Raw genomic sequence first — 72089 nt, forward strand, 5'->3', positions numbered from 1 at the left:
CTTGACCATATCATGTTAGTTCACCTGATCTTTACCCTCTGCTGCTCAAACACTGAGTGCTTGCAACAGGAAATAATTCAATGACGTGTAGCAGCACTTGATGTACAACTGCGGAAAACTTGGAACAGGAATATTCAGCTAGTTGTCAATTTAAAGACAGTTTGTTACTTGTGAGCATTGTTGCTCGCACTGCTGCTCTGTACAGATCTGGAAGTGAAACGATGTAGTGGGAAGACAGGTTTCAGGGTTTTTCTCTGTACATGAACCCACTGGCACAGCAGAAACAGACACCAGAGCTTCTGGTGACATCAAGAAGAAAGGCTTCACGTCAGTTTTACGTGACAACAGTTCAGTCACAAATCTTCAAGCTGCTGCAGTTTTACCTTCACTTGATGTTGCTCGGTACCAGTCACCAACCAAGCCTGCGTGAGCAGCGGCACCCCTGCCTGCACAGCTGTTTGCAGTTCAGCTGTGCCGCCTGTTCTTCCTAAGGCAGGAGTCCCACCCCAGCAATCACTGTTCAACTTTCAGATACAGCCCTAGTTTCATTTTTAAGTCTCAAAATCTATGCACTAACCTACCCAGGGAGTTAACACAGCAGTTCCTAATGCCATTTTATTATCCTGAAATAGAATAATGATTCCTGCCTTCTACATGTATCACTGATGTCCTCATCTCTTAGAAATTTCCCCACCTAGAAACTCCAAAGGAGGGCATTTATTGAGCAGCAGACATCTATGAACACCAGCGTACAAGGTAGACTTCAATTATTTATCAGGACTGCTCTCTGGATGAACTGCAGAACAAAATCACGCTTGTGTATGGCAAAGCAGCATGTCTGCAATCAAAACCATCTTCCTGCCATCCCTTGTCTTCCCAAGATCCTTTACAATCCTCCTTTCAGTTAAAAAAAAAATAGAACCAAAACACACTTTCAACTTTGTCTCTTTCTCAATCAGAACTCATTTTCCAACTGCTTCTCTTCTCCCCTAGTCACTGTTTTTCTGTCAACCCAGGCCCTTCCTCTCCTCCTCTCCCATCTCACTGCTGCACTTGCCCTGCCAGCCAATGTGAGTTCTCCAGCCAAGCCCTGCTCCCATCCCATAAACCAGCCATTGCAAAAAAAGGATCAACATTTCATACAGTAGGTTTCAGAAAAATGGGAAGTGACATCCAAGTGAAAGAATTACTACATTTTTCTGAGGGGAAAACAAAAAAAATGGTTGTGGCTTTCAAAGATCCTTTTCTACCTTCAATCTTACACCTACAAAATTCTTCCATTCAAGAATGCGGGATCCCAAACCAACACCCACCATACCCCATGTTCTGCTCTTCAGAGAGCAAAGCTTGCAGGAGGCACAATCCATGGACACAGCAAGGAAAAGCTGCTTTTTCTGCTCCCCAGGGATTCTGCCACAGCAGCTTTCAACAAGCTGGGCAGTCCCACCTGCTCTGCAGTTGCAGTGGAAGAGCTGCCCCTATCGGGGGCTTGGTCATGATGCCACTTACCAGAAACTCAACCAAAGACGCAGTGGAAACTTCTGGGCGAACTGAAGGAGGGAGATCCCCAGGTTCGGTGACAAGGTGGTACACCAGGACACCAGCGCAGTGGCAGGAAAGCCCTCCGGCTGCAGGTCAGCACCTCACTGGGTAACCTGGTGATGGCAAAGTCATGAAAACAGATACCTTACAGCTGCACAAACAGCTGAGGTCACCTTTTAAAAATTAGAGCTTAGAGAAATCCAGCAGCAAGACACCCTTTTAATTTTTTTTAATGAAAAATAATAAAAATCAACAGCTAAAGACATCTTTAGGTGGAGCACTGTGGAAAACTACAAGCTATTATTTCATGGGATTACCACGTGAATTAATCTGGATAAGAAGCAATGCCAATGGCAAATGCCAGAACCAACTCTACTTCTAAAGCAGTGTCACATCTATGATATGGCATAAAACTGAATTTCTTAACATAATTAATTTCAAGTCCCTGATGGTCTTATGAATCTTGTGACAACAAGTTCAATCACTTGAGTAATTCTCAAAGTCTAATTAAAGTTGTGCATAAGTACAAATGGGAACTGTAGGTGACTTATCACCAACCCTTGTGATTCTGAGAGTAACCATAAAAAACTATGCTCTTGTCAGGAAAGACTTGGTATTGCACCCCTGAACTTGGAAGAAGGTCCTGCTTCATCTTGCAGGCTGAAACTCCGGAGCTGTTCTGCATAATAAATAAGGCACAGCTCAAACATTCAGCCTGACTGAATTATCTTTGTCCTGAAAATTCTTGAGACAACCAGGAAATTTCTAATCCTCTGGTGAGATTAAAAATTTACCTTCAGATAAGCGGCTACAACAGCACCAGGGCAGCACCTTAAAGCTGGTATTCTGAGGGTTGTCCTCCTGCTGAACCTCAGCAGCACGGAAACCTGTGTCCCACTTCCTGCTCCAGAGCAGAAACTTGAGGCAACTGCAGGGTCAGTCCACGCTGCGGGTGACCTGGAGGCTCAGCCCAGCAGGTACCTCACACCTGCGTGGTACGAGATGTGGTTTGAAGCTCCTGCTCCAGCAGTGAAGACCACTGTTGGATGAGAAGTATGGATTGACCAACACAGAGCTGCTTGCAGCTCCAGGCTCATCACCAGCCCATTCCAGCACCAGCTTTCCTCAAAGCACAGGATGGAGAGTTTTCATGGCTGTCACAGTCCCCTCTCAGGCTACTGCTACCAAACAGAGAAGCCTGGTCAGAATTCACAAAACACTAACCCTTGGTTAACTGGACCATGCTCACTCCTGATGGCTGTTCCTGAAATCTTTTTGGCAACAAGCAAAATGCTGAGATGCTCCAAGTATTTTCTTGTTAACATATTAAGGACCCCTCAAGAAGAGAGCGCCAGTAAGTACACTGGCATCAGACCGCAACCTTAGAAGTAGTCATCTGTCTCACTTGAGAGATATTTCAGTGACATATAAGTGCACCTAGGTTTCTGAGGTAAGCTTCGGACATGTAAAATTTGCAAAACTGATGAAAGAGTAAGTGAGGGCAAAAAACATTCCAGGTGTCCCTGGAGCCCAGAAAAGAAAGTAACTTAAAATGGCATTTTCTCCACTTTGACAAACCTTTCAAACAACAGAAGACTGACTGGAACTTCTGTAGGGCAGGAGAACAGCCTGCAGATACAAGACATCAAGATTTATTTTAAACCTTATCTACTGCTGCTAGACAAATAGCACATTTGTAACACTGCTAGGGAGATACGGTTTCAATACAGTGGAGGCAGTTATATTTAAATGGGAAATCTATCAAACATGAAGTACTTGTATCTTACCTGAAAATGATTCCTTGAAAAACAACTTATGCTTTTAAAGGCCAATACAATTATGTATTATTTTAATCTTAATGCTAAAGGAAAACAGAAAAAGCAGATTTACAATGTCAGCATTTCAGCTAGAGAACTTTGCATCACTATCCAATTACGCTGTCTGCCCAGCTTTTAGACCTACATAAAAAAACCCCCAACACAAACCTTACACAGTAGTCAGCTGGACACAACCACCATCCATAGCTACATCAGAATAAAATCAAATTATGGGGACACAGCTTAACAGCATTAGACTCCTGCCATAGTATGTACACGATGTGGGTCGCACTTGTGAGGAAACACCTCAAGGCACTTGGCAAATCTCGTTCTCACCACCTACAGTAAAAGATGCCCCAAACCTGAAGGTATCAGCAAACGTCGCTGTGAACCGCCTGACAGAGGTAGGGTATCTTGTGTTGTCCTCTTCAAGGACATGCAGCAAGGTGACGGTTCCAGAAGACATCGTGCCCTAAGCGCCATCTGGAGATCAAAGACCAGAATATAGCCAGCACCTCTCCCTCCCCAGCAAGTGTCATGTCCAGGCTGTCTCGCATCGGCTTGGATTTGAGAGGGGAACATCGCTGGACCCCACATCACTACAGTTCACTTCTGCAGAGTTTTACGTACCTGTAACCCTCAAATGATGCTGTGCTACAATGTTTTCTTATCAAATAATTTAATATCCAATTGATCAAAGTAAGGAAGTCACTTGTTTTCTTTTTCACTGAACCACGGTGAAAAAAGGTCACTGGTTTATTCAGCATCGTAGTTACATAACAGTTGTCTGCTTCTATTACTAGAAAGAATTTATTAAAATAGTCCTGAAAGACATATTTTCTTCCTCCAATGATTTCAAAACTACGCCTTTTAATGCCAATTCCACACAGTCATGGGTCTGATCGGTAGCAGTCAGTTAGAGCAATTGTCAAGGCACAAGCTCAGCTCTGCACATCCGCTGCAGCTTGCATTGCAAAAGAGATATGCCAGTGATGTCTTCACTTAAAAACGCATAATCCCTTTATCAGATATTGCAACAGGAGAAATTAACATTAAACACAGACTACGAAAGGTAAAGGATTTATTTCTGATATGATTTGTAGAGTTAAATTAAAAACCTACTGAATACTTTATGTAGTAGATGAACATAACCTTAGTACTTACTTGCTAACAGTTTATTTAATGGTTGGAAGTGTACAACATGAAGTAGGCCTTACGTTTAATATTGTTCAATTTTGCTTATTGTTAGATGAGATTAAAATACAGTAGCCATCCCTTTAAGATTATGTTGCAACACTGATCATGTGCCTTGATAAGTAGGAATGACAATTCATTCAATAAATGGTGATGACATAACATGTAGGGAAGACTTTGGATTGTCTATTTAAAATGTCAACATAATAGGCAATTAAGAGCAAAACTTCATTTTAAGTGCACTTCCACATGCTTTGTTTATAATATAGCAAAAACTTCCTATCTTTTTTCCAAACACTTCACTCCCTACTCTAAAGCTGTTCAGTTGAAAATGCACTTTCCCCAGTAAACGTCTCTTTAAAAAAAAAAAAGTAATTAAAATTTCTACCCTTTCATATGCTAAGAAATGATTCCTAATTAAAAACACAGTTTATTACAAGACATGTGAAGACAACACATAGTGAAATGAATTTTAATTGTTGTGCTGTGACTAAAGTAAAGTTCTCAAGGCTGCAATTTAACATTCCAAGTTCTCCCTTCCATCTTTATTGATTCTTAAGATTTTGCACAGAAACTCTTTGGGGGCTAGAACAGCAGTAATTGCATCACACTGTTTTCCAAGACTTCAAGTTTCAAAAGCAAACTCTTCAAAAAGTACAGTTCTTGATTTGATTAGATACAGGGACAAAAATAGAGCACATACTTGAAGGTTACATGGTCTACAAATGATGGCAATATTTTCCTTGGGAGAGTACAGTTTGTTTTCTTGTAAATACTCAAAAAGGCTCAACTTCAAGCAGTAATAAACACAAGCAAAAGTGATTTAACCCTTAAAATAAATATTCAGGAAAACCTCTCTGTACATACAAGTGAAAGAATATGTAACACTTTCACGCTAAAAGAAAAAATAAAGATTTTGTTCATATAAGCAGCTGAAATCTGCTGTTCCAGCCCAATGTCCCCAGTAAAGAAGGGAGGCACAAACACAGGTGACTACTGTAGCTCACTATCTTATGGCCTTTTTGGACAGGGACATCATCACCATCATTTTTTTAATCCCTTTTGTTATATTTATTACAGCATGCCAAATCCTTTGGCATATGTGATGGCCTTCAATAATCTTTCTTTAAGCTTTTCTTTGCTTGAGTACTCCGGAAGCAAAAGTACATTAAAGCATGTGTGAGATGTAGGTAACCTGCGGGGAAAACAAAACAAAACAAGAAGAAAAAACAGAATTCAGATCTGGGAACACTCTGTACATGCAAAGAAATACATTGCTATTTCACAAATCCAAAATAATGATGCAGATTTAACTACGTTATTAAATTAAAAGCACAGAACTTGCTTCCATTTATAAACAAACAAGCAAAATGCAATTATTTTTTTTTACCTCTCTGTATCTGGGCCATTTTTGGCTATGATCATCTTTAACTTTCCAAGTCCTCCCACAGGGGCTCTGTCTGTGCCTGTTGTAAACTGTAAGAATAGTCTTTTCTGTTCATCTGTAAATGAATGGACTATTTCCCAGAATTCCCTACCAAGGAAAAAAATCAAAAAGTAAACAAACTGAGAACTTTCTGTGGTATAAATGAGACGTTCAAAAGTAATTGAATTTTGAAGGTTTAGTAATTCTAATCAATCTTAACATCAAATGTACAAATTGCATTTGTAAACCAAAACTGACAATGTATTCACTGATCGAAGAGAATCAGAAGTATCACCAAAACACTTGCAGTTTAATTTTTTTAAATGTCAGTTTGATAATTGATCTGCAAATATTCTTCCTTTATTATTCCTATCTCCTAAAGAACTGTACTGGTTCCACTACATCATCCATTTCTCCCACCTTCTTAAGCACCATAGTAAACAAATGCAGCTGCTGCCAAAGGTTTTCTACCCCAGCAGGTACTAGTTAAGTACTTGGCAAAGTCTAGCGGACTGAAGATGCACATTTCTCTGACCCTTGACTTCAGAGTTCTCTAGTTGAAGGGGACAAGAAGGTAAAAACATTAAACCTACTTCATTTCTCATTAAAGAAGAAAGTTCTACACATGCAGTTCAGTGTTTGTCTTTTTTGTTGTTGTTGTTTTGTTGTATTTTTGGGTTGTTTTGTTTTTTGTTTTGTTTTTTTTTAAAAAAAAAACCACAGCAGTAGAACAGTGGTAGTTTATCGAAACATCCTTGTTTATCCTGGGGATTATTTAACTATTTGGTATAAGAGAAAGAAAAAAAACTGGGGAAAAATCCCTTTTAAGCTTTACCAGAGCTCACTGGAAGCTAAAGACAACGCTTATGCTATCTGCATTTTTCTAATGACAGCACTTGAGTAAAGCAAAATTTATATATAAAGGACACTTGCATCTCCAGGACTACAAAAATACTAAAACTTACAATATTAAATTCACTATGAAGAAACAGGCATGTAAAGTGCTTTTAATCTTTCAGAAATCAGAATAAAAATTACCTAATAATAAGAGAGTCTCTTGTATAGCCACCATCATATTCTGTAGTTTCTTCTAGTGCTTGAAAATCTAAATTCTGTAAGAAGATGACATGTGTAAAAATGACCACTAATTATATACTTAGGCTCAAAAAAGCTCCACTTTCTGGTGTACATTCAGGATTCTTACCCTACTTCCACAAATAAGTAATTCAATTTCCTCTGGTCTAAATAAATATTTCAAAGGAGATTCATTGGTCACCATGTGGAATCCTCTCCGAAAGGCCTTGAACTGTTTTTCTACTGATTTATTGAGTATATAGTCAGCATACAGATTGACAAATTCCTGTAGGGAAACAATCCCCCCAAAACAGTTAGTACTTCACACATGCCACTTGAAGTATCTCCCCAAAATATAAGACCCTAAAAATACATTTAATTCTGTAATTCTATACAGGTTCTCTTTTTACTGTTTCTACTCAGCAATAATAAAGAACAAGTCTCAAATATTTCTCAAACAGGTCAAACACCACAGCCAGAAACTATGTATGCATGTATTGATGCTTGCCTTAATTGCAAAGGCTTTTCTGCTTACAACTACATTGTGCTACAGCAAGGCTTTTAAACTTAAATTGAGAAAAAACTCTATATAGAGTACTACATAATTCTGCATAAAGTATCTAAAAATTACAGATTAAAAAGAATTATTTGAGCGTACCTTCCTATTTTCATTCGTAATAGGAATTTTATCACCGTTTTCCTTTAAATCATGCATCATTGGATTGCCAAAGAGATCCGTATGAGATATTTGAAACGTTATCATCATATCATCTTCCACGCTTCCTTCATACTCTAGTAAGTCTCTCAAACTCTGGTAAAGAACCTAACAGAATAAGAAATACATACCTGTTGTAAATAAGTTTCAACAGATTTCACTGAGTGACACCAGAAGACATGAAATGGGTTGTTACTTTCTATGACATAAGTCACCTAAGATCTCCCATAATAGTCCAAACAAAGGCATATTAAGCTCAGTGTTTGTAAAAACAACCATCAGGAGATATTAAGATAAAAAAGAAACAGGGCAATGAATGGTAACTCCATAACAAGAGCCTATCAGTACCCAGCAATCTTACTAAATGCAATGTTCAGACCTGTAGCTTAAGAGCCACTGATCACCTCTTCCTCTTTTAACTCTTTTGAAACTGTATTTACTTTCAGCATCCAGAACACATCACACTAGTAAGCTGAACATATGTGTAAAAATCAAAGAAAGCACTGCGTTTTATATCAGATAAAATTCAGGCAGCATGCTTTTATCTCCCACATCTTAATTTAAAACTCAATCAAACTAGGAAGTAATCTTGAAGCAACATGGATGGGGCAGTCATTAAAGCAAGAAAACATCTATGCACAAAAATAAAACAAAAATCACAAGCATTTGCCATGTGGAATCTGAAATTACCTTTAAGAGTTTGCTCTACTCAAAGGAGCAAGCAGCCTTTCTTCCTGCTATACCCAGGCTGCAGGGATATTCACAAGCTGCCTCATCTGTCTCTTGCTTTAGAAAAAACCCAATATAAACACCACACTTCTGCATGTCTACTGTTACTTTCACATTTTTTTATAGAAATAAATAGTCTAATTTTAGAAATCTCTCTCTTTGGGAAGATACTATTAATAACAGTTTGTGCTTAATAGTACTTAGTGAGATATTAAGCTATTTAGGCAGTATGTGGAAAATAAAATAACACAGGTTTATTGATACCCAGCTCTATTCGTTGACTTGACAATTCCACCTCCTCCAAACCAGATGCAGTAAGAGCTTTTATTGCTTATGAATTTATTTTCACAAATACAGACTCTTCACACAATTCACTGGTTACTTCACTTCCACTTCTGACAGTGATCTTGTGTTTAATTTAAATCCAGATTAAGTCACTACATGGAAAATACATTAATAAACTCAAAGAACATAATGAACTTACAGGATGAGAGTCCGCCAGATCACGGAAAGTTCCTTTTTTGCCCATCAGCTTCCTGTAGACAACCATGGGAAAATGTACATCCAGTATACAGTTATTGTAAATAGCCAGACCCAGTACTATGCCAATCAGTGTAAACTGACCCTCAGTTTCAAAAGAGGACGGATTAAACCAAAACAGTTTTGTAGATTCATCGTATGTGAACATTCCTGTAAAAAATGTTGAACAACTATGGTTACATTTGAATAAAAACGACATGTAAGACATACCTTTATAAACCTATCTGTATTAGAATGCCTCTATAATGTGTTTAACTTAACATTATACTAAATTTAATGGCACAGAGAAGCTACTTACCTTAATGTACTTGGAGCTGCTCAAAATACTGTTACTCACATTACCATTAAAAGCCCACAGGAGACCTGTGATACACCATCCTGCCCTGCCCACTGAAGCTGTACATACACAACCGTTCCTCCCCAATCCATTACTGATGAGCCAGCAGCACTTCATCAACATAGATTGTAACTTTGATAAATAAAACAGTGCAAGAAAAGAACACAAACCCCATGCAGATGAAATAATCCTGAAGAGCTCCAATGACTATAAAGTGACAGCCTTTCCTCAAAGGCTTTTCCAAGCCAGTTCCAGCACTAGAACAGTACTATATGCAGCTCTACTACAGAACTGGAAGCTATGATGATGGAGCAGGGATTAACCATCACGTATGATCTTGGAGTCAGATGCCTAACAGATTTTTTTTTTTGCTTGTTTAAAGGTACTCCACAAAGCTGCAGCTATCACATCTATCTTAAGTGGAGGGGAAACTGTATTATAACAACGGACTATCGTTTCACAGGAGGGATGCAGTTTTAACAGCTTCTCACTGTTGAAAGGGAGAGGTTTTGCTTTGTTCCCCTGTTCCTTCCTCTGATTCACTATTTCAGGTGATCTTGCCGAGTCCACAAGCTGAGCACCTTCACAGAAGGTTTCAAACAGCTGAACTGGCACATGCCAGGGCCTGGAGGGAGGAGACAGGACCATACAAAGAAAGACAAAGAATCCCTTGCCCTTTTGGCTGTAGCAAGCCACTAGGTTAGCTCGTGCTTATGAAACCAAGAGTTTTTGTACAGGCTATAAAGTAATTAAATGAGCCCCACAGTAAAATCCATTGTTTCCTGACCAGATACCAAAGGAAGATAAATGCAAATCCCACAGACTTAAGAGGAGGGAGAGAAACCACCCTGGACAAGTGTAGTCCCAGTGACCTGTTGCTGGTACAGCCAAGTTTCATGATTTGCTGGCAGAACCTCTGGAGAACTGCCCAGGCTCCTTCCTTCCAACACACCAGTAGTCACATGCATGTGGTCAAGAACATGAACTACATTTGCCACAAGGATTTATCTTATCAGATCTTTTAAGATAAGCTTGTTTACAACCTATGAAGATGTACAAATTCATTACAAAGCCACATGAACAGAGCCACAAAATGACATCTAAGACTGAAAACATCACCTTCAGCCAAGAGATGTAGCTTGAATTCTCATTCAATGTAAGGAAATGAACTGTAAACTCAGTGATGCTGGCTATTCCACAGAATTGAAGATTATTTATCTCAATAAGGTACGAGGACAGGCTCAGCTACCAGGAGAGCAGCAAATAACAGACTAACATATCAGGTAAGGCAACTAGAAATCAGAAATGGATGAGAAACACAAGCATATATAGGAAAAATGTTAAATAGAAGCCTGCAGTCCATTTTCTTAATTGACTGAAGTAACCTCTGGATTACTAGCACAATAAAAGCAATGTGTTGTACTTTCTGCAATATGAAGGAAGAGCTGAACAGTCAAAACAAACAACTCCAACAAACACCCAATAATGAAGGACTTACAGTTTACCCAGATCCATATCTGGAAACACAATGTTTTATTCACTGACCAAAATTAAGACTATAGTACATTAAGATAATCATAAAACAATAGAAGAAACTGGAAGCTGCAATAAGGCAAAACAATTGTGTAGTGTTGCTAGGAATATTATATGAACTTATTCAATCTTCTTCCCTTTTACCATGGTGACTATTGGGCATAAATCTAATATTTTGTCTGAGTTATTGCCTCCTTTGAGTAAAGCTTTAAGGTAGTTTAATATGAAAACAACTGAAATGTAATGGCAAAGAAACTATTACAGCAATAAACATCACTTCACACAAACCTATCAGAGGACAGACATTTTAAATCACAGTTTAAAGATTTCATTCATTTTCTCTGGTAAATAAAGTGTTTACAAATCAACAAAAGCCACACTTGGTTTATATGGTGTGTAAACTGTTCTACTGCAGTGCATATTAATAGGTGCAAAATAAGACTGTGAAAGCAAGCTAAATTTTCTGCTTTTACACATTTATTACAAAAGCAAATAAATGCTATTTTTTTCAAAGCTGATATGAAAACAAAAAGTGTACATACGTTTTTATATTTTGAATAGAGAAGTATCATTTAAAACATGCATGCACATCTAATCTATTACCCGTCTTCACACACAGGGACCATATATACACTGGCTGAATCTCAGCTGAATCTGACTTCAAATACGAAACAGGAGTATTTCAATGTAGGCACCCCACACAACTTCCGTTTTAGATAAACTCAGGTCAAAAATGTATTTCACATTGGAAATAGAACTTCGTCAGTTAAAGTACTAAGACTTCCTTATTTTGCCATACTCTAATTTATTCTAAGTAACCTTGCTAATTCAGATATCAAGTCTCTCCAAGTTCATAGTAGTTTCCAGAGTGAGCAAAACTTGTCTGAGGATCTGTACACTTGCTACAAAAACTGGCTTGTGTACAGTGAAAGGCATGTGTCAAGGTTCAAATTCTATTACTAGTTCCAAGCCCTTCTCCTTTAACCCAGTCAAAATTAATTTCTGAGTTTCTTAATCAATTTTCTAAACCACAAAACCAAGAGCAACAGCTGTCTTTCTTAAAACAGTTCAGTGAACCCAAATTAACTAATGGCCATAAGCTGTTGAGCTTTTTAACAGCAGCCATTACAAGAACTACCATGTGACATCACATTTCACATAGACAATGAAATTAGTATAGAAACCTGGCCAGTCTCATTTCCGTTCTAACACAAAGTTTTAACATTTAAAACATTTTAATCTTTTCAGAGGAGACAAGCTGCATATTAAAAGCAGCATGTTCTTGCATTTGTGAGATGGAAGCATAAAAGACTGGTGCGGGGAGTAAGGGAAAAAGCAGTAAGATAGAAATGTGACTGTTAAAACACAAATATAAAACTTTGGCTCCAATGTATCAAATTACTCCTAGTTATTAAGTAACTCCAACCCAATTTGACATTACTGCCACACTTCAGATCTGTAACCCCTTTTCCATGAAATCATTAGAAGAACTGAGACTATCAGATTTTTTTAAGCTGGAGGAAGGGGAGGAAATAACTCAAAAACTCACCATAGTCCTACTCTGGTTTTACTGCAGAAGCTCTTCCTCTTTGGTTTGATTACTAATTCTAGAAGCTAGTCACAAAGCAAAGTGAGGAGAAAGGTGAGAGAACAAACAAAGAAACCCTGCAAAGAAACCCTATACTACTGATTTATATCTAAACAGGCTTTCACTAACTATACAGTTACTTCTTTCATCATTCCTCCTTATGAGGATGACTGATGAGTGAGCATCAATGGGTCAAGTACTCTTGTGATCACCAAGAAACCTGAGGAACTTCAGAGAGAAGCAGCAGCAGATGTACAAAGGCACTACATAAACACAGAACAGCCCAGGTTGGAAGGGACATTGAAACACCACCTGGTCCAACCTTTCATGGGAAAAATCTGATAAATTAGTAAATTATTAGAACACGTACCAATATCTGGATTGAAGATTTCTTCCACAACCAGTTGAAAAAATTCTTTGGAAACACCTCCTTCATCTACCCCTTGCTCTCCTTCAAATTCAACATACAATTGCTTCTTCAAGTCTGCAGGATTTTCCATGGCAATCATCTCTAGCTATTGAGTGAACAGATAAAAGTATTTCATCAGTAAAACTGTTTACTTGAAGAGTCAAATGAGTATTAAATAATGAAATCAAACCTACTCTCCAAACCTAAGAAGAAAACAAGTATATTCACAACAGTAAAATATCACAAACCAATAGTAATGCTAAATCACTCTAAGCTCTTATTAGAACTTGGGGATTAATGCAGCAAGAAACTTACTGCAGGATCTGATCTGTTGGCCAGTTAAGTCTGTTAGCCTTTTCCATTTCTATTCTTTCAAGCAATTATTTAAAATAAGTTAGCATTGTGTTGCACAAAATAGCATGAAAACAAGATGTATTACCAGGGTAATTAAATTCATCTGACAATGAAAAGAGACTGCAATATGATCTACATGTCTGACAACATATAGTTTTGTGAAGGGATTACACAGATACGTTTTCAGAACCTTTATGTGATAAGGCAGCGAAAGGCAGAAGACAAGCTTTTGACAAGTAGTTGCATCTCACAGACCAAGAGCTGGGGAAGGAAAACAAAACAAACAACAATCCCCAAACAAAACACAAAACAAACAAAGCCCCAAACAAAAACACACTCCCACAACCCACAGAAATAAAGACACCAATATTACAGCAAAATCAATCCCCTTTTCTATTGACCCTAATGAACAAGTCTCAGAAATCTCTTCCTTGAATTTCTTCAGTGCCTTTCAACAGATCTACTGCTCTGCTTCAACAAAAGTGAAAATTCAGTTAATGTCAAATAGAAGTTGTGACTTTTCATAGGAAAGGGTTTCGTGTCTACATAGAGGCCATTACAGGTCTTTCACTTTCTTCCAATAAAAATGTATCCCTTCAGTAAATCAAAAGTTATCCAAGAATATCTTGCAGCTACTAAACATGCCTGCATGGCAAAGAAAACTCAACAGCAGGAAAGTAAGACACAGATGGACCTGCACATTCCTCTACCAAGCCCACATTACTGGTGAGCTTTGCGCTAGCCCAAATTAGAGGCAATCTGTACTTCCCAGCAGATGTCCTTAACATGGTGAACCATTTCTTTTTATTTCACTACTCTGCCTTACCTTACCCACACACATGTCAACATATGCTTTATGTCCCAAAATTTTACTACAGAATTGTATGGGAAAACAGGTCCAGAACAGAGAGGATAAAGGCAGCAGTAAAGACACCATCAACTCATAAAGAGACACTTTCCTCTGGGAGCTGCCAAGTCAGGCAGGCCTGTTCCAACAAGGACAGCAAGGGCGGATGGGTGACAGAGCTCAGGGGCCCAGCAGAGCAGGTCTGAACACTTTGAAGCTCCTCATACAAAAGGAGCACGTGGAGAAAGTATTGCACTAACTAGGATTGAAAACTAGTATCAGAAAGAGAAGGAGTGTAACTCCATAGCATGTAAAGCTCAGTCAGAAAGATGGAGACAGGCCATGAAGATCCCAATAATGAGGGCATGCCAGATTAGCTGACTGAGATATATATATTAAATTACAAGATTAACTGTAAAACTTAATCATGTACTACATAAAGCATCTGGCATCCTTTCCGTATCACTTGCAACTAACATTTGCACCTAAGGAGGTCAAATAGCATTTCTTCTTTGAAATTCACTGTATTTTATCAACAATACTTCCACAGCAAAAACCTGTTGCAGTTCCCCACTGGTATTCTCATCAGATGCTTACCATAAGTGTAGTTTTGCATCTTGTCTTCCATGTAAATATTAAAATTATGTGTCTTACAGATATGTAAAAAAAAAATTTGTTCCTGAATAGGAGGACAATGGACCTTAAGCCATGTGCTGGATATAACCAAGACTTTTTAAAAACAGAGAAGTAGCATTTATTTTAAGACTATAAGTACAGGTTATATATATGTGCTGGACAGACAGAAGTTCTCCTATTCAAATGCCTTCTACTTAAAACTGGCACTAATAATGCTTTTCTTTTTTTTCCCCAGTCAGGACTTGGTCGACTTTGTAACGTTCACCAAGTTTTATGAATTTTGGTGCATTCTGAGAAAGCAAGTATTGCCTCTGCATTTCTTTTGGGACAGCAACCCTTTGTCATAGTGTATTTCTATGACACGAGAGCTTTTACACTTATGCTAAAGAGAGTGCTCACATTTATACATATAGAGCAATTAAAAAAAAATTTCAAAATATTTCTTTTTGGCTGAGAACAATGCTGCAATGAGTGATGTAACAGATACGCAGTATTAAAAAAGGGGGAAGGAAACACTCTTAGTTGAGCAATGCCAGCTGGGCAGATTGGAACAGTGCACTGGATGTCTGTGAGGGAGTCAGACAGAGATTACCAAAGAGCCAGTATTTTGAGCCAAAGCCTGATGTTCCTTGAAGTAGATTCTGTAGCCAGGACAATGTTGCTAAGCTGCTCAACTGAAGGTTTCAGATTTAGCTGCTCCTTTGACCATTCGCATCTCTCAACACTGATGCTTCACAAGAAAACTGCAACTCGGTGAAAACACAGCATTAGTCATGATAGTAGAGAGGCACTGAATTTTAGCAGAGCTGCAGCACGTAGCAGTGTTTCTACAGAAAGGAAATATCAACTTCAGTTTAGAAGTGTTGTTGGTTTCTTTTTTTTTTAATTTTATTTTATTTTCCTTTTTTTTTTTTTTTTTTTGTAATAGAGCTGCCTTAGTCACGTCACAGATGCTGCTGGAAGCTAGAAGGTAAAATTATCTGAGTGGCCAAGCAGACAAAGTTGTCGTTACATTTTCCAGGGACTTCCCAGAAAGCATGTGTGGCCCCTCTGAAGCAGCAGCATCAAAAACTGAGTATCTATGAATTGAAAAGCTGAAAGCTGAGACAATGTTATAAAGAATATCTATATTTTGCTGGCTGAAACATAATATTGTGGCATAGTATAAGAGATTGTATGATTTAATTTGCTTACATAACAACACAGTTCTTTTCTGAGAGACAGGAATCTTCCACTATGTGAGAGAAATATGACAAAGTTTAAAAGCTTAATGTAACACCAGAGTTTACCTTCTCAAAATTGACAGTAACTGAACTAATTAATCTCTATTCAGTTAAGTGATCAAAAAACTCCTCTAGTTCTAACCATGAAACAAAGTCCTCTTTAAGGCAGTGGCAGGAATACCTTCTATGCTAGAAGGCAAAAATGACACAAACAACTACCAGCGACACATCATGACCTAAGTCAGTCACTACATTTTCTGCAAAATGGCATGTGAGTTAATACTTAAAAAGTGACTCAGCAGCACTCTCAAGCTGTGCTTTATGGTTCATGCATACGCCTGCCAGCTGAGCTTGCATGTATCAGACAGACACGTTCTGCACGCAACCAAGGCGCACACTAGTGCCACGAATTTCAACTCAACACACATATTATTACACATGGATTTAGTCTAAAACAACCTTAAAGCTCCTTTTGTACCTTGTTGCTAATACACTATGAGAAAAACTGCCTACTGGCTTCAGTTGTCAGGTAACTGTTTTAGTTCATCACTATATTTAGCAGAGTCATTTTGAAGCAGGAGAGGCTTGTGGCTGGCCAGTTGTCTACACTAAATGTGAAATTTGCCAAAGCGGCTTTCTAATTTGTAAGCAAGCACCAGCCAGACTCTGCTGAAGGAGTCCACCACGGCCTCACTTGCAGAACTCACATGTCATAACTCATACACTTTAAATTACTGCTCCCTGAGAATAAATCCACGTACCAGCTGGGGCATGGGCAGAACGGAGGGAGAGTAAACTCAGAGGAAGGGGATGAAAGGGAAATAAAAAGGCAGAAGAATGGATTTAAGGATAAATTAGTTTCATTACTACCACATTCACATAACATGACTCAGCAGGAGGACAGCTAACCTCTTAAACCTGACAGACACACAAAAAAGCACGTTAACTGCTTTCAGGAACTACAAACTGAGCTACCAACTCCCAAATCTAAGGGTTCCTTAATAAAAAGCAGGGACTAGCACTTCAATTCCAACATACCACCCCACCTCCTGGTGACTTTTCAAACTAACATACATACAAATAAGTATGCAATCAGCATTAATACAAAGAAAACGTGTTTCATTAAGTCTATTTCAATTAAAAACACGAAAAATAAGTTTCTGATGCAAGTTTGATACATTCAAAGAAATTGAACAATGAATTGGTAAATAAAATCTTTGCATAGATGCATTCCAGGGTGAACAACGATTCCCTTAATAAGCAACTTTACACAAGTTATTGCTTCAAAGATATTTAAAAGGTATTGCTTCAAATGCTCAGTAAGAAAAATCCTACAGTAATAATAAAAAAATCACTTACCGGTGCCCAGATTTGTTTTAATGTAGTCCCAAAAAGTGAGAAGTTTAACTCTACAAGTTTAAATACTAAATATTGATAAGAGAAAACCAGCTTGGTGATAACTTAATTACCTCAGCTTACTAGCAGACAAAGACCAGTACTTAGTCCATTTGCAAATAGAAATCATGAAGGCTGGTAAAAATATTTGCTTGCAAAATAGCCAACATAAATAAGGAAAATATGAATAAGATCATCAGAACCTCATTTTAATCAGTATTTCTGAAAAAATGTTTTTATCAGGAAGTTAGAGTCATTCCATATATAGTCAAAAAAGTCTGCACTGGTTGTTCTGTAAAGACACAGGTCTAGTGACGTGAGTATGTTATTACTTACAATTCAAACAAGTCTGTAAGTGTTCAAACCCCAGAAGTAAAAAATGCAATTCAAGTGTAAGCATATCAGTGATCCTAATTACTTACCTGTAATTTAAGCATGTTTGGAAACATGCTACCACTGAACAGATCTAAGAATATGCTTTTACTACTGTAGACTATTACCTTGGCAACATCTGACTGTTTTCAGCGAGACCCTTCCAAAAAAGTTCAATACTGCACCTAAAACTGAAGTGCTACAGAAGCACACGGTACCCATCTTTGACTATGATCGGAGACAGAGCAAGCTACTTTAAGGATTAGGACATAAGACTGAATATCTTCCTCCAGATTTATTTCACACCAAGTAGGAAGTGGAAACAAATTGTGAAAATTACTAAAATCACTTCCCAACCAGTTATGAGAAGTACCTTTTAATAACAGTCCACAATTCTTCAACAGATCAGGCACATGCTGAAGAAATGGCAAGATGACAGTGTGGAACAGTATTTTCCCCACAATACTTTTCCAGCTACCAGCAGACTTGCAGCTTCAGGACTTCCTGATGTTTGTGTGTGGGTCACAACAAAATGCCTGTAATGCCTTTTACATTTTGGTGGATCTTTCTTTCACAAAGAACTACAAGTTCTGGGTAAAGACATCTGTAACTCTAAGTACACAGTGGATAAAAAAATATGTCCTTTTGCTTATGTTAAGCCTGCTTCCTGATAACATAACTGGGTGCTAACAGTTGAGAAAAACAGTATTTCCCATTCAACTTCTCCACACCATCTTTCACGTCCTCTCCATCATCTTTTTTACCATTCAGGGGACTTTATAATCTCTTCATATATTTCTCTCTTGAAGAGACTCTGAACTCTTAAAATATACTTCTATTGCATCCTTTTTGATATTAAAATGAGAAGAAACAAATGAAAAAGAGAAATATAGGCACATCATATTAAACAAGGACATTGTATTGTTCTATTTGCTCCTTTCTTAAATCATAACACTTCCTCAGGAATATTTAAAAACCTCTTATTTGAGCAGTGATACTTCATATCATCAGTTAAAACACACCAATATTTAAAAGGTGACTTCTGTACCCTCTACATATATTTACCAACACAATTTTCTTTAAGTCCACACCATCTCACAACAGCTACCTTGTTTCATCTGTTGGAAGTGCCGCATACAGCTCCCTTCACCCAGCTAGCATGGTGAGCATTCATTCATCCCCATTTTACTGAATATAATCTATTTTGCACTTTCAAGAAATGCCTGGGCTGTACTTTGTCTCATTGATGAACACTACAGTTCAGCTTGGGCTACTTTAGAACAGTTTTATATTTTTCCTTTATTTTCTGGCCCAGAACAAACAGTTTAAAGTTCTTACTCTCCTTTGGGGCTTTGATAGATCACCATAATTCAGCATATTCTGACACCTTAAATTAACTGCCCTAAGAGGATCCATGGCAACTGCTCAACATGTACTTGTAGACTGCTATGCTGTGCAAGGCCTGCTTCAAGCGCATCATAATTTAAATTAGTATGTTTGAGCTTAATCTGATTTAAATTACCTAAACTTCCAATAGACCAAGAGCATGCACAGCAGTGACTGCTGTGGCCCTGTTGTGATGTAGCAGCTACACCAACTTGATGCTGTCCATGGGCTTTCTAAGCAATACTAAACTTTTTTTTTGGTCCTCAGAGATTTCAACTTCTTTCCACAACAAGCAATATGTGAAAGAGTACCTTTCTCATATTTATGGATTTTCCTCTCTGCTGGAATTGGCATTAAAATTAACATGTCCCTAAAACTAGCTCTTAACCTCTTTTAGCCCCTTCCTTCCTAAAGAGATAGTACTATCCCTCCCTTTTTTCCAGCATTTATGTATCCCCAAACTGAACAGCCAAGGAAATAAAGTCCATTACATTAATGTGACAAAACATCACTGGATACAATTGTAAGTCTGATAGGTAGTGAAATTACAAGAAGCAGGCTTTAATCTTAAACCAGTATATTTCTCATTCGCTTAATATAAAATTTGGTTTATAGACAGAAGCCATCTCTACATTGCAATTTTATTTTTCCCATTGATACCAGAGACAAGAGTTTCCCTGATAAATTGTAGTAATATCAGCAATTCCCATAAAGCAGCTAACCCATCTGGAAATTCATAGGTACACAGAAAAATCAAGGCAGAAGCTCATTTAGGGCTCTCACGACTGACCTTCAGTAGCAGCTACAGTAACCAAATTTAACCAGAAGTAACAGGTTGGCTAAGAGGCAAAACCAGGTACTTTCCCTAGAGCATCTCCAAATACCTGTGTGGCTCTTCAGCAACAAGCTTTAAAACTAAATTTATGGGAAAAAGTTTACTGTGAAGTAGCCTTTATAATTTGTATCCTGTACAACTCCCACCTTTCAAAAACGTGAACAAATGACTTTAAGTTTTACTTTAAGAAGCCAGCACATTCAGAAACAAGCTGCTCTCACAGACTTCAGGTACTAAGAGGTCTGTCTTCTCCTTTCTCAGTCATATCAGTATTTGCACCACATTGCAACAGTGCTTAGAGAAGCAATAAGTTCTACTTATCATGTAGTCACTCTGCATACTTTATATCTAGAAGTTCAGAAGTCCACGAGAAGAGTACACAACTGAATGGTTTTAATTCCAACTTCCACCTGAAAAGCTTTACTATCAGAAGATGACGCAAGACAGTCCACAGGACAAAGTACTGCAACAGAAGTTGGTCACTCTTACCATTAAAGCTATAACAACGCAGAATCTGTAAATGGGGAATAAGGACTATTTGGCACTTCAAAACATTTAAGTCTGCAACCACTCCAAGTAGAAGTGGTTCTCCTGAACACCCAAATCTTCAGCAGCACGCTCAGAATTGGGTTTTGGTGGTACAGCTATTTGAGTTTCCTTCTAGAGGAAATCTAATACATAAGACACTGCACTCACACATAGTCCTTTTCAGTTAGTCAAAGCCCACATAGTTTGCACTAGTGAAAACCACAAACCTATGTTCCATGTTGTTGCATGACTTACCCGGACAAGAGCATCATCTATGATGTGATCACGTCTCACTTTAAGCCGCAAATACGGGTTGAGCTGCTGTCCTTGAACTAAGCTGTAGAGCACAGTTATGCGTCTTTCACTGTACATCCGGATCCTATTGTCGTAATACAATCCTAGGTTCTTGGTAACAGCATTCAATATGAAAGGACAGGTCATAAAAGAGAATTTATTTTCTGTTTCTACTTTGAAGAAAGTGTAGTCTTTGTCCATTTCTAGAACATCATTCAGTGGTTCATTAATAAATTCTTCAAAAGGGATAAGTGGTTTTCTGCAATCTATAGTTTTAACACCAAGTTCAGTTTCCAGTGGGTCCACTCGAGGACCTTTTTTATTTCTTCTTTCCTCACCCAACAGCTCTTGAAGAGTTAGTTCACTTGATTCTGGGATGGGTTCTTCATCTTCCTCTTCATTATGATCTGTATCCACATCCCCTCCCACTACATTTGCATAGTAAACCATTTTCAAGCACTTTGAAGCAGCAACAACAGCATCATCGTCATTCACTAGGTTACGACTATTGAACTCATTGCTTATGACTTTGTAAGTAATAAGCTGCTGAAATGTTTCCATCATTCTTCGAATTTGGTCTGCTCTGTACTTAGACCACAATCTAACCAGTTTTGCTTGAGCTGCAAGGGGTAGTTTGCTCATTGCTTTGCAAAACAATGGTAGAGCCATTTCCAGGTATTCTGGGCTATGAAGATTGCCGTTCTCCATAACAATAATAAACAAATTCAGATAGTTAGGATCCCGAGAGTACACATTATGGTAAGTCAAGTCACATTCTACATTAGGTGACAAGTACACAAGTGCATTTAAAAAGGCAGTTTCTATTTTTTCATTAGAAAGTAATCTATCATAGACCCGTCTGACTGCTTCAATATCTACAGAGACTTCATCTGGGCCTAGTTTTTGGAGGTTATTATCTCCCTGTGTGTTATCACCTATTCTTGATGATGAAGACGATGATGCACCTGAATCTTCTTCCATAGCAGCAGCCGAGCAGGCAGCTTTTTCCTTTTCATCTTCATCTTTGTCTTCATCCTTCCCTTGAAGAGACTTGAGCTCCTCCTTGGTGTGCTGCTTGGCTTTTCGGAAACTCTGTACCAATGCTTCAGCACTAGAAAATACTCTCCCAATCACCCGGATTAAAGGGGAATAATCATCTTTCTCTCGACATAGTTCAAGAATTTCATATATCTTGTCCTCTGTTAGAAAAGTCACATCTATAAAAAAAGATAGAGTATGAATTTAAGTAAGATAAGCATTAAAAAAAGAATACTTCTGATTCACCCTACTCAAGAAATCTCTGTATTGTATCATCATTAACAGTGGAAAAAACAGTGTCTGTGCTGGATAAATTCAAGACAGATACTTTATAATTTCATTAGCACGAAGAATCATGATTTCACTCACTATGATTTTGTAAAATACTTTATTCATGGATATCGATGGATGTCGATCAGAGAACACACTCAATAGTAAAACCAGTCTTTAGCCAATTAACTACGTTTGGTAGTTAACAGTATTATAAGATCTAAAGAGCAGCAACTAAATCTATCAGTAAAATGTTTAAACTTTAAAAGGCTTAATTAATAAGACTGTGTGAGAATACAGTCTTCTGGTAAATCCCAAACTATGCACAAACTAAAGTGTATCAACCTATTTTTTCAAACATAGCACATGCATATGGACTTCACACACTCTCCCTTGAAAACACATCTTGAAGAAAAGATTCAGTAATTTGTTTTGTTGTATTTTAATTGAATATAAGATTTTTATTTCTATTTTTAATGGTCTCTGCAACTGTTTTTATACTAAACATATGCCTGAAAACCTTCCCCCAAAACACACAATAATGTTTCTAAGTTACACACACAATTGAGTACGTGAGTTATTTCTCTGTACATTAGGCCTGACTGGGATAAACAATTTGAGTATACTCATCAATATGCTATTCAGATGAACAAGCTGATTTACACACATCACCTGTATGGGCTCCAAATACCTCTCTGTGCTCCCCTCCAAACCTTTGATATGAAAACAAGTCATTTGGTGGTTCATTTGTTATTTGAAATCTTCTTTATAAAAGGGAATAAGAAAATATTTATAGCTCTACACTACTTCTCGAACAGAACCCAAAGGTACTTTCACATCAGGTGATGATTTAGAGTAGGATTACCACATGATCAGACCCTGAAAAGATGTTCTAGTTCGAGCAGATTCTTCTGAACTGACACACAGTTTAAAACTAAGACTGAATCTGTTTACTAGCATCTCTACAGATCTAAAAAAAAAAACCCGCATCACAGCACTTTATTCACCAGCCGTGCTAGAACAACTACTTCTGGCAGAAAGAAGTGTGTAATTTTAATAAATACAGTTATATGTTAAAGTATTTTGAAACACTATTGCCTACACTAACATTCATTCCAAGCAGTCATTAAATTACAAATAAAAAATAAATGATGCAAAGACAGACAACCTATCGATTTTCACAGAGCCCCAAAGCTATTCTCAGAGCACATTTAACACAAGATTAAGCTTATGTCATGCTACCGAGACTGACTTCCAGCCAATCTGAAGGCAGTGAAAAAGCTTCAAAACTCAAATCTGTCCTGTTGGAAAAACAGCATTGAAAACACCACAAAGAGATTCAAGCTTAGTGCAACATCTCCTATTCTTAATTGCTGCAGTGCTTCCTCAGGAAACAAACTTGCCTAAAATAAATTTAGCTGCTGATACAGATGCTGTTCCATGCCACGCAGCTCCTCAAAATGAGGACCACAGCCTGAAGTTCACTGATGCTGGACTGCAGAGCTTATTCATAGCATAAAAATTATCAGTAAGAGTGAACAATTTAACAATATAACACATTTCAGATTTACATACTTACAACAGGAATTTCCTAGTCATTCTTTTAAAGGTTTGTAGTATTTAAGGAACTTATATGCTACTTCCAGTGAAAATTTTTAGTATTACCATTAGCAGTTTCCTAACAGCTTTAAGTCATATCCTGTGACCACCCACTAACTGAGCTGTCATAAGGGTCTGCACCATTTTTACTTCATAGCAGAGAGAACAGCTGGAGGAAAATAAACATAGGTGAAGCCTTCCAACTCAAGACAATTTTAGCTGACTTGTATCTGATATGTGAGCTTTTACATGCCCCCTCCTCTTAAACTTTAGCAATGATTCTTGACTGTCAGAAAGACTGCATCTGATCGAGAAATTGCCAACACTACTCTCCATAATTACCCAAATTATGAATTCACTTTTCATTTTCTCTTAGGGAAGCTTTGTTACAATTGTGTGCTCACTGCCCATCCACTGACCTTCCCTGTTCCCAGTTTAATGTTTTGGTGATCAAAGCTGAAAGCAGTTTTCCAGGTAATTAAAACACTGATTTTGAAATGGCTCTCTCTACATATGACTACATTTGTAAGCCATGCTTTTTACATATTTGCAATTTCTCTATTTCCTTCCTCTTTTAGGACTCCCATCTAAGATATTACTGAGATGCTGACCATGGCCTCCAGCCAAATTTTTTTTCTCCCTAAAGGTAGTAGTCTTAGCACTGCAGAAAAGTAATTTAAATAATTCTTTCTGGAGGACATTTCTTTCAATTTATTTAGAATTTTTCAATCTTATATCAAGTATAAAAGCAAGTTGCACATCCTCTTCCTTGACTTTCTCAAACTTAATTGCAGTTTTCCCAGTTGCTACAGATAGACCTTAAAAAATTTCAGAGCACTATATTCCTTAGACATCATCCAATTCCAAAGATAACTAAGAGTCTCAGATGGGCTTTAAGAACACATCATGCTCTCTGTCCATGCAGCTACAAAGACAGGTCAATGCTTCTGATGTCACAACAGATGAGTCTTGAGTCACTGCTTTAAACAGACAGTCTCTGAGATACGTTGAGAAGCCTCTTACATACCTGTCCTGGGGAGAAAGGACAGTGGGGTTGGAGAGAAAGAGGAAAATCCTGTACCTGCACACCTCCATTAAAAATACACAAAATCAAGAAACAAATCACAAAAAAAGACCTAATGTGCCTCTTGCCCATCTAGCGCTATACTGACTCTCCTTTCCCCTTCCTACTGTTTTCATCTTTGCTTACTCAGATCATAAATAACTTGGGGACAAATTTATCCTTCCACTAGCTAAAGAACAAATTTAAGCAGGTATTGACTGGAGCACTTTAGGCCCCTTGTAACAGAGTACTATGTTTCACTGCTGATTCTGTAGGGTTTTTTAATTCTTTGCTGTAAATAGTTTCCCCTTCTTTAGCTAAAATGAATGAATCTGAACTCTGTTTATACCACTTACTGCAACGATACTTAAAAACATCTGCTCAAAGGTTAATGGCTTGAATTTCATTTAGCTTGTGATTTCTGCTTGCGCCACAGGTTTTCACAACAACAAAAATTATTCTTCTAGTATGTATTTACTACTCTAGAGAGTTTGAAAAGCTAAACAGAAGTTAAAAAGACATACAGAACAGTATTTAATTTTCATATACTGTCTTAGAAATCACTTTGCTTAAACTTCTTTTAGCTTGGTAGATATATTGCCTGTTATCCACTGTATCATTTTTTGTTCATCTGTTAAGTTTCTTAACATATAAAAGTTATACTTTAATTCCAGATTCTAACTCATTAACTACAGAAGAGTTATGAAACTAGCAAAACTAAAGCAGCTGTACAACAGCACTTAAAAAAACCTCTCCGTATTTGCAAACCCAGTAATCTCAGACGACAACAAATGCACATGGATTTTAACAGAGATGTGGTAGATATACAGATTTTGAATCAATGTTCAGCATCAATCCAGCCATTTTTCAGAATCCATAGCAAAGTATTTGATAGCCCATTATTGTATTTTACTTAAGTAGTCAGCAGAACACCACCACATTGAATTCTGTAGCCTTACAGTCATGCATATTAAGTGTTTTATTTTAGGCAAATTCTAAAATAACATCTTACCTTTAAAGTCATCTCTTGGGCCTTGCAGTTCCTTCTTGTTCATTTTTCTGTCAGTGCAGGAATTGTTATGGGCACCTTTGGAATTGTTTTCTAGGTAAGCTGAGCTCGTTCCTTTCTTGGAGGGATGAGGATCACAGAGTTTTGCATTAATCTTATAAAGCTCGAGGGCCTTAATGGCTGCTGCATTGTTATCCATACGGAGAAAAGTTGGACAGGAAGCACAAAATTCATTCGTGCAGGCTTCATTTCCACAGCCCTCAGTTAACTGGTGGTAGTAGCGCTCTATTAGATGCTTTGCAGCTGCTCGCTTCCTGTAGCAAACATTCAAACAGTAAGTACAAGGATTAGTAGAGCTTTCACATACAAAGCTCATTCAAAAGCATCAGCAAGGCAGAGATTAGTCAGGCACTGAAACACAAGATTTCTGTGTCAGAGAGGACATATCAGGAGATTTTTTTTTTTTAAATACAGTATTTTCATCTTGATAAATGCAAATCTATTTAACACATGTTTTTTGTGGGTCCTATGTAAGTGAAAGGTAAATCCTCTTTATGTACAGTTTTCAGCTTTACATTCTAGTGTTACAGTGAGTACAATCTTGTTCAGTTCTGAACAATCTCCATTGTCACTGAAAAATAGAGCAATTTATATGCAAAGCAAGGCTGCAAGTGAAGTGAAAAAGAACTGGATCTCATACAGGTGACTGAGTCCGATGTATAGTACTGAGGTATAGCTGCCACTGATAGAGGGAAAAGGTATGAAATCCAAACGGTCCAGGCATGTATTTAGTAATATTATCAATACTACACCATTAGGATATAGAACCTTTAAAAATCTAAACTATTTTTAACAAGATTCCAGATGACCAAGTTATCAGATATTTAGTCTATTTAAATCCACAGGAAAAATATTCCTTGGTTAATTAAACTTCTGACAAAACCAGGATTAAAGTTGAGCTCACACTGAATATATTTCTCCTTAGCTTAATACAGTACACAGTTCTGTAAAACAGCTATTTGCCAAATCCCCCCCTTTCTCCTGCAATTACACATATCAAAGTAAGCATTTTGAAGAATTACAACTGTATTGCTATACAAGTCAATGTGCTCAGTACTATATATACACACACCACAAAATTTAACTGGCCAACTAAAAAAGTCACAGACTATTACAGAAACATGCACATGATAAAGAAATTGCTAGAAAAATGCATGTAATTGGGACAGAAGCTGCATGCAGCATCAAGAGCACTGTGTTTGACCACATTTTGAAAGAAACCTCCAAACCTTCACTTGAGAAAACAAGTTATTAACCAAAACCAAACTATGAAACATTTCAAACATTTTGATTAGGTGTAACATGCAGGCTTTTAACCTAACTTTAGTGATGCAGTACTATAAAAAATATACCACAGGAAGCAAGATTTTAATCAGAAATTATGATAACTAACTTAAAGTTGCCTATTCCAGTGTTGATGCATGCACAGATTCTGCACAGAACAAGTACTCAAGAACTGAAAAGCTAGAGCCATTGGGTAACACACAGCACTTGCTGCGCCTATCTGTTAATACTGACTGGTTTAGCATCAGAGTTTCAACACAGCTGCTTCAGAAGGGAAAAAAATCCTCAAGTTCTGAAAGTAACTATTGGAGTATATATTATTCAGCAATAACACCTTTGCTCCTTCCTTTTCACCCTTAGTCCTAGGGAAGAAAATATTTCTCACAAAGAAAAGATGAGCTCAACATCTACCCAACGTTCCAAATGCCCCAGTACATTCCAACATAAAAAAAATTGAAAAGAAAGGTTTCCCTGGCACCTTGAGATAGAGGTGGAAGACCATAAATTTTAAAAAGCTGGGCCAGTAATATCATCAAAACCACTACTGTATAAACAGAAAATAGCTGTATTTTGATCCAAGGAAAGAGTTCTAACCTCTCAAATTTTTATACATAGACTTAGGAAAACCTGCCTCTCTCCACATATGTATAAAAATATGAGGTTTTCTTGATCTTGTCTTTCATACTTCAGCTTTTAGTAGAGAGGCTTTAAAAAAAACCCAGCTTAGATGAGTATATGATTTCATAGACATCTATTTCCGAATGCCAAGATTTCATACTTTGATCATTGACTTTCAATCATTCCAGACCTTCAGTTTTAAAGTGTGAAATATTGTCATTTGCAAGCAGCTAAGTATATATTGTGAAAGGCCTTTTTTGTTAATATTGAATTTTTATACCTGAGCTATGGTCACCTGTCTCACCACACGCTTCTTATTTACTCATCTTGATTTACTCAGCTTGCAGTCTCTCCTATGCATTATCTTCATGAAAACTCTTTCCAGCTGAAGTTGAAACTTAACGATCCTTTAATTTTCCTCCCTCCCTAATGTTTTCTACAGTGCATACAAAATGGCTGTTATTTCATATACACATTATCATTTTAACTTTATTGTTCCTCATTCCATTTTCTTTCCACCTTATTTTTCTGTTACAGTCTACGTGTAGATCACAAGTTTTTTGCCATAATTTTCTGACTTGTGTAATATAACTATGAATGTTATATGGATTATTTCTCACAGCTATTCTAAATGTATAAATATTAGGGGTGTGCGTATATTTACTTATTTACTTAAAACAGCTGAAGTTGTTATTCAGATTAAATATATAATGAAAAGCTGATATTGTGAAAAGCTGACCAACTCCCTAAGAAGAACAAACTTATGTTTTCAAACTGGAGAAATTCTTAGTCTTAAGGAGGCATGCACATCTTTCTGGTTTACATAACATCTAGTTTCAATAAAGTTGTTTAAATGCATAAGCATGATATATTAACAACACATCTTATCATATTAAACAACACTCCACTTTCATCAGGTCATATCTGAGATGCCAGGAGACAACACTAAGCTAAGACTTGTCTCTAACAGTTAACTTCTGAGGGACTCAAGTTTTATTTGCTTCCTATTTTTAACTAAGAATTGTTTCTCAAACTGTGCCATGCCTACAATAATGTTGTTTGTATAAACATTTTTATTGTGACTCACGGCTACAGACTCACTGATTCAAGTTCTGTGAAATTCTATCAGAGATAGAAGGTTCAACTGAAAATCAGATTTTTTTTTTTAATCAACTAAGGAAGCAAACAATGCAATGTACAACAGTACTAGAATACGACTGGATTAGAATTTCCCTTCACCTCTCTGGCAGCTATTCCACAGACTTTTGTATCGCCTCAAATAAATTAGTTAACTAAATAAAAAAGGTGGCAACTTAAAGTGAGAATACAGACCTCAGAAAGTATAACAGAATTTCCCAAGCCTTCCACAAGAGTTACACTTACTGAAGTCCATCCATGAAAGCACTTATAGAGAACACATTTCCAAGTAAACCAAGGTGTGATTTTACAGAACAAATATATTCCATACCACATCTGCATTGGGGTACTTGAGAGATTACTGTCACCATCCAGTGGCAAAAGCCCACACTTCTGTATTATTCAGAAAAAAGTGAAGCATACCTTCTCCATTCTCCAGAGGTGAAAACTTTGTCTCTTTCTACATTCCTCTGCTCATTTACTTTGTAGAAAAGTTGTAACTCTGAGGCATTAAAGCTGGTTCATCAAGCAAGGTAACACAAAACACCCCTCTAATTCTCAGCTCATACCACACAGTGAAGACCGCAGCTCCCCTTAAGTTCCTATACAGGGACTTAGTAAAGAGTAACTGGTCCCTTAAATATTCAATGACTAATTTACCATTCATTAGCAGACAGACACGTTCTAGTAGGGTGGTGAGGCACTGGGACAGGCTGCCCTGAGAAGCTGTGGGTGCCCCATCCCTAGAAGTATTCAAGGCCAGGCTGGATGGGGCTCTGAGCAACCTGGTCTGGTGGAAGGTGTCCCTGCCTGTGGCAGGGGGCTTAGAACTAGATGATCTTCAAGGTCCCTTCCAACTCAAATCATTCCATGATTCTGTGGTCCTATTGTACCTAAGGTTGCAGTGACTTACTTGCATATATGTTTGCAAAGGCTCACACTGTTGTTGCACATCTGAACATGAAACTGCACTGCTGTGTTTGCAGTTATAAATATTTCACAGGCCTATCCTTAACCCTTAGGGGTAACTTCCCACACAGCACACCTTGTATAACCTCCTCTACTGAGACTTACTACTTCAATGGTGGTGGTGGAGGGAAATGCACCTAAAATACACATAATCTTCCTTCCCAAGGTCGAACAATTCTGCAGGCACTTTTTTTTTTTTTAAATCAGTATTTACTTTTTAGTATTTAAAGAAAAATAACTCCTTTAGACTTTTAAATTGTTCTTCAACTAATAAAAAGCCCCAGATAATAAGGACTCTGCATTTTTAATTAAAATGCTGCCAAAACTGTGGAGTATCACGAGAAATGTCCACCGCTGAGCCTCTACCTTTCTAGATACTTAAGCCAAGGTGCACTGGGCTGCATTTTGGGTTGTAAAGTAGCTTTTGAATGTCTAAACCACATATGAAACAAAGGACTGAATGCATGGTCCAAAGTCCCTACGTAAGAACATCTAACTTGCATTTACCAAATATCTTAAACTACAGAGAAATGCTACATAAAGGAAGCTTGTGCAACAAAGGAAATCCAATGTTTAAACACTTAAGGAATTTTAGAAAAATCTGAAACATCCAACTCTTCACAGCAAAAAATCTTCAAAGTTTCAAAACTTGCATGAAGTTAAAAATATCTGCATAAATGCATCATTTTTGCTTTAAGTTTACCTACATTTTAGAAATTTGTATGAAGTTTTCATGCTTGTCTAGAAATATCGGTATGAAATTATGTATTTCTGAATGGTTTCTGCTTGGAACACCACAACTTTTATATTAATTCCACACAGAAGTCTCACATTGCTCCAATATGGCCTGTTCTAGCAAGCAGAAGTTTAAAGTGGTCTGTTTTAACAGCAGTTAGACATTCAGAAGTGTAAAATATTCATAAGCTGTTTTCTTAATGCAAAACCAAAACCAAACAAAAAAGTATTAATATGCATGGAAGCAAGAGGAAAAATTATGTTTTTATTTTGGATAGGAAACAAAAAACAGGGATTTTTTTTTTTTTTTTTTTGTATTAATAGCAAAACAACTTCCAGCATATGCCTTAACAGACAGGAGCATAAAGCAACAATTATACTATGCTGTGGAAATAAAATGACAAGCAGACCAAAAACTGTTAAAAAAAGGTGTGGATTATAGAGGGCCACCTTTATGAAATTCAATACTGCTTTCTGAGAGTTTCAGTTTCAAACCTTGCATGTTGGTTTCCTGCTTCTGTTTAGGTAAGAGTAAGAACAGCAGCACTAGAGAAGACAACCTGACAACCCTCCAGTAAAAACACTGCCCGCACAGACCCTCTAGAAGTGGTCTGCACACTGAGCTGCCAGATGTTCCACTCAGAGCTGCAGCTGAGCCTTCTGTTCCAGCAGGGCTGTAACACCTTTTGCCCACCTCAGCCCCTGGTGCCCCATCGAATGTACAGCTGCAAATACACATGGACTTTGCATTTTCCGACCTTGTTCTTTCCAGTGTGGCAGGCTCCGGTAGCTGGGGTGCAGACTGTGAACCTTCTCAGACTACACTGGCTTCAGCCAAGGGACTTCCCTCCCTACCATGTATTCTAGATCCACTGTGCCTCTGGGAACATCATGTGCTGACAAAGTCAGACGTGGCACTTCCTCAGGAAGGGCGAACCTGAGAAAAGTTGTCCTGGCTTTATGGAGCAATGCAGAAAGATAGCCAGAGAGGAGGCGGGTCAAGAACACAGTCAGCATGTATCTCTTAATCTTGTCTAATAGACCAATTACCTTGCTACAGTCCTATTAGAAAAGCACCCTTTGTTACAGTCCTTTCCTCTTCAGGTTGTTAGCTCCAGGACTCTACAGAGATAACATCATTCCATAGATCAACTGGTTTCATACCCTGGTTCCTATCTGTCCTTCCTAAGAAGGCATGCAGTGCCCTGTCACTTTTGCAATCCCTCCAACATTCAATTAACCAAAAAACTGAGAGACAAACAATGCATCAATTATACCCTGGCTTTTCGACCCAAGGAATTTCAGGAAAAATCCCCAATTCCCCCCCTCTCCAAAACATTACAGGCCTGAAGCCATTAAATAACTGATTATGAGTAAACAACTATTAGGCAATTATTGTAAGCAATCAACATATGTAAATGGTAATGACTGCAGGCATACCTGTGTTTTAAATACTATGCTCACATTTCCAGAAGCAGTGTCTTTTGAAAAGGCAGGGAGAAATACAGCCTTCATAAAAAAGCCCATAAATTCATTTAATTATAAAAAAAAAGTAACTTGAATTACTGTTGGAATTGATTTATTACTAAGTTCAGGAGTGACTATAAACTTACAAAAATCTTACTCTCTTTAAAATATTAAGGATAACAAATTTGTTGAAAGAAAAAACTACACAACTGTTATCAGGTGTTAAACTTCCACAGAGTAATCAACTTTAACCACACAAACCAGCTCAAGAGTTCTCCAAATTTTGTTTTAAATTATCATGTAAGGAGTCCTACTCCAGACCGGTTATAAGGCCACAATGAGACCAACTTTGTCCTTATTGGAAAGAAATGAAATGACATTAACTTCACATACTGGCAGGAATCCTTCAGTCTGTCTTTTATATCCAGTTCAAAACAAATAATTAACATTTTATCAAACTCAGTAAGCAAAATACATATTCTTTAGTGCCATCCATGTTGTTTTCTTTTGATTAAAGAAGTCCTGGCACTCAAGCAAGTACAATTAAACTTCACATTGTACTCTCCTGAACAAGATGAAATTTGTCAAGTATGAAATTTATACACTATTCTGATCAGCAGCCTGACCAAATAAAGGAGATTAATATTGGCACTGCAGTGAGATATCAAAAGACACAGACAGTAACATGGAGACACTGATTCTGATTCTCTACTTCTGGACCACTGGAGTGTTTCAGTAGAAGCATGGTACAAGTGAAATTATTTCAGATGAAAATACTGATATAAGAAGAGGACCGACCGTTGAAGCATGTAAGACCGACTGGCAGAGAAGAGACGTAAATGATGATAAACCTCGTACTCTCCTTGCACAACTTGAAGAAGCCAAGTGCAGGAATGGGACAATCACACAGCTGTTTTCAGGTTACTAAAAACTCCATAGCACTGTTTCCATGGTAGCATTTTTTTACTATGCCTTCATTCTGCCTGACACTGTCCTGGAGGGATGACCATGATCATGCATAAACTAAGTGCAGTCAACCTGGATTGTAAGACTTAAACACCTGAGTTTCCAGTTTAGGAACAGCCTAACATTTGTGGATTAGATATCTCCATAGAAAAATATCTCCTCTTTAAGCTTTCTTTTTAACTGTTAAATTTACAGCATTCTCCAAGCTCCATGGAGTCAAGGTCTGTGATACATTTGCTTCAGTTATATTTTCTAATTTAAAATCTGGAATCAGATGTGTTTTCAGGTCTGAGGAAACTAATTTAAGGAATTCTATGTCTAGAAGGCACTAGGATGGCATCTGAAAGTATGCATCATGAAACACTAATATAGTTATTACATATGTTCGCAATGGCTGTAATTTGGTTTTATAGCATATTTTGAGGCAGCTGCAGAATTTTTATTTTGCCATTCTTTCAATAGAAACAAGCCAGCTATCAAAGCTACATCAGTGTGAGATGATTATGCATCAAACACAACTGTGACAAGCCTTTAAATGGGGAGGCTGCTCAACTACCTTAAAAAGAGAGAGAGAAATTTCAAAATTACAAAGTAACCCATCCTCAAAAACAGAAAGAAGGAAAGATGAATACACAGAAAACCATCACATCAAATAACCCAAACCTTTGCCTTGATATGTAACAATAGAGAGTGAAAATACATTAACTGAAGTCAATCTATTGTTAAACAATTAAAAATCCGGTAATTTAGTGCTAGAGAGGTTTTAAGAAAGTTATACTAATCAAAGCTGATAATTAATGCAGATCTGTGACAGAAGCAGGCAGAAGATGCTGATTTTAAGAATTCAAATACTTCAATGAATGCTAAGGAAAAAAAGACTCCTAACTCTGAGCAGGCACCGATATGTTCATTATGCATAGAATCAGAATTTGAAAAGCCTGGGATAAGCAAGACTTATCCATGGAAGAATTTACTGCATAAGAGTCTGAAAGAGCCAGCAGATTTTATTTAATTCACACATGTGAAAAACATATTTACCTGCATTTACCAATGAATTATAGGCATGTAAATAACATAGTAACTATTCCAGCTACATAGTAGGCTTGCAGGTCACACTGTATTACTCAGCCTGCCATTCCATCCTATGTGGCAAGAACAACTATGCAGCGGGATTGCAGAAATCCTCTATAATTGGGGATGTATACACCACATTCTGATACAGTTTTAAAAAAAATGTAGTTTTGTAAGTATACCATGCCTTAATATTGTGTAACTAGTACTCAAACAAATATGTGAATTTCTACAGCTTGACTGACATCTATTTTAGACAGATACCCCATATCTACATAAGTCAGGGCAACTCTGATCATCATTCAGCACCAGAAAAAAATATTCAGTTTTCACACAGAAAGCTTGCTACTGTAGATTATTTCTTCAGGTTCAGTTTTAAGGATGGTAAAACACACACACACAAAAAAGAATTGTCAGACTGCTAGAAGGAAAAATAGTTGTATTGCCTTTTCCTTCTGATTTGTTATAGGTCCTTATAGAGTCTTTGTTTCACACCAGTCATGATCCTTGTTTCTGGCACATCTTATGCCTTACAATATGTAAAAAGCAGCAGTTCAACTGACAACATCCAGAGTGGATGACAGTCAGCTTACGGCCCAATTCCCCCATTTGGATAGGCCAAGGAAACAACACAACTCAACTTGCTGCAGGAACAATAAAACACAGCACAGCAGGGGCTGGTACTGAAGCAAAGAGACTACAGCAGGTTTTTCGTCCTGCAGTCTCTAATACGTGTCCACGTAGCGACAGCCAGCAGCCTCTCAGGTCTGGATCCCTGCAACCCGCACTCCTAAGCAAGCAGCCAGACAGCACTTCTGGAACAGATGGCACCAGAGAGGGAAAAGCAAATTTGCCATCCCAGGAGAAATGCTCCTGCTAGTGCAAGAAAAGACTTCACCGCAGTGAATTACTAAAAACACATTGGAAAAGTGTTACTTGCTTCCTTCTCGATCACTTTTAAGGTTAGGTACAAAGCCCAATGTGGAAGAGCTCACCTCAGCTCCACCCCTCCCCAAGCTGGGCAGCTAGAGAAAAGTCCTTGAGCAATTCACACCGTGTCCCCAGCTTGCAAATATCCCGAATCTGGCATTCAGCCCATACTGCGTAAAAAGCTATGCCACCTGGGGGGTATGGAGGAGACAGTTTAAGGTCAGAGAAGTTAGTGGCAGAAGAGAAATGAACCCAGGTCTTTTGAAGCCTTGAACAGTATCCCAACCACTGGGCTACACTCCCTCTATTATTTTGGAACTTGTGCAGTAAAGCCAGAAAAGCAGCGTTTGTGGGTTTCCCGGCTTGAGTTCTATGACGGGATGGTTTGCATAGCTATAAAAGAATTCTTATTTGCTAACTCACAGAAGAATAAAGCCTCAAATAACTCTCTTCCCTTTTTTTTTTTTTCTTTTAAAGCAGTTTCCTCTTTCTTGCAACCCTTCTGAATTTGAAATTGAAATGAACATTTCAACCCATCACAGTTTTGCTTCTAGGCTAATGAAGACAGACCAAAACAAGGTCCAGAATGGTGAGCAACATGGTATATGAACACTGCTTAGAGAAGGAAAGCTAGTTGTCTCTTTCTAAAAGCAACTACTATATAAATTTACCAAATCAAGTCAGACCTTTTTACTATTATTTCTTAGTTCAGAAATCCATCTGCCACAACAGATATCAGTAGGTATATTGTGCTTTAGTACTGCAGTGTCTTCAAACCCATGCAAGATGTTAGTGAATAGCAGGAAGAAATTACAGCCCTACCGTCAAGTTTGAATACAGGCCTGAAGACTTCTGACACTGTATTGTGCTAGTCTCTACTGGTTCACATTAAACTAAACCTCTGAACTTTTCCTTCAATCCATTCACCCTTAAAAAACCCACAAGTCACCACAGTTTCTACAGAGGGTTAAAATTATTTTTCCATAGCAAAATACTAACTCAAAATTTTCTAAGGCAAATCCACAGCTCTACTCAGCTTTTGTTGTCTTTCTTTTTTTTAAGCAGATGTGAGAGAAACTGTCACATATGTTCAAAGCATTTTAAAATAAGATATACTAAACTCTTCCACTTATATACTTACATTCGGCTAGTTTCAATGTTTTCAGAGTGAGGTTCTCCTGGTGATCTGCAAATACAGACACAAAATCTTAAGCATTGTTTGTTATTTTAAGTCATTACAACATGAAGAGTTAGGAATGGCGGAAAGTGATGACAATGGGTTATTGCCACTAAAAGCATTAACATTTATGGACTTGTACATTTAATTTGACCAAACTCTAGAAGAAAGTTGATAGTATAAAAGTTGACAATAGAATTAAGCCCAACTTCTCTAAGGAGGACAGCACTTTTTCCCCACAGCTTATGCAACAGCAGCCATCATAGCAGTGTTCTGCTGGCAGTACTTCACTATTTAGGTTGCACAGTGTACCAGTTCTTGGCTAATTCTTCAAAACCACTTCTGTAACCAAAACATATACTCAAAACTTCACCAGTGATCAACTATTACAGAGAGATTCTCTGTGCAATTGGACTCTTAAGAATCAGCAGCTCAGAAGCAGGTGTCAACAGAATCTCAAAACAAATTTATTTTATCTCTCTACTTGAATTATGGACATAATCTCACAGAGCAGAAGTGTTAAAAGGCAGCCATTTCTTCCTTCCAGTCATATTCAGACTTAGATGTTATTGCCTGGCATTTTTGAACACACAAGCAGCACCCGTGTTCAGCTTGCCAACCCCCCTGGACTTAAACTGCAGAGTAATTAAGTAGGCTCAATTACAGCTGTTTAGCTCCTCCTTATTCCCATCTTCTTCCTTATGCCAGCACTGATCCAAGAAGTTAGCATTTGGCTTTCTTATTTTAAAACAAACCAAACAGATTATTTTTTTCCTCCCTTCGGGACCTCCTCCTACCCAGTGAATTTGTGGCCAGGTGAGAGTTTGTGGCAAGGTGAGCCAGGAGACAAGGCAGCAGTTTCAACTTCAATCACCTTAAGCTGCCTTGAAATCATATCCTGAAGAGCCTTATCCAGCCTTCCCTTGGGTAAAGATTTTGGTACAGTTGACCACAACTGCCATGCTGGATGTACTGTGTGAGCAGTGGAAATACAGCACAGCCATTACAGTAAAACGCTGTAGCTTACATAAACAAAAATGTCTTTCATGACAGAAATTTCTCAAAACAGAAGTGAGCTGAAATCTGTAAATAGAACTCACTTTGTAGGTTTCAGAGCTGCCTACAGGTCTTCAGTTAGCACAGCTAAGCAGTCTTTGCCATAGCTATATTGAGAAAATCTTTGTTCACAGGAATGGAATTTCTGGTTTTCTCTATTTGTTATATGACTACCTGCACTACTCTAAACACTATTGAAAATCTCCACCTGGAACCTGAAACATTTAATTTTTCCTATGTTTCATTGTGCTACCTTACCGGATGGTCCCTCCTATTAAAGCCTGGACTGGTCTCTGAATTCTCTGCAAAAATCTTAGCTCCTTTACTGATATACCAGGTCTTAGCAACTTTCTGGATTTTAACAAACTGTACTATACTAACAGCCCCAGTGCCTATAAAGCATTTCTGGCAGACAAAATTCCTAGGTTAGCTGGATACTATGCAGTGATAGACAATGCAGAACACAGGAAATTATTTGTTTATATTTCATTAAGTTATAAAATTCAACTGACGCTATGGACGAAATTCTGAATTTACTATCCAACTAACTTTATACTCATGTTTAATATGCAAACACTCTCTTACCTGGAAAATAACAAAAAACTCCCGATCTCAAAATTTGGTCTCTATTTATTCCCATCAAATGATGTTCCCCTTACTGATTAAAGTTCATGACTGACGAGATAAGTGCTGACAAAAATAATGCTCAACAGCAAACCAAACCAAAACGTAATTTCCTGTCAATTCCAGTGACCAAAACGAATCCCTAAACACTTAGCACAGAGAAAACAACATTTTTTTTTTTTCAAATTCACCTAAGCATGTAAGTGCTAGAAGCCATACAATATGAGGAGTAGTGGAAAGAAGAGTGTTTATATTCATACAGACTAGCTTCTCTATTTACATCCAGAACTTCAGAAACTGAAAGCAAAGAGCCTGCAAGTTTGAGCCAGTTGCTATCTTTGTTTTAGTCATAGGAAATATAACACAATGAAGCTTTGGGTAAGAGTAGTGCTTTAAGTTGCTATGAAAACATAAGTGAGATAGTGGTGTTAAAACAAAAACCATCAAGAGTATAAATCACTGTGAGCCTTTAAAATACACAGCAGCATGAAAAATTACAGAAAAATTGCAGCTTAGTACCTAAACTTAGCATGTAAAAAAGTTGATTTGCAGCACAGACAGGTAAACATAGGAAAATATGTTGGATATACTGATAGATATCTTTATAATTTATATGAGTTTTATCTGGGCTTTTAACAGACAGTGCAGTTCAGTATACGGTATTGTGCAAAAACGTTTATTCTACAAGACAAACAACATAAGACAAAGTTTCAGGGAAGTTCAGAAAAAATAAAATCTTATTTGAGTCAAAAAAAGGTTTGATCCTCTAAGTTAAGTGGTTCTAAAGAAAACAGGGATCAAATTCCTTCAGCTTATTGTTTTCTATAACATAAGCAGACCTACCATAACTGTGATTTGCAGAACTATTAAAGCACTTATGAACCTGATTTTAAAAGGTTTCAAATGACAATGTAAGCAACAAATAGAATGAGCTTTCACTACTCGCTAAAACAACATGGAAGATCAATCTAATTACAGAAATTGTAGCTGTTTGTGGAGAAGCTATTTATCTTGCAATACTCAATTGTTTACAAACAAGATACCTTGTTATTCCTTTGCACAGGCAACAGTACTGAAAAACAACTATATAGTATGTCAAGATGTTCTTTCATCATGCTTTTAAAATCTGAAACAAGAGTTCTGTTCAGAGAAAATCTCAGAGTAAATGCTCTTACAACTTTCAGCTTTGAATTAGACTGTAGATACCGATCACAAGACACCAACTAATCTGAATACTGCAGTATGAGCTAGCAAATTGAAATGGTGGCTCACTTCCAATAACACAGGGAGCAACTTCTCCATTCTACAAGCCACTCCTTTTACCTCCACTGTACCTCCCTAGGACAGAAAAGTAAAGGTATGCAAGCCTACAAATTTTAACATCATCAAGCCTCCTGATCAAATACTTTTTAAGAAACTGAAAAAATTGCTTAAATAACTATACAAACAAATTATACAGAATTTCGGTATGATAGTAAAAACTACTAGAGATTTTCAAGTTACAGTATTGCTCTTAAGACAAATACCATGGAGCAGCAGAGTGCTTGTATTTTAAAAGGCACGCAGAGACAAGCTAAGTGAGCTTTGAAATCACGCTAAGCAAAAAGGTAAGTCAACTTTGCCAGCTGACTTATCTTAAACAAACACTATACTTTAATACTATTTACAAAGCTAACTTCAAGACATACAAGTTAAATACTTAAAAAAACCCCACATTATACTAAAACTGATCCTGAGAAACAACACAATATGCTTTATGCTTACCTTTTACAAGCTGTGGCCATTCGGTGACATCAGGGTGATCACGATTTTGAGTCACTGATTAAAAACGAGTTGTCACACCAGTCCTGTATCACACTGGGCTAAGCATAAGCTTAACAACTCTAAATAAGAAAAATAATTTAGTTAAAGCCCTTACAAATTATTTTTAGCCAGTTCAGTAAATAAAAAATATTAGACAGAAGAAAAATTTTGATGTTGAGTACTGTTTTATCTGCACAAAAATTAGTTCATTTTTGAACGGCATTCTAAGCCACTACAGTACACTCAACTGATGAACCTGAAAATTCATCAACTTATTTTCAATCTCTCTAAAAACCAACAAAATCAAACCCCATCTTTTGGACCAGCAGAAAGCATCCAACATCAAGATAACAAGCATTCAAAGATCTGGAAGCACGTGCTAACTATGAACTGCAAGTTCTAAATACAGTAAAATTTCATTAGTTGTTTCCCTGCTACAACTCAATTAATACTGGTTCCTAATGAGTTTCTGTGTTTCCACAGGAGCAACAGGTAACTTGTGCTTTGTTGTGTGCCTTTCCCCAAAAGGAAGTAAGCTAAAGCTATGTAAAAGTTTCAAAGGAGTAACCTTTGCTATATGTGGCCAATCTTTTAGGCTCTTTGCTCTATTTATATCACATGTACTCTCTCTTCTCCCTTAAATTTTCAAAAGGGTATTTTACCTGTCAATTGTTTCCTGTGATCTGGCTCCACTGGTATAAATTGAAGGGTTGGTCCTTTACTTTGTCACGCAGGTGGCAGCCAATGATCACTCTGCAATACTCGAGCCCAGAGCGCCCTGGGACCACCCCAGCTGATTACTTCCATGGCTGAAAAGGAACCAGTTAGTCTCTTACCTACTGCTACTATCTACTCTAAACTAAAGTTAACTGATAAAGTATTTCCAAACACAACCCTCACCACTCAGTTCAGCCCATTCTCTTTCTCACCCGAGCTCCTAAGTGCATTGGACAAAGACCGTAAAGGAAAAAGGTGTCTCATGCAGAGTCAGATCACAAACAGCATTATTCACTTTTTGTTAATATAAAGTACTGATTAAAATTGAAATGTTATTACTGTATTTAGTAAATAAAAAGTTATCTTACTGTCTCTAACCAGCCAGTAGCTATGAAGACAGACCTCTCTGGAGTACCTGAGGAGTTTATTCCTGTGGCTCTAACCAAGATGAAACCCCACATTTGCAGGTTGCCATGCAGCAGAAGCCTCACACAGAAGCAAGGAGCACCGAGGCTGGCAAGCTATTGAGGGCACACCCGCAGCTCTCTGCAACACCCACAGTCATAACCAGATGGTGCAAATACTAAGAGAGGGCATCAGACAGCTTTAAATGCTTTGGTAAAGAAAGCTTTTGTGCCTCAGTCCAGGCTCTTACAAGAGTCATTCAGTAAGGTCTTAAGTTTGATAACCAATCAAGCATTCTCAATACTAATTTGTATCTGTTGACTTGTCAAGGGTATCAAATCACTGATCAGTAAGTAAGGCCCATGATTCTCTAAACTTTGTGAGAAAAGCTGCTGATTTTTGCCATTCTACTATGAACTCTGCAATGGAACAAGATTTGTATTAGTTTCAGAATAATGTTTATTACTTTTATTTAGTATGTTCTTTGAAGTAGGAAAAGTGTCATTTAATTATTTTAAACAGTAATATTTGAGTCTTATCTAGGCACAATTGCAGTTGACATAATAAAAATGAAGGAGGCTATCAAAAGCCTCTGAAATAGAACAGAGATTCTCTAATACCTATGTTTTACAGGTGTAAATTGTCAAAGTTTAACTGAGCCAATGTCAGGAACACAGTACAATGAAAAAAAGTCAGTTGCAAAGGTTCCTCATTTGTCAACATTAAATGACAAACAGGGTAAAGATTTTCAAATTGTTTGCTGAACATTAGCTGTACAGAAAAGCAAACAACAAAAAACAAGATGCTGATGCAAAACTAAGAAGCCTTAAACAGTCTTTGTGGCATTCTGACTAAGACCTTTCAGTGTCCACTTTCAGGCAAGCCTTAGCTTTAAAGAAACAGATGCCTATTCTAAGGAAGTGTTATCTTCTAAAATTAAATCTAAATTCTTGCTGCTTTCTGAAATGATGTGAAATGGCTCTGTAAAAATGCATTTAAAAACTAAAACTCTTTCTAGCTCTTTGCCCAAGTAACCTTTAGTATGCTGGTCAAAGAGGACAGTGATGTAATCTCTAATGCCTCGTTGGTTAGGAAATCTGCATTCTGACTGCTGAAGTACCAGTTCACATTCTGGAGTGCGCCTAATCACTCCCTACCCAGACTTGTGTCCTATATTACTCAGACCATGGCAAAAGCTAATTGCAGAAGTCCTCCATTCAAATGGAAGCATACTATAACAACAGGGTGACAGCAATTTTAGTAAAAGAGGGTTTTTCTGAGCCCGTTTCTTTCCTATGGGAGAAGTCATGAACAGGATTGTCAACAGTGAATGAATACACAAAGTGTTGGTGCTGGATTCAAAAACCATCAGACTTTGCAATGTTCAAGAATATTCACTGAGGTGAAAACTCCACAATCATGGCCAAAACAAGTTTGTGCCTCGGCTTGACAGATACAACTATGTTAGCTTTACCATACCACCAAACATAGTATCTACAGCAGCTCTGTAAAGAGAGGCAGTATCAGAACTGGCATGAGTCCCACCACACCAAAATTAACTCACCCGAGTTTTGTAGTTGAATTTGTCTCTATAAATTGAACTTACTGGGGATCAGAGCTTTGAATCAGGTACTTGCAGCACTCCTAATTTGTTACTAGATACCTTAAAACTAGATTACTGTACTGGGGTCTAAAAATCTCAGGCTGCTTTTCAACAATCCAGATGTAAGAAATCTTAACGAATAATTTTCCCTTCTGTCTCCTTGTCCTACCTTTCCCACCTATCCTTGCCACCAGTCCTGTGGGACAGAATATGATTGGCAAGGATTCCCTAGCACAGAAGAAAGAATTTGTTTTTCTAAAACCTTACTCATTCATGCATCAGCAGAGTACTGTCTGCTGGCAAAGAGTCCAGCATGTTGAAACACGGGGTGGGTGGTGAAGGACACTGCCATCAAAGATCCCTTATTCCGAATTTAGTTTGAACAATGGACATTTTGATTACTACATCTAAATAAGGCAGAAAAATAACTGGTAAGAGAGTCAAAGGACATGATTTGATCAGGAAAAGGAAACCACACTGATGAACAGATCAACATATTCGAAAAGGGTATTATGGAAAGAGGAAACTGAGCTAAGCCAACTGCTTTTCTGTCACAGAAATTTCTCCACATTTTAAAAAAAAAAAAAAAAAAAAAAAAAGAGTTTTGGATGCAATTTAGGTAGGAACAGCAGTCCCAGAGCAGATATTTACTCCTATAGCTCAAATAGATTTCCCTGGTCTTCACTGTCATTTGCATGACTTACAGTTTAGGCTTTCACAGGCACACAGAGCAGATGAAGGGATCACATGCAGTTTGTGCCTGTGGAGCATGTCTGAGAAACCTGAGATGGCTGCAAGGCTCTTTAGAACTGGGGCGGCTCCAGTACAGACACATCTATATCTGCCTAGTGACTTTTTACAAGAGGCAGATGCAATATGGAAGACAACAATTCAAATCCTGTATCTGAAGAACCTTGTGTGACATGGAGTAGCTCTCATTGAGAGGGAACAGGATAAATAATATGCCTAGGCAGTGGCTGGAGACAACACAAGTTTCTCCAAGGTGAAAAAGGTGCAGATTTTCTGAAAACAATGTTCCCATCAACTCAAAAAGAGGAAGAAAAAATAATAAATGAGAGAGCACAAGTCAGAAATCAAGTTCAGATGCATCAAAAGAGGCTAAAAGCAACTTTGTTGCATAGCCTGTGATCCTCTCTTTGCAGATTTCATGTAACCTTGAAAGTGTGCTATCACAAACATGAACCAAGAAGAGACTCACAGCTTCAACACAGAATCATAGAACCATTTTGTTTCGAAGACACAGTCAAGATCAACCATTAGCCCAACACTGTCACTAAACCATGTCCCTAAAAACCTCATCTACGGGTATTTTAAACACCTCCAGGGATGGCGACTCCACCACTTCCCCTGGCAGCCTGTTCCAATGCCTGACAACCCTTTCCATTAAGAATTTTTCCCTAATATCCAATCTAAACCTCCCCTGGTGCAACCTGAGGTTGTTTCCTCTCGTCCTATCACTTGGTACTTGGGAGAAGAGACCAACCCCCTCCATGCTACAACCTCCTTTCAGGCAGTTGCAGAGAGCGATCAGGTCTCCCCCTCAGCCTCCTTTTCTCCAGGCTGAACAACCCCAGCTCCCTCAACCGCTCCTCATGACACTTGTGCTCCAGGCCCTTCGTTGCCCTTCTGTACTCCCTCCAGCACCTCAATGTCTTTCTTGTAGTGAGGGGCCCAAAACTGAACACAGGATTCGAGGTGGGGCCTCACCAGCGCTGAGTACAGGGGGACGATCACTTCTCTAGTCCTGCTGGCCACACTATTCCTGATACAAGCCAGGATGCTGTTGGTCTTTTTGGCCACCTGGGCACACTGCTGGCTCATGTTCAGCCAGCTGTCAATCAACACCCCCAGGTCCTTTTCCACTGGGCAGCTTTCCAGCCACTCTTCCTGAGCCTGTAGCACTGCCTGGGGTTGTTGTGACCCAAGTGCAGGACCCAGCACATGGCCTCCTTGAACCTTAGACAACTGGCATACAGAACTTAACTCCACATCATGGAGAACATATGTACCTATTTGTCAGCAATCAAAAATAAAGCGAAAAATCTTCCAGCTACAAATCACTTCATTGAACGTTCTTGCTCACATGGATTTCCCACACCTATTACTTTCTCTGTGTTATTTGATGTTCACTTTCTGTGACAGTACTGCAATGTGACTGCTGACAGCCAGTACCTGAGGTCTACAAAGATGCCTGAGAGGAGGAACAGTTCTCGTATTAAACCTATGACTTCTTATTGACCTTACTGAGAGATGGGTACCCTGGAAGGTGGCATTTGTAAGAAGTTTCCTTTACAAAAAAAATTTATGTATCTGCTTGAGCTATCTTTGATTTTTTTTTTTTTTTTTTAAGCTTCTCTTTGACAGATCATATAACAGTTTGGGTGTGAAGGGACCTTCAAAGCTCATCTAGTACAAGCCCCTGCAATGAGCAGGGACATCTTCAACTACATCAGGTTGCTCAGAGCCCCATCCAGTCTGGCCTGGCATGTCTCCAGGGATGGGGCATCTACCACCTCTATGGGCAAAGATGATCTAATGAAAACAGGGATGATTCACCTTTACAAAGTAGTACCATGATCTTCCTTTCCTTCCATTGCTGGAATTTGAGTTGCTTAATTAAAAATAACCAGCTCTCTGAAGAAGATATCTCTAAAGACAGCTTTCGTGTGTCTTCTGAAGAATCCCTCTGAATCCTCCGAGAATGGATTTGATACAATTCCAGAATGACTACCATGATGAAATGGACAGTGATCATCTATACAGTAAAAGGTGGCCTCAGAACTGTCCTAGCTAGCTAACAGAATACTTTCAAAAAAGAACTGGCAACTAATACGAAAGCTGGCCTTTTATAACTTGAGATTGATTCAAGTGTCCTGGAGGAAACTGTAGAATATTCATCAGATCCCTATGGTCAATCTTAACTGTCACTAGCAGGAGAAAAAAAAAAAAAAAGTAATAGCTTAATAGTAATGTTTGAGACTTAATTTTTTTATAAGTTTGGAAATATCAATTGCTTTTGTTGCCTGCATGCTGCTTCCAACACAGAAAGCAGGAGATGACTGAACATTCTAGAAGTTTTTCTCATACAACTAATCACAGGTCGGTTTATCAATGATCATAAGGAAAATAAAACAGCCACTAATAAAAAACCTGATTACACAAAACCTAATGGAGCTGCAAAAAAACAAAGCCAGAAGTAAATACATCTATACAAATTTCATTCCGTTGCCTGGTAAACCAAACTGTTCAACTAATAACAACAAGTACAAAATTACACAGTTAGAAGACCAAAAGAATTGGGTTCTATCCTGGAAAATGCCAAACTGAAGTCACTACAGCAGTCATAACTGATAAGCAAACACACACATGCTCCCAGTAGTACAGCTAGAACAACAGACTTGACTCATAAAATGAAGGGTTCCTGGAAAGGTGTCTGTTCGTCTACATAAAATACTTCAGACCTGTTCAAACCTTGAGCCCAGTTCTCCAATTCTTCAATACTCTTCAAAAGTGTTCCTGAAGTAGTAGAAACGAGTCACAAAGCCAGTACGAACACAGGAAAAAGTGCCTTGTGATTAGATAACGGAAAGAGTTCAAAGATAATCAAGCTAATCAATATGGATGCTGCAAGAAACTAAGTCCTGTCATGACACAGACAGAATACATAAAAAAGATTTTTCAATTAAAAGAAAGCATATAAGAACCCATATAAGAAGAAACAGAAGGCTGACAAATTCAAATTATAGCAAGAACAAAAGTATGCAGGATAGTGAAGACAATTAACACTTGAATACTTATTTGGGGTGGGTATCTCAATTTGGTACTATCTTCAAATTAAAGCCAATGTTGTTCTAGAACTTACACTTCAATAAAAAAACAAATTACTGAGTTGAATAAAGATAGAATTTGGTGCATCCCAATACAGAGAGATCAACTCTAGATTTATATAAAAGCTTCATCCTATAACATTTGTATATTTACTCCACCCTCATGTCAATACTCTACAAATCACATAATAACAGAAAAAAGGTCTAGTGTTTGCTCCCATGCCCTCCCCATACCCCAAAGCTAAAGGCCTGTGCGTTATCCTCATTTTCAACAACCGCCTCCACAATTCTGGACATTAGATTTTTCCCTTCAATGCTTGTGTTTGATTTGATATTCCAGGAAGATCACAGATGTACGTCACCCTCATAACAGCGGTAAAGACCTGAAATTATTTTTAACTTCTCCATTTGGCACTTAGACCTCAGTTTATTTTTCTTCTACTACACACACTCCTTAATTTTTGCAGCAGAACCATTTGTTTCTATCTCAGTTACGTCTGCTACTTCAGGCTCCCTCCAAAGTGGCATACAGTTATGAACGGAAAGCCCCTTTCTACATCAGGAAGTGAAATCCAATCATCTGTTCAAATTTCTTTCAGTAGCTCTCCTTTTACTGGCTAGGTATCAGGTTATTTTCCAAACAGGTAAGTTTTACAGCTTCACTTCAACTTTAATATTTAAACTTTTATTCCATCCTTTTGCTTTTGCTTTGTTATTTTGCTTTCTTCTGCCACCCATCTTTCATGAAGCCTTCTATGTAAAGTACCTTTCCGTTCAAAATGCTTTTCAGTGTCATCAGTATGTTTGTTTACATATAGATCATATTAAGACCAAAAAATCCTGCAATTGTGCAATTCAGTAGCATAACATTCAGCTTTTCTGATGTTCCATTAGTATTCATAACTCACTAGTCATAGGGGATTAGAGGGAAATTCTTCATCAATTTAATGAAGCACATACCATTACAAAGACTCTATGCATACATACAGTGGCAAGCAATTAAACATTAAGAAAAAAGCAGCCAGCAGAAATAATAACGATAAAGAAGTAACTGCTTAGGTTTAAAGAACAGCCATCATACACACAACTGGTATCAAAACTGGAGAGCAAGAAGCAGGTGGGTGGTCCCAGTGGTGCTGTGGGTGCAAAAATGAATATAGACTACCTGTCAGATGCCTGCTATAGTAAAGGACCAATCTATACAATTTTCTCAGGAACATCTGGATTGTGATAATGTAACATTATAGCTTTTTAAAAGATTTACAGTTTTTAATTAACACACACTATATTTAAAGTTCCATCATAGAATTAATCATTTTAGCTCTTATCTATAGCTTCCTACAAAATACAACTTACAAAAGAAAAAAGAGACACCAAATAACCTTCTGCAAGGCTGACGTTACAAACTTATGTTCTCACGTTAAGTATCTTCAAAAGAAAAATCTAGACATAAACACATGGTGTATAAATCTTGTATCAGCAGTTACTGAGCTCTCTACATTTTAAGTCATTAAAAAAGTACACCCATAGCTAAGAAGCAGTTGTTGAAGACACTACCTACAATTTTATATGTACATGAACAGACCTATTTAATGTAACAGAAAAATGAATATAATACTTGTTTTTCTGGATGCAGCAATGCAAAAATTTCAAAATTCTCTATGTACCAAATTGCAGAACTACAGAATTTAAGAGATACTACTGAGTGGTGCAGTTATTCCATACTACCAGGTATCTCCACAGGACTACATCAGAATAAAGTCAGAAAATGGAAATTAAAATAACTACAAGTAGAGGTTCCATGTACATATTTTTAAGCTGGCTGGATATTTAACAACCTAGACAAAAAGAGATACTATGTATTATGGGCTCATGTTAACACTGCTAATGAAGGTTACATTTCTGCATGTCCTAACATCCCAATTCGCAAATCAGACTTACACTGATGTTTGTGTAAGTATTCTAGTAGTTCTGAACTTATTTTTAAACTCATGCCTAAAAACTGTTCAAGTCTCACTACACATATGCTCAGCAGCAAGGAAAAAAACAACCACCACCAAAAAAAAACCAAATCAAAACACCAACACACACACACTTTCAGAAACAGCACCAATTCTTATCCAATCCACAGAGAAATACAGGGTGTTTCAAAAAGACAGAGCCAATTTGAAATCACTGTATCTCTGTAACCACCAACTGCCCATGAATGAAATTCTTACTGAGGGTACAGCAAGTGGATGGAACACAGAGCATTTATAAAAAGGTCACTAAAACTTGATAACTTATTACACCATTTGTAAATTTGTGTAATTGTAAGATGTTGAGTCCATCTTTTTGAAACACCCCGTAGATGGACAGCAGCAGCACAATGCTGAGCTTGTAAAATGAATTAAAAGGGAATTAATGAATGTTGTATCCTCAGTATTTATTTTCTCCATGAAAAATCCAATAACTCAGTTTTCTAGAGAACTATGCCTAAGTAACAGACACAATAGTTGAAAAAATATGGGAAAAACGAACGTGTATGTTTCTTTCTGAATTTATTTTCAACTTTCAACTAAAATAATGGAACAAAAATATTTGTTATTATAATTATTAACATACACACAATGTAAGTGAAAACATAAACATACCATGTCTTTCCAGAGCTGCAGAAACTTGTTCTTTCAAATTCTAAAATGGACTTCTACAGTTCTTGTACCTATAATGCAAAACATTATGTTTCAGTTTTTGCACTATGCTCCATACTGCTCAATTCAACTTCAAAACAATAACATGCAAGAATGGCTATTCAATTAGTCACAAGCCTGCAACTAGAGGAAATATATAGTTAGAATCATGTAAGAGAATCATAGAACACCTCAAGTTGGAAGGGACTCACAAGGATCATCAAGTCTGACTCACTGCTCCTTGCAGGACTACCTAAAACTAAATCGTATGACGTCCCAAACTAAATCATACTTTCCATTAAAAAAACCAAACCAAACACACACACACACAAAAACCCAACAAAACAAAACAAAAAACATAACTGAAAATACTTAGTATAAAACATACTCCAAACATTTTCACACACACACCTAAAATCCCAACCAATTTCAGGGGAAAAAGTGACAAAACCAGGCATACAATTGAAGAAATCTATCTACTTTCCAGAAAGTTCCTCATTTGGTACAGAGTACCACATTTTCAGTACCATGAAGATTTAATACTTAATTTACTGGTTCTAAAACTTTATTAGGAACCAACAAATCCAATGCAGCTGATTTAGATTCACCTCCGATCTAGACTGGAGTTCTGCGAAGGAAGTCCTGATGTGGTTACCTGAAGAGTAGATTCAGGTTTGTCTTAAGGATGTCAAACAACAGAGAACCCATCCAGTACCAAAGGGCAAATTCTGTGTCAGGGATATGAAAAGGAGTGATCCTGGATTGACATAGTTGTGCCAGTAAAGCTCTACAGCACTGTTTGCACACAATTTTTAATATTTAAATTAAAAAGTTAAATAGGGCACTCCACCTGTTTCATAAAACAAAACTGCTATTTTTAACAAGCAATTATGATAATTATGTGGATTTATGTACAATTTAGATGAATAAGTTAATGTTACACAATTGTGTCAATAAAACTTCACTACCATTCAGAAGGAAAAAATAAAAGAATATATTTAAATGAACAGTATGAGACAGTAACTGATGATTTTCCTGTTTGGAGGTGGTACTTCCACACCATACCAACAGCAGAAATCCAGAATATCTATCTTATATTCTACTGAATAATAATTCTTCATTCACAATTACACCACTAGGCAAACACAAAGTATTCTAACAAATGTGACTGATATTTTCACACCTTGTATCACAGAACTTCCAGCATATGCTCCAATGTATATATTTATGTACACACACAGACCAATGACAGTCTATATAAAATTCACTCTCCTCTAAGATACAAAAGCACCAATTTTCAGCACACAAAGATACAAGCAGAGCACAAAGTACAACATGGAAAAGTATCACAAATACATCTATTAGGGATCTTATGATCGTTGTCCAGCAATAAGAGAAAAGAAAACAAAGGTTCCCAACATAATGGAAGCTATGTAGTTTAAGACAATACAATTTACAGAAAGAACAAAACCAGAGTAGAGGAGATGGAGACAGAGGTTTTGCTTACTAACACACAGCTAACAGCAGAAGAGCAAATAACTAACAGCACAAAACTGAACTACCCGGATTTCCAGCTCTCCTTCCTCTATCTCCCCCACCAAGGCAGAAGAATTCAGCAGTATCCTAAAAAACAAAACAAAACAAACAAAAAACCAACCAAACAACAAACAAACAAAAACACCACGAATGTGCAAAGGCTACACGAACAACAACAAAATGAAACATGGAATCTGCCATGCTTCCCTAAAAGGAATGAAAATAATTTCATGACGTCAGACATGCTTCAACATTCATCTATAGTATACTTATTAATTACAACGAAGCCACATCTGCCTAAAAAAAAAAAAAATGCAAATGTGACTAAAAGCACAGCTAACACTATTGGTTCCACTCAACATGAAGAAATCTTTATCTGTCACATGACCAGAGCCAAAAGAGCTGCTTTTTCATAAATATGTCATACATTTTCAATAAGAGATTGGAAGGCACACTGAATTATATTAACAAAGATGGTAAGCTACTGAATTAAGCAAATGGTAGCAAATTGTACAGAACTACAAAACACTTTAATTAATTATAAATTAGGAAAAATACTTTGCAACTCCCATGTTTGGCCTGATGAAAGACACCATGAAGTGGCTTCTATCAGGTGCTTAAATGATGTTTTCCCCTTTTTATTTTTCAGTAACTCTCATGAGATCGGGCACAAAAAAATTCTGAGCATACTACCCTAAGGAAAATGGTAGGTATTTTACCCAGTGTTACAGATTCTCTCACACAATTTCAAATATGTAAGTTCAAATAATAATTCTCTTCCACAACTATCATTCTTAATACAACAATACTAGCCAAAGAAACACAAAACCCAAACAACCAAATATTCACAAACATCCTCCTTTCAATAAGATATTCAGGTCATAGGAATCATGCAAATGGAGTATTTATCACCACCTTACAATGTAAAGTGCTCAACCTTTGCAATCAAGACATTCCAGTATTTCACAGGAGTGACACACACTCATAAGAGCTCCTGTGGCCTTGAACTCTCATGGGACTTGCAGGTTGTGTGAACTCTAAGTATGTATTTCTATGGTCCACAATAGGCGAGAGTTTTGCTACAGTAGCTGAAACACATCTAGCTGCAGCTACTGCAGCCAGAGCTGGCTAGCATACTTTGGACTTTCTAAAAATAAAATAGTGTATATATACATATTAAACCACAACCTCATCACCAAGCCTTTGGACATGAGATTTCCCTATGAAATAAAAAGTAATCATTATCTAAATATGGCCATACAAATAAGAAAGATACAAAAATCATACTGGAAATAGAAATTCTGAAGTAGTGATAGACATCTTCAGTATTATCTAGCTTTGTAAAAGTTTTTGATACTTTTTAAGAAAACAAAAAATATTGTACTGTAAAATCAAAACACATTAAGCATTTATCAGCTCAAACACATGACTGTTGTGGTTTAACCCAAGCTAGCAATTACAACCACCATAGCCACTCACTCACCCCCACCTCGAACAGGGGAGAGAATTGAATGGGAAGGGAGAAACTTGGATTGAGATAGACACAGTTTAATAAAGTAACAAAATATTAATACACTACTAGTAAATAAATACACAAAATAGAAAGAGAATATACAAGATATTCAATGCAATTCCTCACAAACTCTGTCCAACTCTGTTCACACTGAGCAGCCAATCCCAGGTAGCAGCACCTGGTCCCAAACAGCTGATCCCAGAGAGACAAAAGAGGAAAAAAGGCGGAAAGGCAAAATGACAGAAGGCCAAACTCCACCGTCTCTGACCAAAAAAGTGAAGGTGAACACACGAGAGCAAGAGAGCAACCAGAAGATCCCAACTCTCCTTAAATACGAAGCATGACGCTGATGGGATGGAATACTCTTATTGATCAGTCTGGATGTCAGTCAAGCTCTGTCCTATCCATGCTCCCCCTCCTAGAAGCCTCACACCTGTGGGCAGAGCACTCAGAACACCTTTGGCTCCCAAACTAGAGCAATTAAAAACATTAACTCTGTCCCAGGGTGTGACGTCTTTTTCTTAAACTAAGTCCAAATAATGGCCGTGCTAGCTATGAAAAAGAAAGGTTTCTAACTGCATGAAGAAAATTAACTTATTTACAGTCAAACCAGCACAATGACTAACTATAATGCAAAAGAACTCACCTACAACTATGATAGCATTTCCTGAAGTATTTTGACCTGCAGCTCATCTTATAAGTTCAGCTCCTTGAGGGGTCACTCCACCACCCTCTAATACTCCAAGCCTGCTGAACTGCAGCTGCTCCAGCCTGGCTCCCACAAAGCACACCAGAGCAGAAGCACACAAGTAGTGCCAGAGCCTGACTGCCTGGACAAGTCCGGCATCTCTCAGCACCACTTGGCAACGTGTTACAGATAGCTCTGGTGCCTCCCCTGCACAAGGCTCCCAAAGGTAAGGGAGATGGGGTGTTTCCTTCTTATTCGAATTTCCTGATTTTACCAGTTTCTTTGGTGAATATCAATGAAGTATCAACAAGTCCAAAAAGGGGTCTGCCAAAGGGAGTAAGAGTGTGGTCTCATCTGCAAAGGGGAGATGAAGAACTAGTTTCACCTCTTACTCAAGCTCAGTCAAGACAGCAGGAGTCCTGCCACAGTCCTCACAGGACACCAGGTGAAAAGTAAACCATGGAGACTAATCACTGCCAGACAATTATGCAACAATGACCAACCCTGAACACATGCTCCATGATTTTCTGCTTGTCATTCCACCGGTTGAAGCAAGGCCCACTAAAACCAAACTTCCATTGGATTTCAAACTGAGATACCCTACAATTTTTGAGACACACTATCTGTTAGTTACTTAGGCCGCAGCTTTGAAACTGTCATAAAAGGTCTGAACACATCAAGTAGCCAACTGGTACACCAGTTCAAGTTTGTGCTAAAACATCACCACTGTAATTCACCTCTGGCACAGTCCCACTGTTGACATACTACATATGATAAGCATTATTCTCAAAAGTAAAGTAAGTGAACACAGTGCATGTTTTTAAAGCTATTTGGATGGATGCAAATGCTAATGGTTTTTGATGAAGTCTTGAACAGTTACATATTGTGAATATCCTCAAAAAAAACCCCCAAACAACGGAGTCCAAACCACTGCTTCACTAACTAGAAGCTTCTCTTAAAACACATATACTTCTGTTCTAAGGAAATACAAGTTGCTTCAAAAGAAGCAGGTCATCCCTCTCACCTAAGACAGTGAAATGAGGGTCCAGAGGGAAGCCACCCATTTAGTTCCACTCAGATGAACAACTGCAGCTTCTCCTAATTCTTCACCACTCTGTAAAACATGGGTAAAGAACCATGCAAGATAGTAATGGAAAGAGGATCAGTAAAGACTGACTTCCATTCCCTTCCTCCATTCAGCAGTTTGAATAAAACAGGGAACCAGGCTCAACCTATTAAAAATAAGTAGTAGTTAACACTTCCTTCAAGAGAGTCATTCAGAGTATTTGTGAGACAGAACACTATGGTAATATTTCGTTCATAATGTAATTTTGCAATCGGTAAGTTCTGTCACTCCTAGCCCCAAGAAGGTGAAACTACACAAACCCAGCCAGTTAAAGAGCTATTCGGTCACACATTATATTGCCAAGCATGAATCCTGGATCTCAACACTACTTGATTTTATCTTTTTAATTTTTCTACTATGAAGTTATTTTCCCAAAGAAATGTGTTCCCAGCTGGTAGAGGTACCGAGGTGATGCTTCTTTACAAAATATTACATTTACACTGTATTTGCTGACGTTCTGCTAGCCAACCACATACATTACACACATTCATATGAACTAGCATTTTTCCAAAGTTTTATTCATGGGCAATACAGTCTTATGAGGCTGTCAGGCACTGTAAACACAGGAAGCTAATGCAGTAAATGTTAAAGGTCAAAGTATTTAAGGTGACAAAAGTCACTTCAGACTTGCAATTTGCTCACCGTTGTTGTCTCTGGGAACCAATTATTTAGCAAAGCTTACAGCACACCCCTGGTAGAAGGGGGAACATAGAAAGGAGGAGTTAGGTTGTTTTTTTGGGGTTTTTTTGCGTTTTTTTTTTTTTTTAGTTAATTAAATATCATATTCTAAATTATTTGTCACAGACCCTGATGGCAAGTGGATTACCCTTGTCCTTCCATGTACAAATCAGGATTTGATTAATGACAGAAAACCTTTCAACATTGCTTCTCTATAAAACTTGTAACTACCTTAAATATACTACAAACTTCAGAAAAAGTGTTAAACATACCTCCTTTGTTTAAAAATCAATATCAATTCATTAACCAAAGTGAAGCAAAGGCCTGGCGCACAGTACAAGAAATGAAGATTGAGAAGATTGAGACTGGAAATGAGATATATGCCTATGTACTCTAGGAATTCTTTCCTCTTCTCCCTCAATTGCGTGTTTTATTTTTAAGAATTAGTGACTTTTACCTTCAGGAGCGGGGAGGAAGAAAAACATTTCCTGCATTTAAAAAAGATTAATTATCTCTGGACATTCACTAAGTAAACTGAAACCAAAAGCAGCAGAGGAAAAAAAAAAATAGTAAAAAAAAAAAAACTTTCCCACAAAGCAAAAACTAAGATGATACATATTTACAAAAACAAACACTAAATTTGTTCCACAATAAATGTCATATCATGTACTACATTATTGTTTATAGAAAATGTTATATGCTTAAACATGTTCACAATTAAACATGTTTATGACTATTAAAATCTGACTCAAATATATTTTTCCCTCCAATTATGTATTTGATTAAGTAGAACCTGTGAATTCATAGAGAATTGGTAAAGAACATGTCAAAGAAGCACATACTCATAATGAAACAAGCATGATTTTACACTGCAAACACATGTAATTTCACGTTTCCAAAGCAAGAGGGTTTTATCCTACAAAAAGTGAAGTTCAACAAAAATAAAGAGAACCTGTTTCATTTACTCAAGTTGACCATAACAGGGTCAAACTCAAGGTGCTCTATCTAACAAGGATTCTAGTAAGCTGAGAACATCCCTAGATGTATTTAACAAATGCACAGTTTTAAATTCCATTCACAAAAGAATCATCATTTGCATATGTCTTTAAGCAGTGGCAGTAATTAAAAAAGGACTAAAAGTCTCATTTGCTTTTAAAAAAAAGGATCAAACCCACACAATGTTAAGAGTTCTGACCTGAACTGAGAGATCTAGACTTTGAAACTCAGTGCTGTGAAAAAGTTAAACACCTTCACTTTTTCAAGGTTGCTTTTCCTTCAGTCACTTTTTTCTTTTAAACAGTCACACAGTCATACTCCAAGAAAACCCCAAACAAATAAATTTATTTTGCCATTTAGCTTGGTACTTTATTTCTAAATTCTTAGGAGATACTCAGGATATTCCTGTAAACAGAAATAGTAAATAACTCTGGTAAACAGAAAATGAACTTGTTAACTCTGGTATGAAAGATGCTACCTTGAATAGCAAACATTTAGAGTGGAATGAAAGCTATTCATAAGAGAGAGATGAACTATCTGTAATATTGCACTGCAATAATTTCAGTTAAAGGCATATTTGGTCCTGTAAACCTAAGTAGTGGTCTAGCTTTTCTTCCAAGATTTGTCTGTATTAAATTGACAGCACATTACTGTTACGAAGACAAGTCATAAGCACTGCAAACTGCATCTGTTTTAAGACATAAATGTATGTGAGGAAAATTATCAAATATCCATAACAATTTAGTAATGCACGTATTTTCAATTCAACACATTAATTTGAAAATACTGTCAAACTCTGCATTTAAAGTACCCTTAACTGCTTCCAAGATGAAAAGGCACAAAGTATTTGACGCCACCACCCCTAACAAGCAGTTTGTGAAAAGTGTAAGGCCCATTTTCCACATTTTCCAGGAGTTTTCATTCTTACCTCTCATCTCCATTATTCTCCCAGCCAGGCATAGATGTCTAACAATGCAGTTAAACTTAAGAGTGTAGCTTCTCCCTTAGCAGGGAATCTCTGTAACTGGATGCTACTTGCATGAATTTAGGAACTTAATCTTATCTTTTAAACCTCTCCCTTTCAAAACAAAAAAACCAAAACAAACCAAAACAAAACAAAACAAAAAAAAAAAAAAAAAGAGAGAGAGAGAGAGAAACTGACAGCATAATCACAGTAAGTCTTACTTCCTTAGGAAACCAGGTACAATTCCCACTGAGGAACTTTTTGGTAGACATGCAAGAGGCATGGTAAAACTAATCCAAGATGCTGATTCTCACAGAGCCTCAGGTTTGCAAAAAGTCCCGCTGAGGCAGGTAAGTTTCCATATGGACACAGAGCGACTATCCCTGAAGTGATGTGCAGAACACAGGCATTTGCCTCAGAATTAGAACATCGCTTACACAGATGGAAACATAAGCAAGTATTACCATTAACTGGGAAAAAAAAAAAAAAGCGCATAACTACAAGTCTACAGATTACAGGTTCTTGCCACTTAAAATGAGAGTTGTGGAACATATTTTCTTTCCTAAGCAGAAGTAATTTCTGAATGACCGTTTCACATCATCTTAGACATTCGACTTACAAATCGACTGTGAACCATAACAACCCATGAAGTTCCTTTAACAGAAATACTGCAGGCACAGTTCAAAACTGAAACCCAGCAAGTCCCACAGTCAGGAGTGACAGATCACGTTTATCAGCAGAGCAGCTTGTTCGCAGGTAAGCAGATCAAACTCTTCAAAGGGCACACAGAAGCTAACACGAATAAGTTAACATACCTACTTTGTTAAGCAGGCCTTGCATGCCAGTTACACACCATTTCACCTCCCCGTAGCCCCCCCAGGGTGTCCCAGCCGGCCATGCTGACAGCACCGAGATGCCCCATGCCCACAGCAGCCCCACGGATCAGGCACCGCCACTGCGCCGCTCGGCCGAGCCGAGAAACTGAGGCAGGGGCAAGCTGGGGTTCACCCGAGGTCGCCCAGCAAGCCCGGTCTCCCCGGGGGAGAACGAGCTGAAGCCCGGAGCCACCCGTTCGCCCGGCCTTCCCGCTTCTGTGGAGGGACGGGGCGGCCCCGCACCCATGTGGAGGAGGGAGAGAGCCACCGGGGCCACGCACCCCTGCCGCCGGCGCCTCCCGCCTTCCCCATCCGATGTGGGGGATCTCCCCGGCAAAATGAAGACGGCAAGGCCGCCTCCCGGCCCCCTCCCCTCCAGTGCCGGCGTGAGACGGGCGCCATCCCCCCTCCCAGCCCTTCCCCGGGCCGGGCGCTGCGCAGCGCCTACCGACCTGGGCGCTGCGGCCTGCTGCTCCCGGTCACTCCCGCCGCCGCCGCCCGGGCTCATGCGGGGGCCGCGCCGCGCTCGGGGCCGGGCCACAGGCGAGGAGGCGCCGCCGCCGCGGCTGCTGCCGGTGGAGCCGTCGGGGCCCCGGGGCGAAGGAGACGGGGCCGCGGCCTGGCGGGGCGGGGAGAGGCGAGCGGCCTGGCGAGGCCGGCGGCGCGCAGCGGCGGGAGGGGGGGCCGGGTCCACGGGTGCGCCTCCTCTCACGGACTCGCTTCGCTCTCAGCCCGAGCCCCGCGCCACCATCTTGGGAAGCAACGCGGATATCGGCGCGGCGCAAGCTCGGAGGACTCGCGGCGGGCGGGGATGGGGCGTGGGGGGGCAGGAAGGAGGACCCGCTGTGTCCCGGCGTGCAACGCGGGCAGGGGCGGGCGGACGGACAAGGCGGCTGCGCCACGCTACCAACCGCGCGAAACCATAGAGTTCCCCGGCCGGTTCCTTCCTGCCTTTTTCACTCGCCGCGCCCGGCGCAAGGGAGCCGAGGCAGCGCCTGCGTGCCTGCAGGCGTGAGGTGGCGGCCGCCATGTTGGAAGAGGGCAAACCGGGCGATGGGGCGGGGACTCCTCCCCCATAGAAAGGCAATCAGCCTGGCGCGCGGGGTTGTGAAGCGCCGAGCGGGGCGGAGCTCGGAGTTGCGCATGCGCAGTTCCCCCCCCCCGGGGGCGATCCGCGGGCGGGGGTGGGGTGGGGAGAACTGTGGCCGTTGGCGAGGCGCGCGGGGGCACACACATACATGCGCGTGCACACGTACATATCCACGTGCACAGAGCGACATACACATGAGCACACGTATGAGATGTACACATGGGCATACACAGAATCATAGAATCGTTTTGGTTGGAAGAGACTCTCAAGCTCATCGAGTCCAACCGTAACCTAAGTCTGGCACTAAACCGTGTCCCTAAGAACCCTGTCTATGTGTCTCTTAAACACCTCCAGGGATGGTGACTCTACCACTTCTCTTGGCAACCTGTTCCAATGACCAACAACCCTCTCTGCTAATAAATTTTTCCTAATAACCAATCTAAACCTCCCCTGGTGCAACTTGAGGCCATTTCCTCATGTCTTCCATGGCACGCAGCCAGGGGGGCGCGGAGGCAGCCCAGGCTGGCAGCACAGCACGGGCTATCGCCGCCACCTCCTCACCTCTCAGCGATGCCCCCTCTGAGGCCCATCACCATCAAACCCCGCTGCAGCAACGGGACTGTCCGGCGGGCCCCATGGCAGCCTGCCCGGAGTATATCCAGTTCAACCTGGGAGGGGTGCCAGGGCCAGCCAGCGGGAGGGCACGCTGGAAGGGGAATGGCCGGTGACCTCTGGAGGGGAACCTGTGCTGCAGCCATGTGCTGCTGCCACCGCTGGCCGAACATGAAGACAAGGCAGCACCCGGCTTGGCTGCCCTAGTCATGTTGGGCCCTGCAGAGAGGCCGGGGAGAGCAAGGACTGGGTGGCCGGCTGGTGGGAAGGTGCAGGGACAGCCTCACCATCAGCCTACAGTGGCAGGCAGGTGGGCAGGTAGCCACCACAATGTAAATTTAGGTCACCGAAAGCCTGGTGTTATTCACACCATCAATGTTTTCACTCGTAAATCACTGATTTTTGCTCGTAGCATATGCATCTAAATAAATAAAAGACCCCATCTCTGGGGGGACGCTGAGGGTAGAACTGGCTGGCAGGGCTGGGAGGGTCGGGGAGCAGCGAGGCCCAAGAATGGAGCCCTAAGGGTGGGCAAGAAACCCTCTGATCCTGCACATCCCTGCCTGCTGCCAAGCTCGCTCCTCTGCCCCTACAAATAATTTTTCCATTGCCTCTCAGGTCATTCCTTTCCCTCTGCTACCTTCACCCAGATCTCACGCATTGCAGGTATGCTTTCTGAGAGGATTTCAAAAATACAAGTAAAATTCGCATTTTGACAGGTCAGTGTTGAAAGCAGATTGGTCAAATAATTTCAGAGTTGGCCAGCATGTGCAAAATAGGACTTTTTGGGGTGTTGAATTTTTTTAGGCATTAAAAATCAAGAGCTGCAAGCATAGAAAGGCGAAGAAGAAGGAAGTAGAAAGAAAAAAAGGAAAACATCTGAATTTTTTTTAAATTATACTTTACTAAAGGGAATTAAATAGAGCTTGTTCTATGCTGGCAGAGAATATACTTTTTTCTTTTTTTTTTTAAGGGTAATCTAGAAGCATGAGAAGTTCTTAAATGTTAGAATAAGCCACTAAAACAATAAACTCTCAAAAGCATGGTACTGAAGACAAGTATTTGTTCTGGGCCAGGAAATGTGTGTTTAAGATCTTTAACATGACATGGATACATCAGAGTTTTTAGCACAATTTTGGGAGACATAATGTGTATGTTACAGGATAATAGCTGGTGAACTTAAACTACATCATTACAAATCAGTGCAGAGAGCCCTGGTACTCACAAAGAATATGGTGGGCAGATGTATAATTGAAATATTAACACTGAATGAAGTATTCTTGTACTTTAGTGTGGTGTGAAAGCAGGGTACATTGTTGTGCTCAGATGGACTTCAGTATTCATCTAAAAATATTCAGTGGAATGAACACAGACTTCTGCATCTGGAGGCTCTCTCCCGCACAGTAGCGAAATCTGCCAACTTTGATGTATTAAAATTTCAGATTCAGGACAAAGCTGATTGTGTCATGAGCTTTCATGTTACCTCAGAAATAATAATATTGAGAAAACTGGATCTGGAAGATGCACTGTCTTGCTGCTTTTCCCTTGCTCTGTTGCAGAGCTCACATGTCCAGTCCTTATCTCCTGCTTGACTATAAGAATGCGATGGGGAAACATGTGAAGTCCAAGTAAGCAACATTTTCTGCTCTCCCCTCGCCTACAGAGCCAATCTTCTCATTACAGAGCTGCTTAGGCATAACTTGCTTTTAGTAAATCCATGCTGGCTGTTCCCAGTCACCTTCTTGCTCCTACTAAGTCTGGAAATAACCTCCCAGAGTTTCAGGTGAAGCTGATCGGCCCTCAGTTCCCCAGATCCTCCTTGCCTCCAGCCCTTGGGGACCTCCCATGAACACCACTATTACTCCCCAGATCCTCCTTGCCTCCAGCCCTTGGGGACCTCCCATGAACACCACTATTACTCAGAGATGACAGAAGAGGGCCTCACAATGACACTGGCCAGCTCTCAGTGTACTTGGTTGCTTCCCATCTGATCCCATAAGCTTACATAGATCCAGTTTATCTAAGTAGTCCATAACTTCATCCTCCTCTTCTATAAGAAGCACCTTTCTCCCCTAAGATTTGCTACTACCCATAGGGATCTGGGAGCTCCAAGATCGCACCTTGACTGTAGCGATGACACTGACCTAATCTTTTCTGTGCCACTAGGTGCCCTGCCCCATTAAGCAGCAATGCAACAATTTCCTTAGTCCTCCTTTTGCTGGATGTACTTGACGATGATCCTATTGTCCTTCACATCCCCCACCAGTTTCAACTCTGGCCTAGCTTTGTCCTTCACAATTTTATCCCTGCATGCTTAGATGGTGCTTCTAAAGCCCTTCCTAGTGTATATCCCTGTCAATCATTGCATGAACTTTTATCAGTTCATTTGGTCATCTTGCATCCTTATAGCAGGAAGGGCCAGGACTGCTTAAAATATCCAAGGAACACCATAGATTTATATGATGATGGTCCTTTTACCCTCTTTCTTTCCAAATAGTAGCTGACACTTGGTTTGGAGTTTATTTTCTTCGCCCTTGCAGAACATCAAGTGTGTTTTGGTTTGTGTTTGTTTTGTTTGTTTGTTTGGTTCTTAGTTGTGTTTTGTTTTGTTTTGTTTTGTTTTGTTTTCCAATGGAATTATTGATTGCAATACTGATATCTCATCCCTGGTTAGTAACTGGCAGCTTATGGTCCATCACTGCTCTGAGGTAATATCGCTTAGATATGTCACAGGTTTTCTTCTGAAGAAACCAACGCAATAGTGAGGAAGAGGCAGATGATAGCCGATGGAGGAAATGTGCAGGATGAATCCAGCTGATGTGGATTTTGGGCTTTATGTACTGCACTGGCTGGATGCAGAGGCGTGGGAAGGACACAGGTGTGAAAAGACTCAGCCTGTTTTGAGGAGGTGTGGGGTGAATCACATTGGCTGTGGACATGCCAAGTATAAGATAAAGAATATACTCAAAGCAAATTGCTGTATAGCAGTGATGCAAGGATGACCAAGCTGTGTGATAGATTTCACTTTGATTCTGCCAGCCATAAATTCTTATTTTTTGGGGAAGTACTAAATCACTTTTAGGTTTTATATCATGTGCTTGCAACTGTTTTTTACACAGAAGTAGCTTGGCTAGCCATGGATTAACTGTGGCCATTGGTGTGCCCAAGTTGTTTCTGTTGCAAAGGTGATAATTATATTTTCCTGCCTCCTTTAAGTATGTTACATATTCTGAAGTGCTCAGATAGTAGGGTACAGAAATGCTTTTGCTGCCTTGAGTGCTTTCAGCTACTTCGCATTAGTGTAGCCAGCTGCTGGAAAGCAACTGGATCTGCCCAGCTGAGCAGACTCCAAATTTGGAGAACTCTGATTGGAATTCCCAGTGCAAAAGCCACCACGCCCTCCCTGCTTCCCCGCTAATCCTTGCTGCAGCTCTGGGTGTGGACTGCAGCTGAGGAGAACAAGTGGTTGGACTGTATTTTGCGCTGATTCTCTCCAGAGAGCAGGCTCCAGTGAGATGCTTCAATTATGTGACTGAAGTAATCCTCAGTAAAAATTAAAAATCAGTAATCATAGCTAATAATCTGGTCGCTAAGTAGAAGTTGTGCAGAAAATCCAATCTTTGTATCCAAACATTTTGAAACAAGTGTATTTTTTTTTTTTTTCACTGCTGAAGGGGAATAGATAAAACTTGCCTCATGCACAAGTTGCATAGAATAGACAAAGAATTCAGCAGGAGGAAAGGGATGTTAAAAATAGAATCCCAAGCCTCATTCACCATTTACTTGTGATACTGGACAAATGCCATTGTGAACCAAGGCTGCTGCATATTAATTTCAGTAGATGTTGATGTCTCACTTCAGAGCTTTGTAGAAAATAGTTTCCTCTGGAAATATCTTCGTAAACACACACAGAACGCTGCATGTGTCTCATTTCATGTGAAAACCCCAATACAAACGACCTGATAATACTTTTTTTTTGGTGTTGATTTCAAATAATTATGTGAGTGAAAATTAGATTGTGAAGCTCTGTAAGTGTAACCCCTTAGATAATAGGCATCTTTTTGTGAACAATCTACCTTAGTCAATCCTCTTTAGACAGAAGGAGTACACTGAAGTGTTACGAGCCTTTTGGAGCCACGCCAAATGCTCCAGCTTGTTGATAGCTGAAGCCTTTATGCCTCCCTTTGCAGATAAAAAGATAAGGAAGAGGGAAAGATAGTCAGCAATATGGTGAACTACTGAAGTTCTGAGTTAGAGCTTAGTCTGGGCAGCTGCGAGATGAAGAATCCCTGTAGTGACTGGCTGATGATGATGCTCCTCTCATCTGCTTCTCTTTTTCCTGGTAGAGGTTTGGAGGTGGTTATCGCATTCTTGACTCAGATGTCATTTTCAATGGAAATGGAGAGACTTGAGCTCTTAAGGTTGTCTGTAGTGGACTGCAAGTCAGTTGGCTCACTGCAGTGTAACCCACATCTTAAGCAGGAGATAGAGCTGAGACACTCTGGTGGAGACTGCATGCCCAGGCCTTGGCAGGCAAGCAAGATGTTTTGAGCTTAAGCCCTGGATGTAGGAGAAGGCAAATCACAACTGAAGCAGGCATTGCTTCTAACTTTTTCTCCTCTTTTGCCTGCCATGATGCATTATGGTGAGGAGTTAATTAGTTTAAAGTGGTTAATAATGTGTGCCCAAAATCTTAAAACCTCTCCAGTCCCTTCTGGTCACTCCATCCTTTACTACTTACAGTAAACATGACCCTCAGATTTCTGAGAGCAGTGGTAAGACTCTTGGTGAAACAAGTAGAAAAAAGGAAGCAGGCACTTCACTTTTCTCCTCACCTCCCACATGTTTTTATACAGGTATGATTTCTTTTTTGCCAGTTTTGATTTTTAGTGTCTGAAACCAGTCTTAGCTTTTGTTGTTGGTTTGGTGTAAAGGAATAGCCAGGAGAATGTTTAAACTCTACCAAATTACTGCTCTTTTTATTCACAAGACAGAAACATTAGTTTGAAAAATACAGAAGCAAAATGCAAACTGTACTCAGAAAAGTTTGTTTCATTCCTTGACTAAATTTGACATTTGTTGGTATGCCTCCAATTAACTTATATCACCCTTCTGGAGAAATAAAAGGTGATAAGTGGTCACCAAAGATAATATTGGGATTGGTTTTCAATATTTCATTCTAGGACCTGAGCTACTTACCTCTAGTTCTTCATTTTAACCTGAAGGACTGAACTTTTCTGTGGGCATTTCTGAAGGGCTGTGCATGCTTCTGAGTTCTGAAAAGCACATTTTTTCTCTCCTTTCCCCACATGAATAGACAAACTGGTCTCTTGGTTGAGGTGTGATGTAGAGATTCATGTTATCTTGAAGCAGGTCCCACTTCTAACCCAAAGACTGATCTTGATTGAGTGTGTGTGTTTCAGTTCCTCCTTGCAAGCTGAGGGAGATTTCCTGTTGTATTTTGCTGAAATGAGCCTGTCTGCAGAGTCTTATTTCCATAAATGCTTTGCCTGGCACAGGACCCTCTGGAAAGAAATAGGGTGAAAGGAGAAGCAACTTATGCACACCCCTTAGTCTCCAAGTCTTGTGTACCATCTTTCTGCCAGCCTTGCACTTACCTCATCCAATTATCCCGAGGGAGCAGAGTATAGACATCTCTGTTCTTCCCCTTGGGATGAGGGGTTTGTGCTTCACTGCAGGTCTCCACAATATTTCCTTTGGTAATCTCTGAAGATAAACTGGAAATGCTCTTTTATTTTCTTGGTTTTTTTGGCCATTCTGCCTTCTTTCCGGTTCTGTGCTTGGAGGATGCCAGCATTGCAGGGATTTTCAGCCCTTTTTTTCTGCCTTTTTGCTCTCTGCTGTGCTGTATCACACACTTTTCTACATTCACAGCCTGGCCCTGGTTCCTGATGTGGTGTCTGGTTTCAGAAAGAAGCCTCAAGCAGTTGCTGTAGTTGTGAAAGATGTTTAGGAGCAATGCTTTTGTTTACTCAGAGATTTCATGGGGACATGTTGGTCTGTTCTGCAGCACGCAGCGCAGCTGAAACTGCCTTGGATCACATAGCTGTGCAGGTTTGGGTTAACTGCTGTTTCGGTTGTAAAAGAGAAGCCTGACTGACAGCTGTTTTTCTGACCACATGCCTACATTATTTTTCCAAGATATATATAGAACTCTGACTTGCTGAGCAGAGCAAAATGACTTTGTGCAATTAATGTGACATGCTTAATAATGCTTGGAAGGGTGCAGGCATCTGCATTTATCAACCTGCCATGGCTAAAAAAAAAAAACAAATGATAAGCAATCCCAGCACAAACACAGCGTGTGTATTTCTAAAACAAGGGACGGCACAGTGCCCAATTGGTAATATTGCTTTTGAGAAGAGACACTCTATTTTTCCAAGAGAAACTTGTGTCATGTCATAAACTCACTTTACCCTTGTGTTATGCTGCAGGGTGACAAATTCAATTTACAATTTTTTTTTTTTTTTTAATTTGGCATTTTAATGTCATCATTACTTTCCTATTTAAGCAGCTCATTCCTCAAATACAAAGTATGGTTTGGTTATTAGCACTGCAGTGGCACCTTGGTGAAATCAGGTCCAACCAGCTATCCATATTTTTTCCAGTCAGTAAATGATCTTTAAAAGGTCGTCATGACATAATTAAAAAGTTGAAGGCTCAAGTAATTAGCATACAATATGCAGCTTTCCACACTCAGTATTTTTATTCAGCTGCATTAGTAATACTGTTGTCTGGGGAGGTTTTAATTTGAAAAGAAAGGCACTCCCGAGGGATGTCTGCTTGAGGATGAAATCTTATTTAGCTTGAGAAGAAAAAGCATCAGCCATAGCTCCAACCTCTCTTGGCTCAGGTTCTAGAATATGTTAGAAGAGAAGCCTGGCTCTCCTGCTTTCAGCAGCAATACTCATTTTACTGTAGCTCTTGCTGCTGCAGAGACAGCTACACCAGGTTCAACCTCCTGTAGCTAGTGGGACCTACTTTGCTGTATGTCCTTACCCAAAAGGTAGAATATACAAGTCACAGCATTTTTTCGTCCATATATGAACACCATATGGTTGGCTGGCTGCCCCTTGCAGGAAGACACAGAAGTAAGAGGGGATGGGGGAGAAAAGAGAGAGTTTAAGCTGCCTCTCATGCCTTGTCCCAGTGAATCATCTCTTTCAGTATCAGGTGGAAATTTAATTCCTGTGTTTGGGTCTTGCTCCCTGCCTCACTTCCAAGGAGCGTCAGAGGAGGGGGCAGGACAGGATGTGGGAAGCATTGACCGTTGAAGAGCGTAGCTGGGGAGAAGGGGATTAAAATGTTAATTTATTACCAAAGTGATGATGAATTGTGTCTCAACCCATATGTTAAAGGACTATAGCTTGTCTCCTGAGACAACCACTGCCCCCAGTGCTGAGCTTACTACAGAAGTGTAGGATTGGGAGATGCCATACAGATGTCTGCTGGAGGATGCAGTTCACATGCATGTGACACTGGCGTGTGCCCATATCACACCTCTTGACCTCAGAGCTGAAATATACTTTGAACTGGTATTATGTACCCAGCAAATGCATTCAGTAAGCACTTTGTCCAGAAAAATCATTGAACATCTATCCCATACATGTCAATCCACCGCTGCCCAAACATAAATACAAAGTAAAGGGTCTTCTTTGCATTTGTGCTTTTGCCTTCAGTTTTGCTTTCTTAATTTTACAGTTTGTGATATTAGAAAAAAATACTATCTGTCTGATGTGCTGGAGAAATATACATATTTTCACTGAGAAAGTGAAATCCTACATGACAGAGGAAAATCCAGGTGAAATACGTGGAAGTTTTGCCTGAATAAGTACTGAAAGGTTTGGCCCTTGGGATGGAAATAAACCTTGGAGTTTTATCAAGGTGCTTCAGAGCTCCTTGTTCTCATTGCTTTTCTTTTTCAAATATGATGACTGGGCATGTCTGGATGCAGAACTCATTTGAACTAAAAATAAGTACCTTTTAAAACAGGATCTTCATTTTCTAGTCTCGCAGAAAGTCTGCTCAGGTATGAAACAGTGTATTGCTCTTGGTGCTGATTTTCTAGGCTAGTGTTTAATGTGTATGAACTGTGAAATACTGATTTTACTTCAGTTATATGGGAAAGACCAAGCTTGTGAGCAAATTATTTTATTGCTAAAGACCGGACAAGCTCCTTTGAACTAGTTTCTTTACTAACCTACAGTGATCCTGTATTACAGGCACTTAAAAATAAAAACCAGCTACTTCACACTGTTTAGAGACATTGAAAAAGAAATATAGCACTCTTCATGTACGTGCGAATCAGATTCAAACAAATACAATAAATGTTAATTGTGACTTCTTGTCAGGTTTTCCTTGTAAGCCTACAAACTTGCTGACAACCTTGCAATTAGGGAAAGAAATATTAAAAGAAAAATAAAAATCACAGAGCAGATGTGATTTTTTTCCCAGGGATTATTCTGCAACCCTGAAAGGTTGAACTGACACCACGTTTGCAAAAGAAAGCAGCGAGTTATCACCTATATGTTTTTCCACAAGTGACATCTGATTAAAGAAGTACCTCACTTGGTATCCTTGCCGTTCTAGAGAAGATATTGAAAATTAATGGCATCACATACTTCTAAATTGATCAAAATTGATGTCATTGCAGACATAAAGGCATTGTAAAGGTGAATGAGCGCTCACAAGGCATAACTTCAAGGGTAAGACCCTTGTATAATGTAGATTCTGCAACAGCATACATCATGGTGTCGTCGGTCGGTTTTCTTACTGTATGAGCAAGACTGGATGCTTGTCTGCTATTGAGGACTTCTTATCTGTAATGACCATAAAAGAGGTGAAAAGGTACAGTAAATTTTAAATTTGTGTGCTGTTGGAGCCAAAGTCATTAAGAATTGCATCTGTGAGACTCAATCACCAGTGCAAACTATCAGGTTGGAATGGGAACTTTTCTTTCAAGGCACAAATAACCCTTTCCAGCTTGGAGTGAACAGCTGGAAATTGCTGAAGGGTCTGTCCCTCAGAATGAGGGGGAATGTTATAAGATGCATTGTGTAAAATGGGGGTTTATCTTTCTGTACAGTATCCATGCTGCTGTTTCTCAGATTGACTCCAGGAGGAACATCATTCCGTTTTCATCTTATAATTTTGGTTAATTCCATGCTTACAGATAATGATATGCTCTGCACTGTTCAATTAAACAAATGAGTTCCTAAGTGCAGCAAGTAGCCCCCCCGCCTTTTTTTTTTTTCCTTCTCTATAAAAACACTCCTACTGAACCTGAAAGCAAGATTTACACAAGAAAATCTTTGCCCTGAGAGTGAATATTGTGGTTGATTGCTCTGCCAGGACTCCAGGCTTCTCAAAAGCTTAGTCATAAGCATGTAGGATCCTTAGCTAAGAGTTATATAGCATAATAAACGCTTGTAATCATTTATGAACTGGAATTAAGCTGTAGAGTGATTTCTAATGCCATAATGCTTGTAATGCTGGAAATAATACTTTCATACAGTGTGTCATAAGTGCATCATACGCTTAATTACTAATTAAGACAACCAGCCAAAACAGTAGCTATCACACCTGAATCTTTTTACTTTTTCCAGAATAAAGTGATGCCAAATCTATAAAATAATGAACTGAGAGTAGTTGAAAATAATATCTAATGTAGTGTCAAAACTCTCAGGACTAGATATGAGCTCTGAAGTTTTACACAAAGTGAAGTTCTGATCCTCGATCTTACTGTGAACAATATGCAAATATTTGGATAAGGAATACATAACGAACAACAGCTCGATACTTTGCATTGAACTTTCCTTAGAAGAAGAAACCACCTCTCATGCTGTCCCATCACAGACAAAGAGGGCATGCAACCCTCATCTTTCTTCCACAGACACCCGTCTTCATGGTGAGGGAAAACTGGAGAGGTCACCTCACAGAGTGACACCCCTTGATGGCTCCTTTGTGCTCATATTTCAGTTTCCACTCCCTTAAATTAAACAAAAAAAAATTAGTTAGCATAAGAGAAGCCAGCTTTCCATGCTGTTTAAGCCACAGACTACATGTAAGTCATGCGAATGATGGAATATTTGAACTGCAAAGTCTTTTAAGTTACATTGACATTAAAAAATACCCTAGGCCAAGTCTTCCCTGACCTACTCAAGCAAATAATTCTCTTGTGTACAGAGATCATGATTTGCCTCATTTTCAAGTGCCTGTTGCTAGCAGTGGTTGGGCTAGAAAATAAAAACATTTCATTTTCCTTAGCTTTTCTGTTTGTATTTATTTCTGTGTGTGCATGTGCATGTTGATGTGTGAAAAAGCAAGGCAAGTGTATGATAAAGGCTAACATTTGAAAAGGTTGTTTTGGAGCATTAAAACCTGTCTGTATTGGGATATCATACACCTATAACTTCTTTTTTTTTTTTTTTTTTTTTTTTTACCCTGGTAAAGAACTGGTAGGGAAAAAAACAGTGGATTATTTTTAATTGAAAACAAAAGTTGCATGGTTTGAATTACTCCACATATTGGAGATAAATTGGATAAATTTCTAATTGTTTATACAGAGTCATTGTGAATCAAGGTGAGCATTGCTAAGGAATGGCTTTACTGATAGAACCCTTATATGATGTAGATTCTACATCAGTGGTTGTCACTGTGTAGTCTGATGTTTTACTTTTTACTTTTTTTTTTTAACCATATGAGGAAGATGTGATGGTTGAAAAGAGGTGTGATATTGTTAGCTTTATGGCTGTGAAAATGTTTTCAGTCAAGACAGCATAGCTAAAAGGGCTGCAGGGGAAGCGTCAGGAAGGGATGTCTTTGCTCCACGGGTGCTGGCAGAAGCTCATTACTGCAACAGAGTTGTTCCCTGGAAGTTTGAGCCAGGTTCTGATAGCTGGAAAAGGCGATGATTACTGTAGGTTTATCTGTGGAAATAGAAATTTTATTTGTAGATAAAGCAATTATAGAGGTACTGTATGCACTGCGATCACAATGCTGATTTCTTACCCACTTGGGAATGTAATGCGAGAAGCTTTGGACAGGCCGTGTTGTTCACAGGAAGGGTCATATGAGGCAGGTTTTGCAAGTTCAGACCTTTGTGCTGTTCTTTGCAAGAAGAAGGATTGTAATGCATGGAAAACTTGTTGTAGACCCAAATTCACTTTCAAGTGTCTCATGATTTGAATTGTGAAACCTGATTTTCATATAGGAATTCATGAATACAATTTAAAAAAATCTTGTGTCTTCAGCAGAGTTCCTTACAATGTTATCATGTTGTATTTTCTCCCTACTCAATCAATGATGTCTCGGGTGTCCATCTCAGCTGGAATTTCAGCTTCCATTTATATTGTAGGAATATGGTTAAAATCAATATACTGATTATTTTTATTACTTTTTTCTTTTATTTGATGCATCTGTGTACCATCACCAGATACACTTACGCTTAACACAGATATAAATTGAGCAGCAAAGTTAACTAGCACAATATGTAAGCAAGTATGAACTAAAATGACTGTAGTCCTCTACATCTCAAAAAAAGCCCACTTACCCTCATTTTCAGCCTAGTAATTCATCAGCCAGAAGACTCTGGTGCTACACACGAACTATGGGGCAAATGCAATAAAATAATCCACTGGCCTAAAATACTCCTCAAGCTCTCTTGTCTTCTCAACAACACTCTGGAAATGGTCTAGTTAAACAGCTAATTATCCTCAAAGCATCCTCTGAAGTTGATTAAACTCAGTCTTTGCCAGTGAAGGGGACTTGGAATGGTGTATCCTCTGAATCATGAGGCTTCTATCTGGGCAACCATGAGGATACCTCAGAGCTGTGATACCCCCACCTTGACATCATGTGAGAGAGAAAGACAGCATGCATCACTTCTTCCCCACTGCCTACTCTGCTCTCCACTGGAAGAGAACCTGGAATAACCTCAAGGAAGAATGCGTGGTGGGCTCTGTCAGTCCCCTCATCTGGGCATGGAGGAATTGAGACTGTGGGACACAGTGCAGAAGGCATTGCATTTGGCCCTCTGTTAGTCCCCTCATCTGGGCATGGAGGAATTGAGACTGTGGGACACAGTGCAGAAGGCATTGCATTTGTCCCTCTGTCAGTCCCCTCATCTGGGCATGGAGGAATTGAGACTGTGGGACACAGTGCAGAAGGCATTGCATTTGTCCCGTAATTCGTGTGTAGCACCAGTCTTCCGGCTGATGAATTACTAGGCTGAAAATGAGGATAAGTGGGCTTTTTTTTGAGATGTAGAGGACTACAGTCATAAGCAATTTGACAGATCAAAGCAAGGTACTGGATTTGGACCAGAGAATTGAATTTGGAAGCCAAGGGAGTTTATGCAACATGGGAGTAGTGTGGCCCCAGGGAACAAACCTGGATGTGCTACCTTCCACCCTTCTCATTTCTCAGCTGCCTGAGAGCCAAGTTAAGCACAGAGAAACAGCACTTGGGGAATTGTAGCAAAGTCCACACCTCCAAGCGAGGCTTCTAACACCTTAGCCAACTGGACAGGCAGAAACAGCCCTGACTACTGCTGCTAGAAATCACATCTCAAAACAATGTGGGATTCAAGCAGGAGATTTTACACTTGGGGGTCAAATTCTTGAGGGAATGTAAAACGACCCCCTCATGTCTTCTGCACTGGGGGATGGATGAGTCGTCCTCACTGCAGAGGGTTACGGACTGAGCACGGATGGGATTTTTCAGTGCATTTAACTCTTACCTAATATCTTTCCTGTTGGCATCAAGCAGAACAGAACTGGGCCAGAGATAACCATTTATTGCAGCTATTGAAGTAAATGCTGCAAGTAACACCTTGTACATGACACTCGCAGGACGTCCGAGGGCATTGGGGTAGATGTCTGAGCCACAGGGAGGGGGAGCTGCAAAGAAGGAGTTCCCTTCTCAGCTCTCTTGGCTTTTCTTCTCAAAGATTTAAAACAGGTTTTGCCTGGATAAACCAAGTGGCTTTTCCCAACTCCGTCACTTAAGTCTATGGTGCCTAAACTGAAAGGCCTTTAATGTTAGTCTTTAAATCTTTTAATGTAGTGATTAAATGTGACAGGGATTAAGTCCTTGTCC

The 72089-nt window shown here is 39.0% G+C and overlaps 1 protein-coding gene across 6 annotated transcripts; it reads right to left on the reverse strand.

Moving 5' to 3' along the window:
• Window positions 1–4429: 4429 nt before the first annotated feature.
• Window positions 4430–58201, reverse strand: UBE3A (ubiquitin protein ligase E3A). 6 transcript variants are annotated; one of them, XM_080363852.1, is made up of 15 exons: window positions 57721–58201; window positions 49501–49620; window positions 48857–48924; window positions 40313–40459; window positions 39612–39730; window positions 36132–36176; window positions 25757–26067; window positions 20736–21991; window positions 12866–13010; window positions 8982–9187; window positions 7712–7876; window positions 7184–7339; window positions 7018–7091; window positions 5944–6029; window positions 4430–5748 (listed from the first exon to the last, which is right to left on the reverse strand). In XM_080363852.1, exons 5-14 carry the CDS (start codon window positions 39629–39631, stop codon window positions 5981–5983), a joined length of 2427 nt encoding a protein of 808 aa, XP_080219978.1. In that variant the 5' UTR covers window positions 39632–39730; window positions 40313–40459; window positions 48857–48924; window positions 49501–49620; window positions 57721–58201; the 3' UTR covers window positions 4430–5748; window positions 5944–5980. The 6 variants fall into 6 exon arrangements, with proteins under 6 accessions (XP_080219978.1, XP_080219973.1, XP_080219975.1 ...); XM_080363847.1 differs by having other exon boundaries at window positions 5944–6087; XM_080363849.1 differs by lacking the exon at window positions 57721–58201 and adding an exon at window positions 50437–50949 and having other exon boundaries at window positions 5944–6087; window positions 49501–49547.
• Window positions 58202–72089: the final 13888 nt, after the last annotated feature.

Source organism: Nesoenas mayeri (assembly GCF_963082525.1).
Source record: "Nesoenas mayeri genome assembly, chromosome: 1".
Classification (NCBI taxonomy): Eukaryota; Metazoa; Chordata; class Aves; order Columbiformes; family Columbidae; genus Nesoenas; species Nesoenas mayeri.

Excerpts from the sequence above, each read along its gene's own strand:
- UBE3A (XM_080363850.1), bottom strand. The coding sequence starts at position 39,631 with ATGGCCACAGCTTGTAAAAG. Across the intron at positions 9,188-12,865 it reads AATCTTCAATCCAGATATTG|GAATGTTCACATACGATGAA; the intron begins GTACGTGTTCTA and ends CATTTTTTACAG. Across the intron at positions 7,340-7,711 it reads TTACGAATGAAAATAGGAAG|GAATTTGTCAATCTGTATGC; the intron begins GTACGCTCAAAT and ends GTTTCCCTACAG.